The 72,089-nt window shown below is 42.2% G+C and overlaps 1 long non-coding RNA gene across 1 annotated transcript; it reads left to right on the top strand.

The window, feature by feature from the left end:
* The first annotated feature begins 37,505 nt into the window (after positions 1-37,505).
* On the top strand, positions 37,506-63,023 carry LOC130150826 (uncharacterized). The gene is made up of 4 exons (XR_008822398.1): positions 37,506-37,677; positions 40,130-40,248; positions 41,196-41,287; positions 62,922-63,023. It is a non-coding gene; the product is annotated as an uncharacterized LOC130150826 (long non-coding RNA).
* The last annotated feature ends 9,066 nt before the right edge of the window (positions 63,024-72,089 follow it).

The raw sequence follows: 72,089 nt of genomic DNA, 5'->3' as shown, positions 1-72,089 counted from the left end.
TTACTTGTGAGACCTCAGTAAAAATAATCTCCCTTCCCAAGTTTTGATGCCTTAGGCAGACTTGCACTGCTGTCATCCATCTGGGCATGGCTGTATGCCTTCTCCAGCAGAACAGCTTTCACACAGCAGCCTGTCCTCTAATCCTGCAAGGTTCTCAGAGGCCTGCTGAGAGTGAAGAGGACTTGCAACTACTTGTGCTCACACCTACCAGTGCGCAGTTGGGCTTACAAAGCTGTGAAAACAAGCATCCTTCCCCCTCCTGGGACAGTGCCTGAACTTGGTGACATTTGTGCAGGGCAAAGATGGAGCCCAGCTGAGTTACTGCAGACTTCCCCTGCCTGTCACAGACACCAGCATCTCCCCTCTCAACTGATAATCTGTTGTGCTTCGCCTTACTTGTCATTTTAGGTTATCTGTGCACACAACTGCTGAGAGCACTCAAAGAGCCTGTTTTGCAAACTGATAGCATATCTCAGAGGAAGCATTTGCAAAATGCCAGTATCCCAGTAGAGATCCTGGGATAAACAGTTCCGGTAAAACAAATATATCCCCCTTGACATCAAGCAATGGATATATGGCAGGCCTGGGTTTTGCTCATTAGCTTCCTTAAGTGCTATGCAAGATTTCAGGTTGAATTCTAGGTTTTGTTCTTGTGGTGCTTCGGCCAGTAAGTTGTAATTTGAGGGTCTTGCAGAAGTGGAAAAGTCTGCCAGTGACTCAGAAAGTGAAGGGGCCAGTCTATGGCTTATTCAAAGCTGGCAGAGCTATCTGTCTTACAGGGAAGAAACCGTCCTAAATAGAGTATCTTTCTGTAAAGAAACCCACCCTACCTCACTTAGCTGTCAAAAGCTTTTACAGTCATCCTTAAGTGTGAACCACAAGAGCTGGTTCATGTCTATCAGTTGGTTAGTCAAAGGAAACAGGGTGCATTTTAGAGATTCCATTGTCCCTTCATTCCCGAGTTTATTTGTCTTCCTCTGCAGAGCCCTGAAAGTGATGGATAGTTTGTTGACTTCTGAACTTGAAGATAAATTTTTGAGTTTTGTCTCATGTTGGAGGAAAAGCATGTAAAGGGGAGCAGAAAAGACTGAAAAGATTTTGTTCAGCAAAGGTGGGCAGCAAGCCATTAATTATGTGCAAAGGAGTAATAACAGACAGATAGGCTTTTTATTTTATATTTTTTCAAGTTGAGCTATTGATGTGAAATGAATAGCTGCTGCAGAATGAATTACAACCCACGTAACCAACTAAGATTTTAAAGTCTGAACAAAGATACTTAAAAAGATTAACACAGCTTTGGTAGAATACATGAGTATGCAGGGATAATGTAGCCCTTTGGAAACTTCTTCCTAACCCTCTGTCAAATTACCTTCAAATTCTTATTTATTATTACTTAGAGAGCACATTAAGTGCACACTGTGCATTGTAACAAAGCCATGGCCCCTGCCCTGAAGATTTTACAAGTCTGAGGTCTTGATCTAATACCTATTTAAATCTGTGGGAGTCTTTGCCTTGACTTCAGTGTGGGTTGGATCAGATCCTCTACAGCATTTCATGAGACGTAGCATCAGTTCTTGTTACATTCTAGTACACACAGCTAGCTCATAGCAAATTCACGGCTTTGCAGTTCCCTGCAACAGTCCTGCTACATGCGATGGGGACGTTCAGTCCTTGAGTGAGTGAGCACTTACTAACCTAGGCAACGCAGCCCTTGTGCATGGGAGAGCAGGGGATGGAAGGATGGAGGTAATTGTGTTGGTTTGCTAGTTTTTTTAGCACCAGGAGCAGCAGGCATGTATGACACACTAGGCTAAAATTCCTTACCCGTGCTCTCTGCCTGAGCGTGGGCTGTGCAGCCAGCCCCTGTGTGGAAATCTGTGAGGGTGTGATCCCCTCCACATTCTGCCCCAGCCACTTTCCAAGTGAAAAGCTGTGTGCCCACAGTCTTCACCCCAACTTATTTAACTACTTTGACTAACTCCAGCTCACCAGGGTGGGGGGGATTTACAACCCTTGCTCTGCAAGTATTGAGCCCGTCACAGATGCTTGTGTGTGCTTGTTTGGAAAGGCTGCTTGTGTGTAGTTTTGCTTCAATGCAAATGCTTTAGGCCTCAGTGCAGTGAAGTAATTAAGTATATGCTTGACTTTAAGCCTGTGAATGATCTCTGAATCTGCGTCTTTGTACTCAGAACAAAACCCCTTAAATAAAGAAATAGCTTGAATGCCAGCAGCCCAGCTGTTTTTGAACAACCCTCCAATAACAAACCCGAGAGCATTTGCATTGGTAGAAACAAAAGTTGGATAAGGAGGCTGATTCACTGTCTGGCTTCTGGAGACATTTTATAAATAGCTGCGAGAAAAACACAGGAGGTTTTTTTTTATTATTATTATTAGTTGATAAAACATGTTGACAGAATCCTTTTCAGGATTGTAACTTGGGGGTAGCATGTCTTTTTGGACAGCAGACACATGGCAAACCGTTTATTTGCTGAAGAAAGCCAGATGCTCTGTGTCTTTGGCAGGCGATTTGTAAGATGAAGGAAAATCAAGCTAGTGACTAGAGTGTGGTAAATAAGTAAAATAAATAAATAAAACAGTCATGCTGCCCGCAAGGAACTCTTCTGTCCTTTTTGGCAGGACAGCTGGTTTTCGGCTACTTTTCTCAGCAGTGCGCGGCTGACAAGGAAGAGCAGGCCACCTGAGGGGAGGTGTTTCTTGTTTGTCAGCCACTGCCTTCCCCACACAGTGCTGCTGCACTGAATGAGCTCAAATGCCTCTGTGGCTTCTCACAGTATGTCCCAGGGAAGATTTATGGCCATGGTGCTGAGGCTGAGAAGGTGAAAGATGCATATGAAAGAGAAAACAAGGGCCAGGAACATATGTGTGAAGCATCCTCCATCAAGCAGTTGCCCAGCTTGACTTTGAAGCTGTTATGCAGCAAGCAGACCACCTCTGGCAAACCTTCCATGTAAAATAAGCTGGAGATCAAGGACCTGAAAACAGGAAATACAGTGTCTCCTACATGTAGGGCTTGATCCCTAGCTGATGCAGATCAGCATCCTGCCATTTGAAGAAGAGACTTTGTATAGACTGAGACCAGCTGAACACCAGAATTGCCAATAAAATAAAGTAGTTCTGTGAATAAACAGAATATTAGTGGAGGAAAAACCAGAGATTATAAAGTTTGTGTTGTCCAATAAAATAAAGTAGTTCTGTGAATAAACAGAATATTAGTGGAGGAAAAACCAGAGATTATAAAGTTTGTGTTGTTTATCTTTTACACAGCTGGTCTTCTCTTAATTTTTCTTCAGCAGATGTTTGGGCCGGCACAGCATAGAGATCAAGATACTATGCTGCTTTCAAGCCGTATCAGGGAGAGGGCAGAAGTGCTGCAAAATATTCCCTGGAACGTTAGAGTTTATGAACCAATGAGCTAGAGAGACCACACAGTAGTTTTCTGAATGCCTGTCTGAAACCTCTGAATTGCTTATGCTCTTACCCCTACTACGCCTCCAGGTATGTTACCTTTTTTTTTGATCAGTCTTCCCCCTGAAGCAAAATACTGGCACTACTTCAAATACCATTAGGATAATTCCTCTGTCACACTTCCCTATGGAAAGAGGAACGTGGGGAGAGGATTGTCCTACTTGCTGTTCTCTCCTATACAGACTCTATAGGTGACAGTATGTGAACACTTTCCAATAATGCGCAGCCATGGCAATAGCTGTTCCTTAGAGTCACTCTCTTTCCTTCACTCCCATAAGAGATTGTGGGTGCAATGAAGGTGTCAAGAGAAGTGAGAGAACCCCAGGTAAAAGGCAAACTGTCCCTTATCGTGGGGGCTACACACATTCATACCAGGATTCTTTCCCTCTTGTGCAAGGGAGCAGCAAGAAGTGAATTGCCTTATGGTCATCACACAAGGGTAAACCAGAAATTGATTTTTTAATTTTTGTTATTTGAATAACATGAAGAGGACCCTGAAGATTGTAAAAGTGTTTGATTTAAACACAGAATACCCCTCCCTGTTCAGCCAGCTAAAGCCAGCTGGGACAAAAGAGAGCTAGCGACATGTGGACAATGCATTATTTGGTGAGCTGCAGAGCTGCTCCGTGCTCCCTAAATCCCCACACAGGATAGGAATTTGGAAAGGAAAGGTAAAGGGCAACTCCAATTTGATTTGAGCCTCTTTCTTGGGAAGCTTAGCCTCCTTCCCTCCCAGTCAGAGGTCTGATCTGACATCCCTCCTGTGTGTGGGTGGAACCTCCCTGTATCTCTTCTGGTCTGGGAGGGTCAGTGTGTGACCTCTTGTGACTGAGGATGACAGCAGATGAGTAAAGGCAAGGACTACTATGAATGTGTGGGAGAGAGATGCTGCTGGCTGAAGACCTTGGAATGGCCTTGATTTTTTTTTTTGAAAGGTCTATATTTAAAGACTGTAATATTCTACTAATATTCAGGGGAGATATAATTAGGACATTGAGTCTATTTTGGGATTGTTTTTGTCTGAGTATTGGTTTGGACTGCAAGCCAGCACTTTGGCACACTCATGCTTTTGTGCATTATGGGAGAGCAGTCCTTGCCTGGACCTAATGGGATCAGAGTTAGCGTTGACTGGACATGCTCCCTCGGTCAGCTCCAACTGGGTTTTTGGTGGGCTTTTGGTGGGGCTGACACCATTTTGTCTGAGGCTCAAGTGCTTTCAGTTGCTGGAACCTCAGCCTAGGGATTATGTAGCATCAGAAAAAAGAATACAAATAGTCAAATGTTGGGATTTTGGAGTGTGTTTAATGTGACACTTTAAAAAATGTGCATGCTATTTCATGTTTTCTCTGAATTGCCCAAGTCTAATCTGGTGTGGGCAGTGTTTTCTTTAAACTGTCTCCCTATAAAACCATCCTGCATAATCAGGTACCGGACTATTTATTCCCGGGGATGGCTTGCATCACACATGAAAGAATTTAATAGTGACACTTGGATGGAGTACTGTTATTTACAGAGGAAAAGGTCGTGTTCTGTGCCTGCATTAGCGGTGGGTGGCTACAGCCTTGGGTAGCACAGTGTTGGATCACTGTGCTGCCACTCGACGGGGGAGCGTGCCTGACAGCCAGCCCTGCTACTTTTTTCCTTACTGCGGAGCTGGGGCATCGTGCTTCTCGTTTCAGGGTTTGTTATTTATATCACTCTATCACACAGCAGTAAATAAAACTGCTGCCTTTTCCTTCTGATAAATAGTGAGGAAACCAGTGCAAGCTAACATGAATGGGTGAGTGAGTGGGAGTATCGTACTGTTGATATATGCTGGTATCCTCATGTCTTCTGTGATGCAAGGGAGAAATTGGTGGCTGTTTTTTGTTTTTATTTCTGGAAAGCGATCATTTTTAATCCCCAGTCTTTCTCCCTTTCCATCCAGCTCCCATATTGCTTGCCAAGTTCTGCTTTCAGACGTTCTGGGAACGCCCTCGTGGCAGCAGGAAAACTGCAGGGCTGCCAGCCGCTTCGTGCCTCATGCCCAGCTGCGAGCTCTTCTCCCCCAGTTCCTGCTCAGCTGGGTGCTCCCTGGCTCTGCAAAGCAAAACAGTGCCTTTACTTCTCCCTCTCTCTGCATCTCTTTGTACCTAATATTTTCTCATTTGGGGAAATGTAGCTAACACTATGATTTCATTTCCTTGTGGCATGGGCCTTTAAATTGAACTTTAGCCTTTTAATTTGACTGTTCCGTGCATGTAAATTTATAGCATAGTATATCTTACACAAATAACCTTGTAGAGACATGCCATCTCTTTCCTCCTGGTTATTTATTTTCATTACCTTTTTTAAGGAAATGAGCAAGTAAATCAAGGGAGATCTTATACAGATTCATCTTTAGGAAAAGTTCAGGTAGGAAGAAATAAACAGAGCTTAGTCTTAAAAAAAGGAAAGAAAATGTACACCCTTCTAGAAGTGCTATATATATCTATTGTGTTGTGCTGTGGACAGAACAGCAGATCTTTGGGAAAAAAAATAGCAATGTGGAGTTCTGTGTTGACTGGGCATTGCCAAGCCCAGATTAAATGTGGTAAATGGAGAAGGCTAGAGGATTTCTGTTTCGTTCCCTATACTTACTGCTGGCGCTGCCAGTCGTGCTGGCGGAGCATTGCCACCAGCGGTAAGGAGTCTGCTGGTCACAACCTGTTCTTTGCTGCAGTCCCTTTTTCTTTGCATTTTGGAATTGACTCTCATGACTCCATTGGCTCTTTGGTGCTAACAGTAGCAAAAATTAATGCACATATGGTTGCTGGAGTAAGCATTGTAGGTGCTGAATATTCACAGGAAACAGATTTTTTACAAAGCTGCTCTTCTAAGTAGAAATGAACTTCTAGGGGGAGAATTGATCCTCTCACTTATCATCTGTGAAGATTAGAAAACCTATACATGCTTTTCAGCTCTGAAATGGTTTATGTATTTTTGTGTGTGTGTGGTCTAGACTCCCGTGTAATCCAGTCATAGTCTAGCCCTGATTTTCCCATTGTTTTACATTTAAGTCATGCTCAGAGCTTTCTAGCCTTCTTGCCTTTCTTCAGCAGTGTTTATAATTTACCACCTAAAAATGATAAAGGTTTTAGAGTCAGTTTTAATCTCTCCCTCACTGCTAGGTGACCTGATGGAGTACATACACTCTTGCCATCACCTTATAAATCAGCTGTTCCAGAGGGGAAAAGGGACTCTGCAGATAATTTCTCAGAAAAACTTGAAATGATCTATGCCTGAAACAGCTGGGAAGACCACTAATATGTAGTAGAAAGTTTTCCATAAGAGAAGCAGTGAAAGGTTAGAGATATCCTTCCTCCTCAAATGCTCTCAGATGCTTGTCAGTACAGAAATGATACCTTGGAGTTGTCATGCATCCACATGTGGCCACTGACAAGCCTCCTGGAGTGTGACAGTCCTTCAGAAACTCTAGGCAGAGAAGGGATTGCCCTTTGGTTCCCAGCTGTTACAGCTTTTTAAGGCTTGGGCTCCATTGGGCCCAAGCCCCACGTGAAAGTGGTGGGGCAGGGGTCTGTGTCTGCCTGGCATGACACCCCTCCATGAGCTGCCCAGCTCCATGTGCTGCCCCACCACTTTGCTTTGAACTTCGATCCTACTTTCTCTTTATTTTCTCAGTGATTGAGTTAAGGGCAAGGATTTAAGCTAGTTGGTTTAAATTCAAGCCATATGAGACAGAAGTGATTTTTTTGGACAGGAAAAATAATCTTGGGGAGTTTATAGGACTTATAATTGCTCTGTATTTTCATGGAGTATGAACACAATTTGTCTCTCTACTTCTCAATCTCAATGTCTTATTGGATCTTATTGGATTAACTTGTTGTTCTTGGAATTTCCATGTACTGGCAGGGGCTCAGCAAGCCTTTTTTCACATTTGGTTAGCCTGGAGATTGCAGCCTTTCTTCTACAATGTGAAATTGCTTGCACAGATGATCCCTGCTCATCATTTTCTCCTCATTGTATTCAATACAAATCCATTTCTCTCCATCCATATTTTACTCCTTCTTGGACCTGGACTGATCTAAGCAGAAACCCTTGACAAACCAAAAACCATCAGCCAGGGGAAGATGCTATTAACGCTCCTGCTGTTTGCTTACAAGCAGCAGTTCCACAAAGAACTGGAAATTTTGGCAAGTGAGGAACCTGCTAAAATCAAGAATGGTGTGGTGGTGCAAGGTTTTGGTTTTTTTATGAAGAATTAAGTACCCAGGAAACCTTTCTGCTTTCCAGGTGTCATGGGGGAGCTGTATCTGGTCACCTTCCTAGAAAATGCCATACCCTTATATTGCTGCACTTTGAGTGAAACACCAGCCTGATGCAGCGCAGCTGCAGCACGGTCCTTCCCCCACACCTGCACAACAGAATGTCTGTAATTCTTTGCACAGAAGTCAGATTCTTCTAAGACCCAGACGTTCATACTCCCATCAAAATCTGAACACTGGGATTTTTTTTCCATCAACAGTTTCAGGCTATCAGCCTCAGCTGTGAATGAAAAATTCATCAGGCGAAGGCTAAAGAAGTCACACCTGTCAGCCTGACACACTGTTTATCTTGAAGATTTTACTTCAGAAAATATAAACAGTAGAATATTTATTTTCCTTCCTGCCATCTATGAGGCCATTCAGCAATTTGAGTGCGCTCACGCACAGCTTTCACGAGCCAACCTTAATTGCACAGCAATGTGCCATAAAAACAAAGATTAGGCATTATTATCTAGGAACCAATTTTACATTTTTCTCCTCTGACTTGAACTGTTTAAAATATAGGGCACTATCTCATTTTGGCTGTGCATAAATATCTCAGTTGTCAAACTGCCCTTACTCAACCAGCCAACTTTTCTTGGTGGTTGAAAATCATAGTGTTTAATTGTGTCAACTGAGGTGAAAAATGTTATTGGTTCACCACCTGGCTGCACCATATAGTTAAAAAAAAGGTTAAGAAACACAAAATGTGGAATTTAAGGGAATGTAAAAATATTTTACCCATTAAGAAATGAATATCGTGCAAGGACAGAAGGAAGAAATAAACAGATTGTGTGTTTCTTTATCCAGGTGCATTCTTGCTCTCTCCTTACTAGCTGTCTTTGAATCTTCTAAACAACATGTTATTAAATAGTGTGGAATGGGGTCCCAAGACATCAGTAAGAAGCTTCTGACAGATTTCTATAAGCTTTCAATCAGTCTGTGTCTGCAGAGTCTTGAAATTATTCAACAGTCACTGTCACATACGTGAGCAGAATTAACAAGCAAAAAGCATGATGGACGAACATGAAATGCAGTTTTTCTGGGCTCAGTATTTACTGTAATTCTGGTGACCTCATCTCTCTTACAACAGAGAGGGAAGCTGTTCAGTGTAGAACTTCATAGCAAACTGCTTGGGTGCAGGAAAAATAAATCACCTGTTTAATTTTAGCACCCACAGAATGCTCTCTGTACTGAACAAAAGTTTTGCCAGGCAGTGTAAGCTGTCTGCTCCTAGAAATAGGTTCCAAGGAAGTGGTTTATGGTTTATGGTATTTGAAATCTCTTTAGTGTAACTCTTCATCTGTGAAGAGCACAACTGTGGCATTAGCTCTCAGATACGAATCTCCCAGAGAGAATGCTTGGGAGACCAGGAAAAAAGGGGAACATGTCCTGTATCGACTATCATTTGCAGAAAGTAGATTACCAACTGTGTCATGCACACATAATGCTTTATGTTTTTATCAGGAGAAGTCTTAATGAGGATATTTTCAGTAGCTGAGCTACCTGAAATCTCTTTTCTTTGTCCCATATAGATGCAGCCAGGGGTGCAGGATCTAGCAAATTTAAGGTGAACCAGGAAAATTAGATCCATTAGCCTTATCTCCTGCATAGATTTCACTCAGTGACACGTACTCTGAACCAAAAGACTTGCCTCGAACAAAAGCATTCTTGTGTTCAGGCAAAAAGCCTATTTTAGGTGGGAGGCAAATGGTGGGATAGACTGAGATAAGCAAAACTTGCATTACCATGGATATGGCTGAATGAACTGCACACTCATCTTCACAATCTCTTCTGGTAAGATGGGAACGCTGCTGGGTCCTTGGGAAATTTTTGAATGTAGACCAAGAAGGCAGTCATCTGGAGGCAAAGTAAGGAAGGAGAGCTGTGATAGCAGTTCTTTGGCCAGCAAAGGTGATTGAAAGAGCAAGCACTGATACCTGGCCTCCATCAAAAATTTGCAGTGAGGTTCTGCTGTGGAGCTGGAAAGAGGGTGAGACAGCAGACACAAAATAATTGCTTATGGCAGAGCTGCATGAATGCACAGACCTCACTGTTCCAAGCTAAGTAACCTCTGCTCTGCTCTCAGAAACTCTTTACTTGGGGCCAGTGGAGAAACAGGATGCAGAGAGTATGGATTGTCCTGAGGGTGGCAGTCCCTTTATCCTAACCTTTATTTTTCCTTAGGATCCACTCAGACCCTTCCTATTTTGCTCAAGAGCTGTAGGTGCTGCTGTGATGGCATTCTGAGAATGCTGGCCATATTTTGTGCATCCAGGGTCCCACTGGACACCAGTCTGTGCAACCATGCTCACAGCTGCCCTCTCCTACTTGCCCACGGAGCTTGTCTGTGGGAAGGGGGCTGCCATGGTGGTCTGACCAGTCAGGAGGGCTGGTCCTGGCTCGAGTGTGCCAGCAGACAGCCTAGTAATGTGCAGGGGCAGAGCTATTGTCCCAACTATCTTCTTTTGTAGAAGAAAGATGCTTTGCTTTATATTCCCTTGACATCTCATTGGTAATTTCTTCTTCACTTCCTGCTTTAAGTTGTCGAATGCTGTTGTGCCAGCCCAGTGGAACAGAATTCTTGTTTTCTAGTCCTAAGGCTAGGTTTGCTGTGAAATTAAAAGACATGTCCCAGCTTTAGTTTTAGCATACTGTGCTAGTAACAATTCACTGAGCTCTGGCATTCTGCTTGGTCAAAGGGCATTTCCTCCCCTCCCTCCTCCCTCCTTCCCTCCCTCCCTACTAGCCTCTTATGAAATTAATAAAAATAGAGTGTTTGTTGACTGGGTGGAGAAATTGCATTCAGATCACATAATGTCTGAGGCCTGGCAAGTCTTTGTGAATCTGTTCTGGTCTTTGCTAAATGGAGCAGGGTGCCCTCCAGTCTACTAGCAAATATCTTTTGTGTGGGAGGGAAAAAGAAAAAGAAAAAGAAAAAGAAAAAGAAAAAAAGAAAAAGAAAAAGAAAAAGAAAAAGAAAAGGCTTGTATTGCTATTAATTAAACAGGTCAGTATGATTTGCAGCCCCTTGACCCTTCTCATTTATTTATTTATTTATTCATATTGGGTAAGAGATTGTGGTCCTCATAATGGTGGAAAAATAAAGTCTGTGGTTGGAACCACATTACATAGTACTCACCAAAACTGGCAATTCTACAGGTCTTTTATAATGTGATAAATATGTCTGGGCCAGGAACTTTGTACAGTCTTGTGAGTATGCACGTATCACCCAGTTCCTTTTCAAAGAGAGATTAATGTATCTGAACACAGATGGGCTCCCAGGCCAAAAGATAGGAGCTATGACAGCTCCAAATATGCATCTCCCTCAGCTGATAGGACAACCTGCAGCCTTCTAGACCTCTGTTAAGAGGTCTTGACCTGTTCGAGGTGTCTGGAGTCTATCTTAGGGCCTTGTCCACTATGTTGTGGAGGCAGTTCTGTGCTGCTGTACCAGATCCGGTTTCTCTAAGACTTGTCTGTCAACGCACCCTCCTCAGTTGACCTGACAGGTTATGTCTAAGTGGATGCCTTGTTTGCTGCTTCTACCAAATTACACCGTTTCCCCTGGACCACTATCAAAGACTACAGCAGTGCATGCCTTCCTGTTTTTTATTTGTATGTGTATGTGTGTGGCTCTTCTCAACATGAACAGGAATTTCCTTTCCTGAGTCTAGACATCAGCCGCTCACTATTTCTGTAGCTTGCTAACAGACTGTCTGCTGCCCTGGGCCTTTTGATTTTTCCCATGAGACTGACAAATTCACACTGGGCTGATAGTAGGGGCCTCATATGATACTCTGGGTGCAGTCTGGTTTGTGCTTGTGGTGTTTTGACTGCACTAACGATACCTGTAAAGCAAACTGGGCGCCTAATGGGAGTTGTTTCTCTGCCTCCTGCTGCAGGGTCTGTCCTTGCTACCCAGGTGTTGCCAGAGCACCTCTGCCATGGGGAGAAAGAGACATGGCATGATCCCAGACCAAACGTGTGCCCATGAGACGCAACCTGGAAAACCGCATTGCCCAGGCAGCCATCTGGGAGCAGGCAAGCCTAGGTGAAGTTCTGCCTGACCTGACATAGCTGTCCCCTTCCCGCTGAGTGGGGTCCCCTCAGTAGCACCCTGGGGCTTCCTGCACTGATTTTGGCATGGGCACACTGCAGTGACTCCCGGGCTGTGCTTAGTGTAGCATGGTTCCGAAATAGGGCTCTTGGGATGCTTCCGGGCTTTGCAGACTCGCAGGGTGTGGGCTGCTTCAGATGAATCTCACAGATTTCAGTGGTCTTTCAGAGTAAATTAAGCCTGTCAGTACTTTCCTAAGACTTGCTGAGAGCAACAGATGGAGCCTGGGTACACTCGGTAGTCACTTTTTGCAGCTTTTCTGGGTGGCTACTATAATATGAATTTACCAGGAAGAGGGGTAGGAGAGAAATCTTCCTAGGCGAAAGACTGCCAGAAGGCTAGAAAAGCTGGTAGGATTTGCCTCACTGTCCATCAAGGGTGAGCAGCCAGCGACTGCACAGCACAGATTGTGAAGTGGTGGAGAAAAGCTTGGCAAGGTGGTTGAGAGCAAACTCCCACCACACAAATGATTTATCTCTGCCCCCTTTTTAGCCTGTGACTGTCCGTCTGCATGAGCGTCTGTCTGCCTGCATGTCATTCCTCCTCTCCCCAGAAAGTTTTGAAGTGGTTGGCTAATTTCAGCCAAACAGCTGAGGGATAAAGACCTCAGCATTGCTAAGGTCCTGGGAGTTTCTGGAAAGTAGGCATCTGGCTTGGAGCAAGAGACTCCACCAGTGCCTCAGCTGGAGCAGAGACCACAGGACAAGCTGAATCCCTGCAACGTTTGGTGGGATTCCCGTGGGTCCACAGGCAAGCAGCATGGCAGAAAATCAGACTTCAGTGCTCCCACTTTTCACAGACATGTTTATTTATGCATTCCCAGCACCCTGCTACAAATTCAGGTTATGCCACACTGCAGGACAAAAGAAATGTCTAGATGTGAATACCATCATCGCTGAACTATTTTTAAGTGCTATAGCTTGGGCACAGCCATTCCTGTGCCTCCCCTGTGAAACATGCGTGTTATAGTCATGTACCAATGGCTGTGAGAACCTGTGGAGCCAATTAGTATGGGCTTTTTGAGAAGTCTGTCTTTGGACTTTGCAGCTGTAGCCTTTCAAGGATGTAAGGAAGTTGACAAAAGTAAGAAATTCATTACCATAAGCTTTATTTTGTAACAAGGAAAATACCAAGTTTCCAGGTGATGTGGCATTTCCTGAGGGAATAAATAGCCAAAGGCATACCCAGAGTGACACAAGCAGAGCTGTTCAGGAAGCCCAGTGGTGCAAAAAACATGCTTTTTGAGAGGAAGAATGAGAGATTAGGCAGACGAGGAATAAACACTGTGGACCAGGTGAGGAAGTAGTGTGTCCTGGGAAGTGGTGACAACATGCTGTCAGGCGGGTGAGCGAGCAGCAGTGGCACGAGATGGCAGTGGGGCTAGGACAAGGGAGCCAAGGCTGGGCTGTGTCCAGGAAGAAGTACTGCTCAGGAGCAAACATGTCCCACCCTGCCCAGTTCTGCTGCCTCCCATGCCGGTCTCTGCCCTTAGACCAAATGCTGAGAACCTGCAGAGACATCAGAGAGGAATTACCAGAGTTTGGTGTTAAATCCACTCCTGACAGCTAGAGACGTGAGAAACTCCAGGTGGTGGGTTTATCTGAGTAGGAGACAGAGAAGCCCCCTTCAGGTCTCAGCCTGAAGTCTGCACGGCGTGAAGGCTAGGATATCAAAGAGAGCTTATTGTGCCTTGAGCACAGCAGGACATAAGGCTTGGAAGGTGAAAAATCAGAAAAATCTGAACTGGAAATGAAACGCAAATGTCTTAACCATGAAGGCAACATACGTCTGGAATGGCTAACCAAGGATATGGTAAATTCTCCAGCACTTGGAGGCAAAATCAAGATAGCCTGGATGTCCCACAAGGTACAAGGCTTGATTCAGAGATCAGAGGGTGAAATGCTGTGGTGCATGTTTTGCAAGAGGCCAGACCAGATGATCAGTCTGGTCTGCTCCAGCCTTCAGAAATATGAATCAATGTTTTAGCAAGGATCTAGGAGAATTACCAGGAGACAAGAAACAGAATAATTAAATAACCACAGTATTTCCAAGGGTTCACATCAAAGAGTGGACCATTTCTTTTAAGCAGCAGCAGAGACTTGGGGGAAGATCTTTGGGAGGAAGGAGGTTGCTTTGTTTTCCTATTTGGAAACTTGCCCTCTGGATGCCTTTGGCCCCAGAGATAAAGTTGGTCTTCATACTGGAGGTTCATGAGCTCATTCATGGACAATGTTTATTGGAAAATTACAGGAGTTCCAAGGTGGGCTTATTCTAAAACATTACTGGCTTCCAAAATGCATTCATCAGTCTTCAGGGGTGCAGTAAGGCATGGTCTTGCACAGAACAGATTTACACAAATGGCTTATTAACAAAACCAGGATTAGGGCCAAGCAGATGTCAGTATGACTGATTAGCTCAAAATAAACGCAGTTGTGAGATAAGAAATAGCTGTGTTTTTGCTTCATCTTCTTGTGGTTGCGTACTCCATAGATGATGGGAAATGACATGTTAGGTATGAGGTAAAATGACTCATCCACTGCTGCAACTCGTAGAAGGCAAAGCAGAAGAATTCAGGAATTTTCAGTCCATGGGTATAAAATAAGCAATGGCCCCAATCCAGGAAACTTTGCCATGGAGATGGATCCCCCCAAGGTGTTCAGTCTCTCTTTCTTAGGATTGTGCAGGTGTAGGGTTTTATTTTGGCAGCTGAAACTCCCTCAGCACTGACATTATTATAATTTTCATTATGCCACATGCATTAAAGTTCTGATAGCGAAAAATATTAGGAAAGAAATAACAGTTGTTCTCTTGTGAGACTTTAAATATTAATTGGTCTGGCCAAATGAGGAATACAAACTTTTTTAATAGTTTCTCAGTTTCTCAGGAGAGGTCTGTGTTACCTTGCTTGGTCCGTGTCATCAACATGTGCAATATTAGGAGATGTACAGACCAAATCTAGTGCTAGAGGTCATAGAATTGCGTTAAACATGAACAGATCACACCCATAAATGCACACTGAGAACTGTTGATCAAGTTCATTTGCTACACTGCTTTACAGAGAATGTGCAAGTCAGACTAAAGGCGTGGAGATTAAAATGGCAGCAAGAGTTACTTTTTGGCACTCCCTTTTGTACAAAACATCATTGCTTGCTCAAACATGGTAGAAATTCCCCATTTTTAAAATGTTTTTAGTGAAAAAACGGGTTTTGCATTACAATGTACTCTGGTTTGTTAAGTATATAGATCCACAAAACCAATTTCTAGTAATTCAAACAGTTGTATTCATCTTACCATTCTCTAAGTGACATATTTGGATTTTTCAATTTAATTTTCAGAGCTGATTTTGCACTTCAATAATTTAAGAAATTACCTGTCTAAACCCCTGCTGAAAAAAACATTGTAGTCAACCTAATAGTCATTCCTCTTCTGAACCATTTCATTGTGAAAGTGAATCAGCTAGGGAGAAGGAGGACCTGTTTCAGATCAATTGGAAAAGAAACTAACCTTGAGGAATACTCCTTATGATTTTTCTTTCCAGTAGGCAGAAGAATCAACACAACAAAAGCTCTACACATAGGTTTCCTTGAAAACCTGCTGTGTTGGGAGTGGATTGCACTCTAAATGATTTAGTTAGCCTTTCAAAACCCTGCCTGGATCACTTTGGATCTTACTTTATTCCTTTTCAGATTGCACTACAGGAACTTTATGAGAATAACATTCTCAAAATGGGAAAGATTTCTCACTTTGATTCCAGCCCTGATCTAACTCTTGTGTCTAGTGGTGCCATCCCTTATGTTGTCCAGGCAAAGACATGTGCAGTCATAATTGCTCCTCCCGTCCTGCCTTGGTCACTTCCCATGTACCTTGCCCCTGTCTGTGTTCTGGCTCAGCTACTGGCTGATCTCCAAAATAAAGGAAAAGGTTTCATGTATTTTTTCCTCTCTGTCCTGGTCTCTGCCCTTTTACCACCATATGGCCTCAGCTTTCCCTCTCTGCTTTTAGTCAATAGCAAGTGTTAAGATAGAAGTTCATTAATTAGCATATTCCCACTTCTTGTTTACCCTGGGACCTCTAAATATTTCTGTATCATATGGATATTACTGAGAAGCAGTAAAATTAAATCTAATCTAGGTTCCCAGAAATGCATGGGCTTGTGTTTACATATTTACACTTTTTTTAAAAAAATAGTCTTCTCTAAGAGTCTGATCTTTGAGTTGGGGAGTATCTGTTTTCTTAGCAAGAATGTAAGCAGTCTTGAGGGTATGGGAAGTGAGGATTTAGTATGATTAGGCTGAAATTCATCTCATCCCCTCTTTAGATACCAAACTGAAGTGTTTAATTTTAAGAGATTTGTTGCTCTAAAGTCCTATCTAATCAAATGGGATGAACACAGCACATTCAACAGATAGTTCAGTTCTCTAGCTGGACCCAACACTATCATTTTAAAAGGGAGAAGTGGCTTATAATACACATCCTCAGACAGGTCCCCAGCTGATGCGAATGGATAGTATCTTTCTCAAGGTCAATGGAACTGTATCAACTTACTTCAGCTCAGGCTCTGTCCTTCCAAACTTTTCTGTGGATAGGATTGGTACTCCTCATTTTTATCCTCCCCAGTCAGAACATTTTTGCTCCATCAGTGCAATTTTCCCTATAACGTATGGTATTCCACGCTAGCCAAATTTCAAAGTATTGCTGAATCTGACAAAAAAACAGTCTATGGCGACTGCTCCCCGTCATATGCCACAACCAGATTTCATGCACCTGCTGGAAAGGACTGAGGTCAACAGCAACTTGTGAGCAGCAGAGTCTTGTTCTGCCCATGACAGTGGGGGGTGCTTTGGGTGCAGTCAGGACAGTATCTCGGTCTTGAGGCTCTTCTTCACAGGGTGCTGTCAGAGAGGAGATAAAAGTCCTTATGTGCAGAGCAGAAAAAAATGAAATGTCTGAAAGGAATTTTTCACAACTTTGCAACCAGCAGCAGTAATGTTTTTTGGTCAGGGATTGTCTTGATAGTTCTGTGAGTGAAAGCCAATTTTCCTTTCAAGGCACTGTATATTTAATTATTTAACCAAGCTAAATTATTCCTTCTCTCCTCACCCACAGTTAGATCATGGCACAAAATTAAGCACAGCCTTTCATTCTACCTCCTCTTGCCTCTCTGTTTGACCTAGACTTTGGGGAGCCATTAAGTTGTCTGAGATATTGATTTAATAAGGGTAGGAGAATTAAAAAGGACAAAGAGACACCTGACTAATTGGCATTTCCAAGAGATCTTTGTAATCAGCCAATGGGGATTTTATAAGGTATGAAGTATTTGCTTTCACATAAATTTCTTCCACATTCTTTCTCTCATGTTTGCTTGGTAAACCTTCTGGAATAAAGATCACATCTGCCTCTCTGTAAGCCTTATACTTGGGAGGTAATTGAGTTGGCTCTTTATTATGAGAGCATGTACTCATTTAATTGCACATATGTGTCTGTGAACACACTATCCCTGCTTCTCTCCTAAATTTGATTTGGAATGACTCCCACAAAGGGCCGTTTTCCAGCGTTAATGGATAAAAGGTCTTTACCAAGGGGAAAAGTATTCAAATGCTAGATTTAATAAAGTTTAGTTTAAAAGTTATTTCTTTGCAGGAACTCTCTTTGAAAATACACAGTTCTGAGAGTAATTCCTTTTCCCCCCACAGTGATTTAATAGCAGGTATCTTCTGTTGGTTTTGTGATTTGTAACCATTCAGTTTCTATTTTGGAAATATGACATAATAACATGACAATTTAATGGCATGACAGTAACACATTTACACTGTTGTAAGAGTTACTTTTTACATCCTGCCCTGCCATGCTGAGAGGTAATGCAAAACTTTGGGAAGATAAGATCCTTACAGTGAGATGAAAATAAACACTGTGGTAATCTTTGTTCCATTTCTGGGCTTAAGGTGCTGACCTTAAGGGAGTGATGCAAGCAAGTATTCATCTTCAACATGTTGCTCTCAGGAATAGCAGAGCAAAGGGCTAGGAGGGAGGTAATATGAGGGCCTGGAGATCATAGAATCATAGAATGGTTTGGGTTAGAAGGGACTTTACTGTTCCAACCCGCCCTGACACAGGCAGGGACACCTTCCACTCTACCAGGTTGCTCAAAGCCCCATCCAACCTGGCCTTGAACACTTCAAGGGAAGGGGTCATCCACGACAACTCTGGGCAGCCTGTTCCAGTGTCTTCCCACCCCCACAGTGAAGAATTTCTTCCTAATATCTAATCTGTCCCTTAGGCTGAGAAGTCACATTACTCAAGCCACGTTAGGCAGTATATATTAGGTAAACTATACTTTGTAATGCGGTGTGTCGAGTGTGATAGATGACTCTCCTGTGGGCTTTTTATCATCTTCCATTAATTTGTATTTTATTGATGCCAAGGCTCAGCAACTTATTGTTATGAGCTGACAACCTGATATTTTTATTCCATTTCTACTTTGCATTTGTTTAACACTAACTCAGATAAAACTGCCAAGAACTGAGTTCTGCCTGAAAGAGAACATCAGAGTTAGCTGAATGATGCACACTTTTGCCAAAGGATGTCACTCAAGTTATGGCTCCCTCTGAGCTTAGGAGAGAAGGAACAGGAGCAGAAGAGGTTGTGTCTTAGTGTGGCTGGTGGTCTGCCCTTGATGTGCTTTCGTACACCTGCAACTAAATCATGTTGCTTTGTGTCAAGTGATGCTTCTGTGGGGTACAGAGAGAAAAAGTCCTCTTTCATTCACTGATACCTTGGTCATGCTTTGTTTTTTTAAAAAATACATTGTTTCCTTTTCTGTCTCTTCTGGAGAATTTGGAGATGTTTAGGGTTTTTGTGTTTTGGTCTGTCCCAGCAGCAGGGCTATAAAAGCAACATAGCAGTATTTTCAAATATCAGTATTTTCCAGCCAAACTGTTTACCTTGGATTCTTCAGGCATTTGTAACAGAATACTTGGTGCTTAGCTGGGTGGTTAAGAACAAGTAAGAGATATGGAAACAGGGCTCTCAGCTGAGTGCTGTAACCACGGTTTCATAGGGCATAACAAGGAACCAGAATCTGGTTCCATGGAGCAAAGAGACATTTATAAAATACTCTTAGCAAAAATATGGTTCTAGTTCAAGCTGTAGTTGCCTGAATTTCCAGATTTTACTTGGTCACCAGTTTATTCTTTATACTGGTGCAAATACTTGTACACAAAGAGTTGTACAACCAGCCATTTGTGGTGTCATTAAATCAAAGACCAGTCTTTTCAAAAGCAGTGGATTTCCATGTCTTCTATGTCTCAGGTCACGAATAAACTGGCTGCTAATTGGAATTAATTGATTACATAATCCAAAACTGATATTTTCTGAAGAGGATGAGAAGCATCTTTTCTTGCAGTCTCCTCTAAGCAAAGCTGTGGTTATAACTAGATGGTTAGGCCAGAAGGAGAAAATTGGGAGGCATTTGTCTCTTTCAAGGTGTTGGGATTTATGGCAAAGTTCAGAGGCAGACTAGATTCATGCCTTCCGAGAATCCTAGCTTACATCTGAGTTCTATATCCATGCTCATAAAATGGCTACTGCTTAGGTATGTGTAAGAAAGCAATGGCACAGAAGATTTCTTTTTCAAGGTTTATCCAGGTGGAGCCTATCAACATTTTGCTTCATAACTTTCAACTCTGACAGAGAATTGCAGTTCCTGCAATATTTCAGTACCTCTGAAGTGTCTACTCTATATGGAAGTGGCTTAATGTTTTTTTGCTCAGTGTTAAACTGAAAACTGTCATTTTTAGTCAGAGGGTACTCTGAAGTCTTCAGCTGCTCTGAATTGTATCACAAAACAGATTTTTTTTTTCTCGAATATTTGCTATGAGCATGTTTCTGTTTTAATTTGCTGATAAATTTTTGATATACATAAAAAAAAGCAGTATTGGCCAGTGACCTATACGTGAACCTGGCACAATATTGGCTTTGTATCAGAAGGGTTCAATTTTGGATCCAGTGCCCGTACCAGAAAACAGAGCTGTGATTTTTGACTCGGTCTGGGCAGCCCTGGGACAGCATATCATCAGGAGAGCTGCTGATGCAATAGAGCCCTCCAGAACGTGTCTCAAGGCTACAGACACTAGGTCTTCTCTTTCACCTGGATTCATTTTCATAAGCTTGATAAGGCTCTTAATACTCATCTGGTGTCAAGTGGCCACAATTCTGCTTCTGGGTTTGTTCTTCCCATCTACAGAGGCTGCAGAAGCATAACAAGGGCTAAGACAAACCTCGCTAATGCTGTCAGCTTAATTACAGAGAATATCAGGCCTGCAGGTTCCTGACACCAGTTTTCATTCAGAGAGTTTGAAACTGGGCCAGATGTTCTGTGAGTGCAAATCCACATTGCATCACTGACTTTGACAGGGCAACGCCAATTTACACCAGTGAAGAGTCGTGGTTTTGTTCAGTACTATCAGTACCAACATGGAAATACAGCGAGGGATGACAATTCAGACAACAAGGCATAATGGAGAGTCTGCTTATCTGCTGGTCAGTGCACACCTTGTAATTTATGCAGTGCAAAGCCCAGTAACAGTACTGGGGAGCCAAATACTTCCTGATAACCGCACCTCCTGGAACTATGCAATGCTGCAGCTAATAAATCTTAGTGATGGCACGCAGCTAAGCCGGGAAAAAATTAAATCAGCCACTCGGGCAGCTGAACAGCCGTCTCAGCTGTGCTGATTCACCCAGAATGATGCACTCCAAGGGGTTTTCACTGCCTAAACAGATGTTCCCCTAGCACAGGATGCTTTCCATTCTTACATTGCTCATGCTGGATTTCTGTGTTGCTGATCAGACCTTCAGCTGCTGTAACCAGACCTGTCTAGTCAAAGGCTGTCAGGGCAAGACTGATGCTCTCAGACCCCATCTCCCACTTCCGTCTGCGGTGCAGGCCCCCCTCCCCCTGCAGGCTACGCCAGCTGCGTGGCGGCCCCAAGCTGGAGAGAAGCCATGGTGATGTGCTGCATGTGGCACTGTGTCTCCAGACAGGCTTTGCTGGAAGGCGTGTTTCCCAGGCGGTGGGAACATTTCCCCAGCTGCTGCTCCCCATCGCTGGGGAGGGTGGGATTGCATGGCCACATCCAGGTGGCTTGGGTGCTCTGCAAGTTAGTGAGCACCGAGGGGCAGGACAGGGAGAAATACCACCTTTGCATTACTTCTGCACATATATTGCTAAGTGTGTGTGCTAGTTTTGTTATTTTGGCTCTGCAACATCAAAGTTGATCAATCTTTTATCCTGCTTAGCTCTGCAAAGAAGATATAGTTATTTTGCCTTTTTATTTTTTTCTTTCAACAACTGAGGGAGTGTGGCTTGGTAGCATGCTGAAGCAGAAGAGAATGATAAGGGAGGGCGACAAAAATACTGGCCAGGTAATATTGCTATGGCGTGTTGAATTTTTTGTAATCTGCAACTTTCACATTATCACATCTCATGAGAGTGATCTTGTTTTTCAAAGTTTCACTGAACAGTCTGAAGTTTGCCCTTCACAGGTGTTAAATTAGGTTATTACTGACAGGTGGAGGGAGAGGAGGAGGATAACATAGTTTAATTATAAAGGCAAATATGTGACTGTACAATGCCAAGTGTGCTGAAGTGCTAATCCCTGTGTGAGACTGCAGCAGTGCAATACAATAAATAGCAATAAAAACAGACACAGTAGCAATTCCAGACTTCTGTCAGTTTAGGAGCCTTTTAAGTCAATGGTATAGCAACCTTTTCTTGCCTTGGACTGTGCTGCTTCTTGGATGTTGTAGAGCTCTAGTCAATCAGACTAAGGGTCTGCTTTACAGCCCAAGGTTCACCTTGCCCCCTCTGTAGACAAATACAGCCTTGGGTTAGTAGAAATACCAAAGTGCTAGGCACAAATTCTGAGCAAAATGTGGAAGTGTTGTTCTTAAACTTATCAAAATATACTGGAAGGTGTTTACATGTGTGAAAACAAATGGAAATCCATACTCTTAAACCTAAAATTGACCTGAAATGCAAGCTGAAGACTGACCACTGTGTTTCAGTGTCATGTGAAGAAGGATATGCTATGTGCAATATATACAAGCAAGGCAGAAATCTACACAGAAGTGAAGGTATTACTAGTCAGTATTTAGTAGTGGCTATCATACAGTGTGATATGAAATACTGTGGTTTTCCCTAGTCTATATATGGGGGCTAGGAGAGCTTAAGAAAGGAATAAGTGGTACTCTTGGCTACTAGAGCACAGTAATTGCTGGCAGATGCTGACTCAGCTGGTTGCCACCATAGCACTAAATTCAAGCTGTTAGTGTCCTGTCTGACTGCCAGTCCAGACTTGAGGACTGATGTGCCAGCATGGCATCTGTTGTGAGGTCAAGGCTTTGACTAATGAGATCAAGGGGTTATGTTACTATAAGACATGGATTAGACCATTGACACCTTTGCTTCTGCTTTGACTGTTAGCCCATAGGGAGTGGAATTGTGGGTGAATCTTCTTGCACACAGTATCGGTGGACTGTCTCTTTTCTCTGCTACTTCATTAGATATCTTTAGGGTGTTTTGGTTTCAGTGAATCCCAAAACTCAAAGGAAGACTTGACCACAACTGTAAGTTTTTCATCTGCTCTGTATTGGAAGCCAAAAAAATCCATCAATCATTCAAGATTTGTTTAAGTGTTTGTGAACTGAGCACTACTGAACCAGAACAGAATTCCTAGGGAAGCCCATGCCCAGGTTTTCTCTTGTTGCTTGTTTTATAGAAGTTATTTTGCACCAACATCCATTTCAAGTAAGTTCTTGCTGCTCAACCTTCAAGTAAGTAGCCATCTCCTACAGAAAATAGGACCTTCTCCTACTGTGCAGTGATAGCAGTCACAAAAGGGTAACACTTGATGGTACCTTCATGACTTAGGAAATACACAGTGAATAACAGTATCTTTGAGTCCCCTTGAGTCTCATCCGACTTACTGATGTGACTGTTGGCCATATAAAATGCTCAGGAGGAATACTGGTTTTTAAAAAATATAGGTTTTTTTTCTGTGCTGGTTCTTGTAACCTCCTTTTGGTTTAAAGAAAAGCACAAAACTTCTTATTAGTTGGAGGAGAAAGGCAAAGTGAGTATAGTCCATTCACGTGAGTATTCTGGAGGCCCAAAGTCTCCACAAGAAGATAAGTAATGTCTTTCTGCATTGTGCAGCAGGAACTCTTATTTAGATTACAATAATAGAATTAAAGCTCCTTAAAAATTATTTTTAGCTGTGGATATTTAACAAGGTTCTCCTTATGTAATTATATACCTGAACTGTCCAATACTGACAGACGCTGACGCTTAGGAAATTATGTAGTAAAGGCAGTGGCCATCTTCTGTCAGAAAGAGAAAAAATGAGACAACTACAGCCACACATTTTAATTTTTAAACCTAAGATAGGTTATGGTCATCCTCTAGTATGACCTCCTGTATGACACGTCTACAAACTTCAGTGCATCACCTCATGATTTTTTTGGTTCGTAATAACGGATGGCTTTTTAACCTTTCCTTAAAGACCATGTGCGATAGAGAATTCAGTTCATCATATTCAGTTGCTGTGCCCTTCACAGTTTAATGAAAAGGCATGCCCCAGCCTTGAAGTTTGTCCAGTTTTGGCTTTTACCTATTGGATTTCATTATGCCTTTTACACTAGTTATGACACCTACAGTTAAAAATCTCTTTCTCACAGTTATAAGTTACTCTACCATCTGGGTATCTGTGAGCTGTGATCATATTACATTTTAAACTTCTCTGGCATAAATCAGATTAAACTTCTTTAGTCTCAGTCTGATTTCCAGACCACAGGTCAATCTCGTAGCTCTTTTCTGAACCCTTTCCAAATTTTGGATACACTTTGTAAAGTTTGGATGCCAGAACTGCATGTGGTATTTCAGCAATATTCTCACTAGAACTATACACTCTTTCAAACTCCCTTGCTTATTTATCTAAGGATCAGAATTGCCCTGGAGGGTCATGTTCAGCTGATTATCTAAGGTGACCATGAAGTCTTTCCAAAGTTAATGATATCTGAATTGCTGGTTTATAGCTTAAAGGGTGACATAAAGCCTTTGTGCAAGATATATAACTTGCATTTTCAGAACAAAATTTTGTAGTATGCAAAAATGCAAGTAATACAAATGATCAGGAATTAATTCTTATAAAAAACTTGTTCCCCACATCACTTTTATCACCCTATGTCCACTTTTCGTTGTCTCAAACTTCTACCACAGTGGGGTTTTTATTGTCTGCAGGGTTGGTATAGATGTCATTGACAGCATGGAATGCCTCCCTGAATGATAGGGATTCTGCTACAGCTACTTTTAGAAATACATTTGTCAGACAGCTTTTAAGCCATTTAACACTAATAGATTGTTATGTGGGAGTCAGTTAAACACCTTAAAAGATCTAAATATTTTTCCTTTTTGCAGCTACTTCTGTCAGCCAAGCTGGCAATCTGCACAAGGACTGTAATAAAGTCCTGCAGGTTTACAAATGTTGTCATTAATGACTGCTGTTTAACATAATCTCTAATTGCCAGTGGAATAGTAAATATCAAGTTGGACTCTGAACATATCATTCTGCTTCCTTCTGAATCTGAAACAGAAACATTTGTCAAGTACTCCTCCATTTCCCACATTATGATTGATAATTTTGCTATTCTTTGCTAGTGTTGGATCCATCCCATACAATCCAAACCCAACTTTTCCACCTGGAAATGAACTTCTCTGGAGCTTGTTGAGAGAATGTAACTGTTTCAACTATAATATCAGCAGAAAACCTTCCTAGACTGGTAGGGGAATCGTGGAAAGGAGAAAATGAGTCCTACTCTGGAGATGCCTGATATCAGCTTCTTGGAAGCCTCAAATCCTGCTGGGAGAGTCTGTGTGGGGGCCTGTATGGCAGAGCTGAGGGGCATGGGCATGCTTGCACGCTGGTTCACACGACGATACTAGCACACTGGCTGGATATGTGCCCTCCCATGGGTTTCCTTTCAGAGCAAAGCCCCCAGAAGAGGCAGCTCCCCCGGAACTGGCTGACTGCTTCAGCCTTCCTCCCACTGCTGCTTTACGTGTGAGAGCTGATTGATCTGCCAGCAGTTAGGAGGCTTCCCTGCGAAGTGCATCCCTAGGTTTGAGTCCTTGCTCTGATTTGGAGTGGTTCCCTGACCGCCAAGCTGTGCTGGCCGTTTTGCTTTCTTCCAATGAATACTTAATTGAAATCAGCTTCAAATCAGACGGAGCAAGAACTTGAATCTGCAGCTCCTTTTTATCTCTAGGGAACTTCCTAACCACTGGACTGCATACTCTCATTCTCTCTAGCTCCGTTCATATGTATTTATTTACACAGAGTGGAGAGGTTCCAAGGAGATGGGGGCAGAGGGTGAGAGAGAGTTAACTAGAGGAGTGTGTGGGGGAAGAAAACCTGGCTGTCCCTGACCTTCTGGTGGGAGAGTCCAAGCTGCTGTCCCTCTCCTGTCTGACAGTGCTTGGGAGCTGGGAGCCAGGCATTCCCCTCTGGAGAGGAATCACCAAGATGCTAGATTATTTGCTGCTTGGCCAGCCCTTCTCTTTCCTCTCTGGCCCTTAGATGTGAAGGTTTTGGGAATACAGTGGTTTTGTTCTGATGTATAATGAAAACAGGTTTGAAAAACTTCAAAAAACCTGATTTTTTTCTTCTGAATATTCTTCTTTTGTGGCCAGCCCTGTGTAACACATCTGAGAGGCAGAACTTGCAGCAGAAAGATTGATGAAGTCGAACCTGACAAAACCTGATTGTGCATTCCTTTCCCATTCGTCAGCAGGCTCCTCTCCTTAATAGATGAAGAGTTTTTGGACTAGTGGCTCATTCTTAGGTTGAGGTATATTCTTTCATTCATCCCCTTCAGTCATACTGTGGAAGCACGGCTTGTATTAGCTCAGTCTAGTCCACCCACTTCCCGCACCTCCATCTTCCCTGCCTGGTGCCAGTTCACTTGCTGAAGGACAGATCAGAATATGCCAGGAAAGGTTGTTTCATGTAGCACAAAGCAAATCTGGTCCTTCTGCATCTCCATTTGTGCACCACCCATCTAGTTCAGATATGGGGGAACCTACACTTTCTATTTCAAGGTGCTGTTTTTAGGGATCTCTCTGCAGATTCATTGTGGGGACAATGCTGCAGGAGGAGACACAAAATGTAGAAGAGAAACAGCTTGAGTGTACCATAGCCTTTCCACTGATGGTTGGGGTTCCAAAACAAATGTGCCAGGCCAGACCTGTGGTGCATATTCACAGCTTTGATCCACTGATTTATGCCAGGTCAGCCCAAAGGTGAGGTGCTGGCCTCACGGCACTGACTCTGCTGGTGAGCGAGTGCCAACGTTACCAGCATTTTTTACATCAGGGTTGCAGCTCTCCATGCAGTAAAGTTGGATTAGCACAGTGGAGAAAGAGAGCCTATTGCCAGAAACTTGAAACAATGTCTTTTCCAGGCCTCTCAAAGCAACCCAAACCACGCAGTGGTTTCACTGACTTTTGGGACTTTTCACCATAGGTCACACTTTCAGATTTCACACTGCAACCATTAAGACTGCGAGCCTATTCCTTTCACTCTGTATTTTGAAGAATAACATCAAAGGTGTTCAAAAGTATTCAAAGTGCTGAGAGTGCTGCTCTACCTTGCCTATAGCAAAGAATGAAAGTGCTGTGCTGGAGGATTTGTCATCATACAGAAGTGCTCACCAGCAAATACATGCAATAGGGGATGCAACATTTTTTTCATTTTGTTTCTCCCCTCACCCCCAGCTTTTATTCCTTCCCTGGTGTCTCTGTACTATTCCCAAATACATTCTTCTTGCTTATCCCTGTTCACCTAAAATAACTTGTATCAGTCTACTGATATTAAATTGTCAGTACCACACGTACCTTTTGAACACTTCTTTTAAAGTCTGTGTCAAGAAGATACTTTTTTCTCACATAAACATTTTTTCTTTTTTGTCTGATAAGGGATATAGTAAAAAAAATTGCTGAGTCAAACTCGGCAAGTTAAGTTAAATGGACTTTTTTGAGTCTTCAGTGAAAAAGTTGCATTCATAAGGAAAAACTGTAAGATCAGATTTCTTAGCTCCAGGGCCATTTTCACTCATTGGAAGAACTAGGTGCAGTTTTCAGTTTGCCCTAGATAAAGATTTCCAGCCACCAAAGTGAGCTAGCTCACTGTAACACAGGGTTGTGGAGCAGGGAGGTTGCCACAGATGGCCTAGACAGTTCATCTTGGGGGACTGTTTTCCCTTTGCAGTTATTGCAGCGGAAGGGGTAAGTCTGGCATTGCTGTTGAATAAATGCCGGTTTAATGCTCTGGGCATAGTAGGTGGTGTGCATGATCCTTTGTGACAAAGGTGTGTTACTTGTCTGATTCTATCTCATACCTCAAAACATTCACAACTAGTAGCAGGCATTGCTTGGAGACATAGTTATTTTAGCAGCGACCTAGAAAAGTTGCTTTGTGAAAGGCGCCCTTTTTCTAAATGTCTCCATGTCACTTCAGTATAGTGAGTGAATTATGCTACATCCGTCGCAGAATGACTGGAAGTCAACCCAAACCGAACAACTCTAACCTGGAGCTTGGAGATTTGGTTCCAGGGATTTAACTTGTTCTATTACAGAGGAAAAAGTAAATGAGAAATTCAGGTTTGTGTGAAGCCCTCCTGTAGCCTGTTCAGTAGAACCCTTCAGTGTATAAATCAAGGCTTAGCTCAAGCCTCAGGTTAGTTTTGCTATTGAGCTTTAATGCTTATAAATGCTTTTTACAGTTTAAATGATGTCAGCCTTGATGTTTATGAAACCATGGAAGTGCTGAGTCGAAAACATTCACATTAATAAGGAAGCACTGGGAACCACTGGGTTGGTGCCAGTGTTGACTGGTGTTATTAAGCTAAGAAGTTCTTTGGCACAGCTGAGTTAGGGAAGATCATACCCAATTTATCTCTTGTGGTTAGTCATTTGATTCATGGCTTCTGATTCATGCCTTTGTCTTGGCCTGAAAATACCAACTTTCTTATCAACCAGCAAAGACAGATTGATTTTTTAGAAAGGTTTGACCATATTTTTATGCTAATTGGAGAAGGACCACTCATTTAGCAAGAACATATCTTAGTAGCAGCCAGTGCCTTACTGATACGTTACTGTACTGCATCTTGCTGGACCCAGCATCTCTGACTGGTATGAGTTTAAATAGTGAAGATTTATTTCTCTGAGGCCCTGCACAGATTAGTGCAACATCACAGCTGCTCTCTTGTACCAATGAATACCTGGTTGAGATTGAGTGCTCATAACTCTGCCTTTTTCCATATAATGCTGTTGGGAGGATTTGGAATACTAAGGAAATGCAAGGGTTCCTTTGCTTTGGTGTCATCCTCAGGTGCTGCACTATGGGAAAGATAAGTCTCCCATGTGTCTTTAGAGTGTTCTCATCAGAAAAACCTCAGAACATGATAAAAAGAAGTAGTTTCGTCAGTGTAGCTTCATGCAAAATAAAAACATTAAATGAATGAAATCACTGTTATCACTGTTGTTCACCTAATTGGTGGGGGTGGTTAGTATGGTCCCATTCCCCCCCCATCCCCCCCGCCTTGGAATGGGAGAAGTCTATTTATTAGGGTTGCTAAAAAACAGCCACAGTTTCTGGGTGACAGGCAGTTCACTGTCCTTTGTTTCTGCTCGCTTTTGGATGCACCTCCATTGTTCCCCATGTGCTTTTTAACAGTCACAAAGTTTTGTGGTAAGATGCAGTAGGATTATTATTATTGTTATTTCATAATGCAGCTATGGTCACACATGACTCTGGGGCAGATGGAAGATCTCTGAGGTTTTTCTGTTCTGTGTTTTGAATGTGGTGCACTCCCTAACATAACATACTCTGCATGTCTTAGCCAGAAACATCCAAATGAGAAATGAGGAATATCAATTTTATCTACCAAAGCTGACTGAACAGCCATATAAAGCAAGTCTCGTTGGTCACCACTTGGACATGTCTTGAAAGCCACTTTCACGAAAAGGCCCATAAAGGCTCACTAAAACCTCAGTATTTTGTGGTTTTATTCCCATAGTGGTACATACCATTTGGCTGAAGAAGCTTGAAAACACTGTGGGTTTGGACCTTCTTTTGCTTAATCCATCCTCAAGCGCCTCCACCCTGACTTCTAGAAAGCCAAGGTTAAAGAGCCTGGCTCGCTATTCTGCTATTCCAGCTTTATGCTAATGCAATTCTTCTGAATGTAATAGCAGGACAAAATCAGGGAAAGCCATCACTTAGTCCCAGAACAAACATGACCTTCAGCAAGATGCAAACATAAGTAGAAGGCTCCTCAATATAGCTGGAGTTTGCATCTTTGCTACACCTTTCCTCCTAGGAAGTCCCTAGGCAAATAAACTGTGTGGTGGATGTGAGAGGAAAAGGTATAAACTTTCACTGTTATGACTTTTAAGCAGAGATTTTTTTGGAAAGGGAGGGAGCCCAGTGTTCTGGGGAGAACAAAAGAGAGGTTTTGGTGAAGCTGGTATTTGCCACAATTATAGAGGGAGACTTTGGGGCTGGATTCCGATGTTGTGTAGATGTGTGTAAGTACAGGCTAACTGCTGGTTACAGTGGAGTCATGCCCGATGTGTAGCAGCCCATGCGAGTGTGCAGTTTCACATGCAGCCTTTTTATTCCTGTTCATGGCAGGCTGCTTTTTCTCTTCTTTCAGCTTTCTCTCTCTAACGTTTATGATGAACAATTGTCTGCTCCTTGTAATTGGAAGAGCGTTACAAGCCATGAATGCCTTTGTTGCGGTGAACCACTTCCTCTTCATGTCTCTCTTGTCCTTGCTTTGTAAGAACAGAGTAAGCTCTATTTGGCATCCAAAAATAGGATAACATCAAGTTTCTGCATCTGTCCAGATGAGCTTCTGCAGGGTCTGTTGTGCCAGATGCATTTAACCTGGCCTGGCCAGAAACATTATCCCTGTTCCCAGAATGCCCTGGGATGTAATTGGATGTCCAACCCCCATACATTACACAGATTCAGGCAGGCTACTGAGGTTTGCCACAAGCTTGCATTGTCCACTCACTTTAGAAGTAAAAGCTAGTATTTGGCTTTATGAAACTTATCACAACACTTACAATACAAATGGCAGATACCTTTAATGCATTGGTTTACACTGCCTTTTTCTTTAAGCAACTGCAAATCACCTTATATGTGATTTAGCTATCTTATAGAGATAGTGCCTGTTTCTGCAGCCAAGCCCATTCAAATGTCCTTCTGCTCCTAGAGGGAGTGATGTTATATAGCCCCTTAAAAAGGCATGCAAGGCAAGGTACCTGAATTGGTATACCACCAATTAGATGAACAAACCAGTGGGTTGGTGGTAAAAGGCCTTGTGGGACAGGCAGTTTCAGGTTGTATGTTGGCTACCAAGACTGCATGGGTCAAAGCCCCTGTTCTTTTGAGTTGTGAGTACCTGTACATCCCTGCCAGTGAAGTTGCTCCCTCTACACCAAAAATGTGAGCCTTGCTTTCCTTACACATTTTCTAAAGATGCGTTAGAAGCAGTTACAGGCTGCTTGTATGGTCCGTGGATCACAGCACAAAAGCTGTGGTGTTAAGCTAATATTTCAGCTCCCCAAAAAACAAGTGATGGGGATTCATCTTCCTGCTGAAGGCTGATCAAGGCTTGCAGACCACTGAAGTGAAATTAAATGACACTATGGCTTTGTTTTGGTTCTTGGCAGGACATCTCATTTTCCTCATTTGTGGAAGGGTTGTATGAGTAAGGAAACAAGGCTGACATAAGTGGAAGATCTGTCTCTGGGTCCCTGTCAGTGTTAACTGTGTTGCCCACACTTGAGTTTCTCCCTTCTGTCTCATCCACCTTGAGTGTCACCTTCGGCCAGGCAGTGGGGTGTCCCCTCTCCTTCATGTCATGGCCCCTGACACTTCTGTGGCTCACCCTCTCTGTATAAATCCTGGAAGACCTGAATGATGCTATTGATTCTTGCCCCGGAGAGCCCAGGAAAGTGTATCTAATAGCACTGGGCACACAGGGAAAGCTGTGGGAAGACAGGGAAGGACAGCTAGCATCGGAATGGCACTTGCCTGCATGCGCCCTCTGACAAGGACATCTTGTCAGCTGATGAGTGGTCCTTAAATGAGTGGGACCTTGGACCAGTCAGCCACAGCTGAAGCTGATTGTAACTTCCAGGATTTAACGTAGAGGTAGCACTTAATTTAATGACACGTGCTAATTGTTAGTCATGTCAGCTTTGCAATGAAGGCAAGATTTCAGTGATTCCTTAAAAAAGAAGGTTAAATAAAAGCTGAGCATAAAGCCCAATGTAGCAAGATTAATTCTGAAAAATGGATGCTTGCATTTTCATTGCACCAGTTTAAGTCTCCAAAATAAACAGAACAACCAATTTAAATCAGATGCATGGAACAACAATCAGTTTTCATCTCTGGTTTTAATCTTTTTAAATGACAGCATTTGGTACTCAGAGCTCAAAGGAACTGCAGACTGAATCTGGAGTTTGCTGTAACTTAGCAGCTTGGAGGAAACAGATTTGTGGCTGTATAACAGAGAGATGAAACAACTCTGTTCAGATAACCAAATTATAATAAAATACGCAGGTGTTAGAATCTGGAGACAAATTAGCATCCAGAGTGGCTGCCTCTGAACTGTTGTCAGCTACAGACTGGGAACAATAGAGCTAAGCAGTAAATGCTCAAGTACTGCTCCTTAAGTGATGAAACAGTAAACTTATGAGTTTTATTGGTAGTTGCTATCCTGTGTGTCACAAAAAAACCCCCAGAATGTGGAGTGAATCAATGCTATGTGAAAACAGGACTTATGAATGAGGAGTAGTATGATCCCATTTTTACTTCTTTTGGTGACTTTTGGGAGGGACTTCTTGTTAACAAGGCAGCTAATGCAAAAAAAAGCCCTCAGGAAAGCCACATGGGTCTGATTTCCCATTTCCCTCCTCACTGTGTCAACGTTTACCTCAGAGGCTTTGCATCACTGTGTGTGACTGCCCACAACTTCTGATCTCGTGAGGCTGAAGTCATTCTTCAAACAGCAGTCAGCTTTTAAAGATTTGGTGGAGGGGGAGATGATGCTAGGCGGTACAGCTGAGCTAAGACAAAGAAATGTCTTTCACACAGAGGAGCTAATGCTGGAAAATCCCTGGGAACCAGTTCTGTAACACAGTTATACCATTGTAGACATGTTTTCAAAGCAGTGGGTGCGGTGGGTGCCTCTTGCCAACCTGGCTCAGACGAGCCATGCAAAGCAGTGGTGATTACACACGTGCCTTAGCACAGGGTGACCAGGACATTTGCTGAGAGTAGAGATGCCCCAAAATGGTGCTGGAGAAAAGTTTCACAAACTTATTGGAACCTCAGTGGGGTCATGTTTTATTTTTTTTTCTTTCATGTAGTTTGAAGAGATAATGTAGACATTTTAATGCTGAGTCCTGTGTGCCAAAAAACCTTTAATCAAGACCAAATCACCCTTGGTGCCAGGGTACATCGCAGAAGAGCCATGGCACCCCACTGCTCGGTGTACAGCCAACAACCCTCAGAGATCAGGCTGTGCCCATAGCTGCTGCCCCTGTCCATAGTGTCCATATGGATTTGGAAAGGCAGGTTATTTTTATCTCTCCCTTGGTTCATGTTGCTGATGCAAAGCCTCCTGGAGAGAGGGGGAGATATGAAAGAGAGAGGCAGTGCTGTGGCTACAGCAGCTGGGGAGGGATGCAGCTCAGGGGAATGCGCTGAATGCAATGGTAAGGAGTGGTGTGCATTAGGATAGAGTCTAATCCGTTACTTAGCAGACATGTTTTCTCTCATTTTGCTGCCTTTCTTATGTTTCTGCTTCTTTCTTTGCCTTTTTTTTTTTCCTTTGTGAGTGATTTATCTTTAAGGGGTTTATCTTCAAGTGCCTTGATAAGTAGACATTAAGTAGCAGTAAAAATCTGAAGGCATCTCTAACGTGGTGCCTGACCAACCACCACTAGCCTGTAGTAAAGGCATCTACCTTGTCACGTTCATTGAAGGCTTGCATCCTGATCCAAACTGTGGTCTACTGATCTTTTTTCTCCCTGGATTTACAGCTCCAGACTGTGAGATCACAGGACAGCCTGATATTTGTTATCATTTCCAAATCTGGAGAGTGACCCCTTCCTCCTTTTGCAGCTCACATACATGTAATTCATTGTGTTCACAGCCTCCCATTCTGATCTCCAGCCCTTTTTAAAACAGCTGTCCTCCTCCCCCTTCTCCACTGCTTTCAGCATGCTTTGGTCTATTTCTGTATAAAAACACTCACAAAACAGCACCAGAAATTATGAAACCACTTAAGCCTTCAGACAAAAAAAATCTGAAACTGTTTATGTTCACAAATGGTACCTATTTAAACAGTTTTTGTAACTATTGCTTCCTCTGGTAGCAAGTTTAATAAAAAAATTGAATTTAATTCCAAAAGGATAAATATGACAGCAGATATTTACAGAAGAATTGGATTGTTTTTATGAAAAGAGCATTTTCTCTACAGCCTTCCAAATGGGATCTAAACAACCAGTCTTACAAAAGATTAAAACACAATCTATCAGTCCAGCACAGAAAAAATATAACCCCAAGCATTCTTGTAATAACAAAATATTACTGCCAAACAGAGCAGACTGCAGTGCCATTTTTCTACCCCATATTTCTCCTTTATCTCATTAAACTCTCTGCAGCATGAAAAGATTAGTTGAATAAATTCTGCATAATATTTTTTTTAAATGCATGAATTAAGAAAATAGATGTGCTTTGCTTGTAGAAAATTTTTCCAACCCAGGGCTTAGGGGCTGCAACCCTGTCCCTGTACTCTCCCTTTGAAACAGGAGAAAATACTCCAGAGCATGGCAAGAGACAAACAGCCACGTGGATGTTTACATATTTTGATGGACATCATGACAGCCTTGGCAAGTGGTAGGGGCTTTACCCTGAGTCCTGCTGAGAAATACCAGTAATGCAGGACTAGAGTATTCGGATGCTACATGAGCCCATTTCTCTTTCTTAGGAACAATTAATGCAGCTAGGGACAAGTCTGTCTTACTTGTTAGGGAAGATAGGAAGGAGAGTACAAGTCACCACAACTTCAAACCTATGGGCTACACAAGCAGTTTGCATATTTCCATAGCTGCAGCAGGCTGCTGGGTTTCTCCCATATTCTTAAGAGAGGTCTGGCTGGCACGGTGGGTGTCCCCCTGCGCCCTCAGCAAAAGAAGTGGAGACCACAACCTAAAGGAGATGATCCTGAATTGACGAAAGCCAAGCTTTGGTCCTTGCCTAGTGAAGAAAAGTGATGGCAGTTGGCACAGACTGTGCTGGTTGTGTAGCCCAGGCCTGCAGGTTCGAAGGGAAGTGTGGTAACCCTTCTCAGTGCACCTGAGACCTCGTTTTAGCTGTTTAGGGACCTGGGACTTTGGGTAGTGTAGAGCACGCTCACCACCTACTCAAAATACAGCCACAGAGAGTCAGGACTCCAGCAGTACCTCCCTTATGTACCGAGACTGATGAGACCAGCCTGGGATTGCTGCAGTTTCAGGATAAAGACCCTGCGCTCCTAGGACAGGGTCTCCTCTGCTCCCTGGGATGGAAGGTTTTGCTGCAGTCTCATTTGCAGTTGATGTTTTCCAATATACCTAGCCTAAGTTTATGATGCAGGGCAAGACTTAATAAAGGAATGATAGGCAAACAAAGGTGAGCTAAATCAGTCTGTGGGTGCGGTTTTTTTTTCTTTCTTAAAGTGATAATTTATCAGCATATAACATAATAATGCATTTTTATTTACTTCCATTAGATATGTATTTCTATGCCTTTTGGATATTTGGACTGGTTCTGAACTTCCTCTGATCAATAGACTACAGCTTCTACAGAGACTAGCAACTGGCATAAACATTCTTTAAAAAGGTAAACCTCACTTTCCAAGCCTTTGAGCAATTCAACTAACTTTACTTCTAATTTAACTTCAATTCCAATCCTTAGTTTTCAAAGCTGGTCTAACTAATTTATGGATGAATCCCCTCCTCCCAATATTTCAGTGTTAAACTCAGTTTGCTGCTTGTTTTCCTTCTCTAGGCACTGGTGTATCAGACTGGTAACAATAATGAAAAAATACAGAAGAGGCATTTTATGTAGGTAGCTTTTCTATCAGGAAGGAAATTAAGTGGGGGAAAAATCGACAATTTATCATCATGCAACTGAGAGCATGATGATAAATGAAAGTTATTCAACAGAAATTAAAATATCCTTTTATCCCTGGTGATTTTGATCACTTGCAAAGTCTTTAGGCACCCATAAAGTGTGTGCTTGTCATTAACCCAATGTGCCTTTGACAGAGAGAGGAGTGTCTTCACTGTAGAGGTATTTGACCATCTTATACTCAGAGCTGATCCTTGTTGTACCACATGACATCATATCAAATGTTTCAGTGGTTACCAACTGTTTTGTAAGACAGTAAAAGAAGCTGATCAAAACTCTGCTCAAGAGATATATTGATGATATATCTTTTTGAAGTTCTTTCCCCTTAACCAAGCCCTGCTTTCTTCTCCAGAATCAACAGAGGCATATGTTCCACAGGTCTGCAAAGGGAAACAGCTTCAGCTTTTTTCTTTTTTTTCCAGGGAACCAGCTTGTTCTGAATCTATCTTTGTCCTAAGCAAAGTGCTTAATATTGCATCATGATACACAGTTTCTGCTGGAGGAAGCTGCACAGAGGGGGCAGAGGGCCCTGGCATTCTGTGCATTCCTTGTTTGCAGTCAGGTCAGCTTAAAAAAGATAAAGTGCAATCTGCTGCTTGCTATCCATCATGAGAAATGAAGCCTGATAATTTTGGAGTAATGTTTAGCTTGTCGTTCTTGGGCCATTACACTGAGTTAGTAGTGCTAGGAGAAGGGTTTTATTTCCTTCTCTCTCTCTTACTCTAATAAGTCTCAGATTAATAATGCTGCAGGCTTCAAAGTCTGTTTTGTTCATAGCTGCTGGCTGGGGAACAGGCAAAAACAAAGATCATATTTGCAATGAACTGGGCATTAAATCCCTTCAAAGAGTTTCTTTTGGCACCATGGTGAAGAGCTATTAACAACATTCCTGGATGACTGTGGAAAAATAACAAGTTTTTATAAATGGCAATAACACCTCAGATTAGCTACCTGACAAATAGGTGCTTTCAGTTTATTTTAGGGCCCATTTCTTCCTTCTGCTAAGGTCTTTTCCCATTGCTGCTTTATAAGAGCATAAGAGGGAATCAAGCCCTAGTTTGAAAGGGAATCAGGCCTTCAGGATGCAGCCACCAGAACAGTCTTGGCACACAGGGCAGTATGGATCAACCATACAATCATTCGAGTTGGAAAAGACCTTTAAGATCATCAAGTCCAGCCATTAACCCAGGACTGCCAAGTCTGCCTTAGACTACTAAGCACCACGTCTACATGTCTACCAGGGATGGTGATTCTCCAATGAATGAGAACCAGCAGCTGCAACATTTGACAGCATCTGCAACTACAGTGCATTAAAAATATCCCCAGAGTGAAAAACTCTAAAGAAAAAATAAAAGCTGATGTTGGGGACTCCAGCAAAAAGCTGCGCTTGGCTCAGAGTAAGAAGTGTCTCTTAGGTGTGAATATCCAAAGCGTATGAGCAGACTGCTGTGTTAAGCGTGACCACTTGCTTATGGCTGGTCTTCTTGGAAGAGGACCGCTGGCTGCTTTTCCTGGATACATCAGGCAGAATTTTAAAACTCATCCTAGAGGTTACATTTTCAAAATTTCATGACTTCTTTTAACTTTCAAGACAACATTCCTTCTGTCTAAATATAGGGAAGTGTGTTGCAATGTCAAAAACCTTCCAGTGAAAATTTTTCTGTGACTCATACAGGGTGCTGTTTAGGTTACTACATTCATTGCAAGTGCTTGCTACAACCAGAAATGGGAGCGAGAATTGCTTAAACCAATTCAAAGTCTTAAACTTTGCAGAACATCATCTCGTGCATTGCTGTGTGTTAGGTGTCAGCTGTGGGTGGCATCACTCCCTACTAATTGAGCAGTGAACACTTGTGGTAGTTATGCTGGTAGTAGCTGTCTGACTAGACAGATGTTGAGAGCAAACCAGACAATTGTGGAGGGAATGGGCTATCTCAGAAATCAGAGCTTTCCTTTTACATTTTGAAGCACCCAGAGAGTTCGAAGCCCTCAGGGAGAAGCAAGGAAGAAAAGGAAGCAATATCATGGTTATATCGTCCTGTTGTCATGTCGTATCCCCATTCCCGTCCCTGTCCCCTTTTTATTTATTTTTTAATTACTGAAGGGTGCTATCCAGGTAGAGTCACCAACAGCAACATTTTCATTAGTGGAAGAACTGAATTTTTGCATGCAATCTCCTTGCATGCAGTGAAACAATTTATTCCAAAGAGCAAGCTCATGCACATGTGGTCCAAAGAACCAAATTTTTTTAGAAGAGGACACATAGCAGACCAGGGTAGTCACAGGAATTAGGACACAGTTCAGAGAGGAAGTTTTGGCATTGCCCACAGCCGAGTGACAACACAGCAAGCGGGAAGAGCACAGGAAGGTCATGGAGTGGTCAGTTTTCTAAAGAGGGACATGCCAGAAGCACAAACCCAGGCAGGACATATTGACTGCACCCTTAAAAGGTCTCTGCTGCAAGAATTCTTAGTGGGGGGTAAGAAATTTATTACCTTGTCTTACTGGAAGAGGTGGGAAGCAAGGACGTTTGTGGGAGTAAAATGCACTGCCTTGATCTGACCATTCCCTAATGTCACTCATGGGTCCTGTCTAATCCTTCTCTCTGGCACTGTTGCTGTCCATCTGTGTTTATCTCTACTTTGAGTGTCCCATCGGCTTTTAAATTTGTGGATTTGCTCCAGATTCAGTGATGAATTTGTACTTTATGATATTTATATCTCCACCCTTCCCTGACTGTTGCATAAGATTTCATGCTGGAATTTCTAACCCCAGGTTTTTAAAGAGGTCTCGTTGATTTAGGGAGAAAAATGAGCATTTTCTTTCCCCCAAAATGTAAAGAAGAATAAAGCTAAGAAGGGGGCAGTTAACTTTTAACTGTGTCCTAGGGAGGTTGAACTTCATCAGATTGTGAGATCTGTGAAGTATGGTGGGATGAAAAAGTGTCCCCTAGAAAATAAGTTGTTGCAATTGGCAAAAGAAGTGGGGAACAAAACCCAAAGGAATGGGATCCTGAATGGGGGAAAGTGGAGCTTTGGCCCATACCTGGTAAATAGAAATGCAGCAGTTGGTCTGCTGATTGTATAGCAATAGCTATAGGTATTATATATGTATTATATTATATATATAGCTATAAGGTAGCAGAAGAGAAGAGAAAACTAATAGAGACTGTGTTTTCCAGATGAGGTATGTCACATGAGCAAGGACAGTCTCTCCTCTGGCCCCAGCTGCCCTGGCAGGGGACAAGCAGTCCCAAGCAATTTGTGCTACTGCCAGCTGCAACTGCCTCGTGGCCCTTGGCAGCTTCCCCAGAGGCACAGGTTTAGTGGGGCTGCCCAAAAGGACTGGAGCTGCACATCCTTCCCCACACCACCCACCCCGGGGCTGCCTTCCCTGCTTTCCTCCCTGGGTGGTCGGGAGAATGAGATTTTCCTCCTGCAGGACCCAAGGAACTGTGGTGGGATATGGAACAGAAGAGTTTGCCTCAGCCCTCTTACCGAGCATATGATCTGTACAGACTGTAAATGCCACACTAAGAGGTCGAGATATGCTGGGAGCAGGATGAGGCAGGGCTTGGATGTCTCTGCCAGGAGGCAGTATGGCCCAGGAGCAGCAGATTTGCAGGATGAGACCCTTGGTGCCAAGGACCTAATGGGTCTCACTGGGAATGAGCTATTTTGGCCTTGTGATGGCTGGTGGTTGAAGTGCTGTAAGTAAATCCTCTAGAAGACAATGCACAGTTCAAGAGTAGATTAAATATAACTGATTATGATCTTTACACACCGGCAAAAATGCAATTACTGTCTTAAATATTTAGTGTAATGATTTTACTAGACCAGAAATACACACCTACTGAAGCTGTCTATAATATATCCTCATAGCTCTCCAAAACTTTATTTTTGGGTTTGCTTTTATATTAATCATTTTTTGCACTGAAGATAGATTTAAGAAATCAAACTATGACTAAGAGTTACAAACTTCCAGATGAATATTTTTATTCTTAGCCTGTCACAGGCCTCTATTTTTAGTCAGCTGAAACAGTGGCAGGGTTATTAGCATCAGTGATTTTTGGTGTTTGTGATGCATTTTCAGAGTTCTACCCAAGAAGAAGTATTCCCGAATATTATACTTAATCTATTCAAAACTTTTAGTGAGGATAATTGTTTATTTTTATCTGCTATTACATTTTAGGTTATCAAAGCCAAGAAGACCACCAGCAACTTTGTTTTTTTCAATTATAGTAGAATATGACAGAAATCAATCTGATAAACAGAATCAATTAGTTGAGTTTTTTAACAGCATTGAGCAATTTGCACAACAGTTGGCATTCCTAAAGGAACTGAGCATAATTAATAATGAAATTAATCAAGTTTAGAGATAGCTACCAGTAATTTTGAGGATCAGACCATGTATCTCTCTGCTTTAGTTTCCCTGAATTTAACTGCACTTGCACTGAACTTTGAGGTCTGACGCACTTTACATCCTAGGAGCATTATGGGAATTAATCAGGGACTCAAAATACCCGAGTGTATTTTTCTGGGAACTGTGGGTGACCAGGAGCAAAACAAGCAGCTGCACATGGTATCAGCTTTTCTGCACAAGAGTGCCCAGTGACTACTCACCTTTGTGCAGTACAAGGTGCTTTACAGATGGTAAGCACTCTGCAAGAAACAAACTTGTGTTGTCCCTGCAGTGAGAATTAAAGACATTGAATCAGTACATCCAAAATTAACAAGAATTTAGGTCTCCAGTTTGATCTTGCTTTCAATACGGCAAGGTGTTAGAGGAGGCAGATGTCAGTAGCAAAGTCTTTTCTGATAAAATGGACTGTTTTTCTTCTGACTGCTATGTATTCCAATGTCACTAAAATTCCTTCTCACTTGCTTTTGGCTATAATGGTTTAATAGTTTTGGGGTTTTTTTTCCTTGTAGGTACTTTCTAGTGCTGGAATCTCTGCAATTCATTCATTTCAGCTGTGAAGATACAACTTGATTGTCCTGTACACTCATCTGTGGCCTGTTGCAGGTGCACAGCATTTCTCCAGTAACTTGTAAGTGAGGGCATATTTATTACAAAGCACGATTAAGTTATTCAGGGAACTACAGTAAAAATGTTAGTGGCTAGGTCAAAACCGTTTGAAAAGATACATGAATACGAACGAATAGGTGCTTTTTCTGCAACCACAACTTCAAGAACAATTTTGACATAACTGGTACCATGTGGCAGCATTTACTACAGGCAGAAGCTACTAGAAGCACCTTACTATTTCAGGGAACAACATCCTTGAAGATAAACCCAGCAGTCCTTTCTGAAGGGTCCCCATCCCACTTTACTGAGTTGGTGGGTTAATTCTGGTCAAGAAGACTTTGCACTGACTCCCCACACTGTTGCTTTCATTTAAATGTGCAGCCAGCTCTTTGCATCAACTGCATTTCTGCAGAGTGCTGTGCTGGGAGTGGCAGAAGTAAAAACCCAGCAAACTTGAGAAGGAGCCAGGCTGTTGAAGAGTGGGGGTTAATGTTAAAATAATTTTCTGTGCTTGCCATTCCTCCATGTGTAAGGGAAATATGAAGTACTATCAGTAAAATGGGAAGAATCAGCAACAACACATAGGTGCATGCCAGCAACATGGGTGATTTTCTTCTATACATCAGATGCTTAAAATACCACAAGAGACAATGCAGAAAACAATGTACAGGGCTCACTGCTAATCTGGACTGTGGCTTCTTCACAGTTCACTGGCACTGAAAGGAGCAGTACAAATGCTGAGGAAAATGTTGTCCACTAGAGTCACAGCTTCTGTTTTATAGCCCAGGGTTTCTGTGTTGCAAAAACAGACACAAAAATACTACCAGCAGTTCAAATAATTTAGAAGTCATTAAAGCATCCGTACCAAATATAATAAAGGCTGGTCTGCTTGGAATTTAGTTAAGTGAAATAGAGTTTTAATTCCAAAAGCACAAATTTTTAACAGTTGTTTCATAACTCTTTCATCAGGCAGGTCCACCCCACAAAGCAGGGCACAGAGCCCTGGGCAACCTCTTGACAGGCTGATACATCTCCATGGCACAACGTGGGGACACACAAAGGTACTGGCTCATGTCTCAGCTGCAATATAGGTGATTTTATGTGGGGTTGCACCCTTTTTCGAGGCAAGGCCAGTTATTAATTATATAGCATTCAGCTCTGGAAATAGGTAGCTCAGGGTTCTTTGCCTCAGTGCTTCCCTGCTGAGTGTAGACATGCCTTAAATCACAGCGCAGTGCTGAAGAGGCGCTGACTCCTGTGTTGTTTTTTAAAGTTACCTTTGAAGTCATAACGGGGGAGGGGTGTGTGTGTATCCTTCAGTTTATTTATTTTCCATCAAAATATATTGCTTGAGGTCCTTCAGCTCATCACACGTCCTTGTCCAACACAAGTCATCAAGGCTTCCTGTCCAGGAAGCAGACAGAGCTCTTCTGATTTAGAGGCATCCTGGTGTGTCAGGTTGGCACGTAGGTAGGTTAGCCATTGCAATAGCAACGGCAAGAAGGAGCAAGGCCACCCAAGCAGGAGTGGAGGAACAAGTCGTTTTGCTCCCAGTTCCCTCTTTTCAAGGTTAGAGAAGGAGCCAGCTCATTTCATTACAAGCCGCCCTCATATAACACATGACACAGTTTCAACTTTTGCTCTGGACCCCTGTGCTCTTTCCTTCCCTGTATTTGTTTCCCCATTTTTATTTTTATTTCTTCTGATTTCCCCTTGCCAGCTGCACGCCCACCCCAAGAAAGAGGTCTGGCGGCTGGCTGAGAGCAGCAGTGCTCATCCCCAGCGCTGTGATAAGCTGTGCTGTGGGCTGGGGAGGGTCCTGTCTCGGTCCCTAAAAGCTGGGCCGCCGACTCACTTGCTGACATCTGTTCCTGTTCCAAAGTAATGACTGTGGGAATGGGCTTTGATTGTCAAATCTCCTGTTACCTCTTGCAGTTTTGCACAGTATTCCCACACATATAAACTGAGGTGTCTGATTATTTTAAGCGCACTCACACACGTACTTCCTACATTGTCTTTTCTACTCTGAATTTTTCATCCAAGGGAATAATCCACCTAAAATTGCACTCAGCTCTTTACCAGTGGAGCTGAAATAAACACTCATTGTATAATTTACTTAAAGAAGCTGTATTTTCCTTTTACTGGTAAAAGGGTAAAATTATCTTGATTCTAATGGCACAGTTACTGCTGACACAACACTGGCTTTGCTCGACTGATTCTAATGATTAATTCCCATGCCAATTGTTTTGGGATTCTTCTCAGTCAACAGATTTTTGACACTGAATTTCTGGTTGTTTTGGGATACTTTACTACTGAGGGTTCTTTGCTAGCTGCTTTTGAAATTCCTGTTTCTATTGTCAGAGCTGTTTGGATGGGAGTTTTCTCCTTCTGAGCCAGGCTTCTCCCTTAGCTCAGCGATGCCAGGAACTCCTAATCCCGTGTCTCTGACATCATGGTCCATCACCATGGCAACATCTGAGAGTCATGCAGTCAATGGCCTGGTTTTTCTGCAGAAACTATGTAGGAGAAAGGATGAAATCAGAGGGAATACTAACATTTATATGATGTGCACACATACAAATGTATGCAAAAAAAACCCCAAAACAGCCAGGGAACAATGCAAAAGCTGGAAACCCAGAAGTTACTTGGGTTTTGTGTTTAAAATGTGGGCTTGAAGCAGAGGAAAATTTTTCTTCTGTGTTTCTGAAATTTCTAGCTCTTGGTCTTGTGCTAGACCTGGGTAACATGGCTTCATCCAGTCAGCATAGTGCCAGTGCCTTCTCTTCATGGATATTAAGCTGGTTTTCATTTGAGGTTGTTGTTGTTCATGACATTTCCATGCATTTCCCAAATTTGGATAGTTGAAGGAGGTAACAGAACAGGAATCAGATTTATTTACTCATTCCTTTTCTTTCCCTTCTAGATGTTCTGCAGCTTTAATTTTCTAGCAAACAAAAGAAATCCCTAGCCCCTGGAATGATTAATTCAAATTATATTGCACTTTACCTTTCCTTCAGCAACACTTAGGTTCCCACTGAATTGAAAATATGCAATAATGTACCCTGATCTTTTAGGTAATTTCTTCCTTCCTTCCTGTACTTGGTTGTCGACCTCCGAAGATCTCTACCTGTCTTCTAAGAAAAAATGCTTGTGCTGAAACCTGCACTGTTAGAATGGAATTTCCTTTCTTAAACTGTACTGACTTAAATGTCTGTGCACAGATGAAACACACTGCAATTTAGTCACATCTCATCTATAGTTAATTTATAGAAAAGTCTTCAGTCATATGTCATTTGGACATATATTATGATGGAGGAGCTGGTGATATATTACAATTTCCTGTCATGATACAAGTGAATGTACAAGCTTTGAAGAAATTTTACGTTATTGTCACACTTGTGAAGAAATCTTTGCCTGTGGGAAGCTATGGAAAAGGGCAAGAATACACACTCTGTACTCTTAATTCTCTTATAATGGCCAATGGGTTCTTATTTGGAACTGGTATTTGAGCTGAAACTCCTGAAAATGAGGGGTTGGAGTACACAGCCTGATGTAAGCCTGTTGCATAAAATATGCCTGGACCTGGCAAAACACATTTCTCCTTTAATGAGAAGCTAACCTGCAAAATCTGCTTCCATTTGGTAGGGTAGCCTACTCTGCTGTATGGATTAAATGCACAACTTCCCTGATGACAGCATTTTGTTTAAGCTGGTGAATGACTTTTTGCCTTGCCAATTTATGACACTATTTCCCTCTGGGCATCCCTTTTGGCTTATCTGTTAGTGCCAAGATATGTGCATTGAATCACCTGGTAGTACTTGAACTGCACATCTCACCCCAATAACTGGCCGATGGTCAAGCTGACTCAGCTGCTGCTGTATGTTATACCCCTAAGCTTGTTACATTTACTTAATTAATTCATTCCTGCTTTCAGATGTTGGAAGCTGATAAGAGAAGGTTGCCATTAGCTCAGTTCCTATTTCTTAACTTAAATATTTGATTAAATGTAATAATAAAATTACATTAGTCCTTTGAACTCATATCTACCCATGATTCAAAGGATTAGAAGAAGTTAATCCAATCTTTTAAGGAGGCTTTTGAAGTTTTGAGAGTATCTTTCTTCCCAGGGGCACACTTTGTTGTGTTAGTCTCCTTTTTTTGTCATTTTCTGAATGTCATTTATAGCTCTGCAAGACTTGAGGGAACTGCTGCAGTAACCTCATCTGCCTGCTGCCTGCCATGGGCCCTCAAGTGGAGCTTGTCCATGGGTTCCCACACTGGAGGGGCTTGTCCTGCCTTTCTTCTTAATGAGCCTCCAACAAAGCCCCTGCAAAATAGATGTGCTATAAAAAAAAAAAAAATAGCATATGCTTCTTCCTCACGTCATCCTTCACTTCAGTGTACTGATAACCACCAGTAAGCTCTGTATCTCCACCCAGTTCACAGATGCCATGTAGGCTGTATTTTGTTGGCTAAGCACAAAAGGTTGAATATCCCTAAATTCCTCAGATGCCTGATGAATTACCACAGACAATTAACAAAGAGACCTTTCCCTCCTCCCGCCAAAAGTCACTTCAAAACCTGCACCTGGTTGTAATCTTTTCTACTTGAACTAATTGCTATTTGCAGTGGCATATGGAACAAGGGTCCTTTGCCTAATAGTGGTATTTTCAACTATGAAGACATTTCACCACATTTCTTGTTCATTTTGGAGACTGTCTGTACTTTACAATGATTTTGCATTGCAGGAACTGTGGTTCTCAAAAAAAAAAAACCTAAAAAAAACCCAAAAAGAAAGTGACTCTGAGGAAGCAAGGGAATTTTTATATTTAAAGCTTCTTGAGAGAAGGATCAGAGAACATCAGATTTTGTTCATTTTCTTGAATAATTCATATGTACTTACACAAAAATCTGAAGGAGTTTCTAGTCTGTGTGGGCACTGTGTAAAAGTGGAAACTTTATCTATTTTTAAGTAGACTTGTCAAATTGAATTTCCTTTTGAACACACAAGGTATGAGATGTGGTTAATATTTTATCAATAAGCTTTTAGAAGATATTTAATAGCTGTTAAGGCCACAAGGCATCAATGCGATCGGCTGCTCAGAAGACTGGTACAGCATAAGCTGTGAATCCAGAAAATTGTGCAAAAGAGGAAATTATTCTTTTCAAAAGCATTAGTGCAGTGGCTTCTGGGGCTTATCTTTTAGGAAAGCATTCAATCTTAACATGAAGATGCCAGGTAACAATGAATTAATCATTGCAGTACCCTACAAAGTGCAATTTGTGGCTGTTTTAAAACAGAAACTGTCATACTCTGCTTACCCTTAGATCCAATTACTTTTTTAGAGGAACGCATTTATCTCCTTTTTCATCAACAGCCTGATGATGTCGGGACTTAGCCAGGCAGATCCAACTCCCTTCAGAGGGTGTTGGCCATGTATCTCTTATCTCCTTGATAGAGGCTCTGACCTGCCTTTGAGCTGGAGCCACTACAAGGTCTTTTGTGGATACACGCTAGTGTGGAACATTGAAGTTCCACTTCATGTAGAGTAATTCAGATTTTAATGGAGTAGGAGTAATCTCTTCTCCTCTTTCATGTGGTTTTGGTGTTTCTTCAGGCATGGGCTTGAGTGTGGGTGTGGAACCCCACCTCTTCCCATCCATTTGAGCTATAAAACCATGGGGATATGGAGCCGTTCACTCCTCCTGTGCCCAAACACTGTTGAAATAGTTAAATAAAATAAGACAAGTCCAAAAGGAGGGGTTGGACACCTGGGTTCACCCAGGGAGGTGGGTAACATGCACACAAATGTCCCCAGGCAGATGCTGGAACTGTACCTGTTTCCCAGATGAACCGAGATTAATTATGTGCCAGACTCTTGGCTAAAAAGCAAGCAGGTCTTTTGCCTGTCTTTTGAAAGAGATAAAACCAGCTTTAGTTTGTGAAATTGAAGAATTATGACTCTGGCTGCAGTGGAAGAGTCAAGATTATGAATTGTTAGCAAAGATGGGCACTTCCCTACGATTCACTTAGGAGCTGGGCAAGTGCAAGCGGTGGGGCTTGCTTGTCAGGTCTTCATTCCTCACAGATAAGTGGGGCTAGCATCATATTACTGCAGTTTCTATAAATCCCACTGTGTGAGTATAACTATGTGGGCATCCCTTGGAGTCAGTGATGATGGTTTCTTCAGTGCAAAGCTATTTGCTTCTTCTGTGCATATGTGTCTATCTACTCATCCCGAGAAAATACCAATTTGTGAGAAGCAACCACACTAAACGTTGATCGAATTGATTGCCAGTGACCAAAAGGTGAGAGCTTGTTTTGTTTCAGCCACACTGCTGAGACATCTGGGATTACAGCAAGAGCAGGTACACTCCCCGCTGCCCCCTCCCCATGAATCCTTCTCACACAGGTGCTGGTGGCAACATCAGCAGGGCAGTACAGATGTTGGTACGCCCAAGGGTGTCCCAGGGGTTCTCAGGAGGTTTGCATGGCTCAGGATAAAGCTCACACTGAGGTATATTGGGTGGAGTTGGCTAAGTAAGGTAGGTTTAAACTGGCATGAGCATGCACCCTGGTTGCAAAAGGGATGTGCTTTTGTTGCTTAACTCTTCTTTGTGCCCTGGATAGGGAACCCGTATATTCCCCTGGCTGTGCACTGTTAGCTGCGCTAGTGGCACCATACCCTGCTGAGTAACACACTCTGCCACTGGCTCATCCAAGAGTGGTAGTAGGATGAAGGAATAAACCCTGCCATAACTCTTTTCTCTGGGTTATGTGACCTAAAAAGCCTCCTTCGTCTTGAATTTCTCTGAACAAACATGCATACAGCCAAACTCGACTCTTCATCCTGAGTGCATGCTCCTCCCATATGGAGCAGCTGACACTCATCTCATGGCATCCCACCAAATTGTCTTCTCTTTACTGACCTCTACCTCTCTTATCTTGCTCAAGTAATTTTAGACTGGCCAAGTCTCTAAGGCCTTTTTATACTGAGATAAGAAAGGAGGAAAGGGTAGAAAGTTTACTCCTCCAGCTTTTCCCTGGGTTCCTTCATAGGAAGGATGTCTTCCCATCTCCACATTCGACCAATTTGAGTTTAAAAGGCTGAAGTATCACTTGCTGAGCAGCTAGTGTCAAGGCTGATATTACATATAGTAGAGATTATCTTGATGCTTCCTATCAACTAATATGCCTTTTTGATATAAAACAGATTACTCTGATTTCATTTCCCACCTTCATTACAAAGGCTGTCCAACTAGGACAACAGTACTTCTGCATGGCATCCTAAATCCTTGCTGTAGTAATTACATGCAGCGTTGAATGGATTGAATTTGCTCTTCCTATGATTCACCTTTAACAGCAACCTTTGGCAGCATTTTCTTTTTTAGTAGATAGAGCATCTGAAGCATCACCTAGCATATTTGACCTACCGAAAAAGAATACTTGCCATCATTAAGTTACGATCAAAAGGAGAGGGCTGTTCGTATAAAGATTATAGATATATCTTTGTGGATTAGTGCTTAATATAAAAAAGCTCACAGAATTCCTCTTTTGTTCCATCCCCAGTCATGCAAGGCACTAAGCAAAACCGTATCTTGCGGAAATTGCTCTGCACATGCAAAGAGGAAAGACAATTTAGACAGCCTTGGCACACAGCTCAGTTCAGTGTCATTGACTGAAAGGAGATGGAATAGATTTAGTGGGGCTAAAGAAGAAGCAGCAGAAGGGCTATGGCAAGGTCATAGTCCACAAAGGGATGGGGAATTAACATGTTTTAGGGGCATTTTTTTTCCCTAACAGACTTTTTAAATCCCGTTTGACTGCTCCTCCTTGGGTGCTGGTTTTGTTCGATGCCCGATGGATCAAAAGAAAAAGTTATTACCGACTCCACTGGGCCTTTAATGAGGTGTGTAACTGTTGGATATCTTTGATGGCTTCCTTCCCTGCCTAAAAACTACAGTTATTAAGCAGCTTCTTTTGCTTTCTTTAGGGTCTGTTGTTTGTAAATATAAATATGGTGGTTGAAATAGGTTTGTATAAAATGCGCCCAGAGGCCCAAAAGCTGACAAAAAAAAGGGAATCACTGTGAATCTTGCTACAAACCTGTTTTCTGTGTGATTTATGCATCATGTGGCAGCTGTGGAAATCTAAGACCATGTTAGAAACTCTGGTTTGATAAAGTATTTGTATGAATAATGGTTCTTAATGGTGTTTGTAGAAGATTGTCATGGTTTAAAAACACTGCGGCAGCCCAAGAAGTGGCTTCTAAGTGCAAGCATGAGAGTCCCCCAGTTATGACACCAGTGCATGGGGAACAAGGGCAAAATAGCATTCAAAATAGCCATTTGAACAGCAGCAGGTTAGAAAAACAATCAGATTAGAGATAAGGAGGAAAGAAACATAAGACAAAGAGAGAAAGTGGGGGAATTCAGAGGAGACATCCAGCAAAGTAAACTATTTTAGCAGGATGTCACTCTTTGGTCTGGGGGTTATCTGACGTGACTACAACAGTTACGCACTATGCTTGCAGGCATATAACTTTCTGCAGACTATGAACATAATTGTTTTCATGTTTCTTTCTTAATCTTTTCCACTGAAAAAGTATTGTTTTCTTTTTTTAAAAAAACTATATGGGTGAGAATAACAGTTTTATGTTGGAAGTTTAGTCTTATGTCACCCAGTAGCTAGATGCATCCTGTCCACGGATCTTGGCTGTGTCAGACTGAAATAAGGAACAAAACAAAAGTGCACAGCAGATACTTTGCAGATAGACGCCCAAAGCTCCTTGGTCTCTACAGAATCCACAGATGTGCTGGTCTTGTCTTTCCTTCCAGCTCAGCAGCATTTCAAAATCGCATGTTTATGTCTGGTCAGATCCCTTTGAGATACCAGTATGGAATTCCTTTCAAATATCTCATTTAACATGAAGCTCCATACAAAAAAAAAGATACTGCTTCTTGAAGGAATCAGGGTTTCCCCAGGGTTTTATGTGACTTCTGTTATTACCTTTCCTCCTACACCTCTTTCTCAACATCGTATTTCTTCTAATGTTTTAAGAGGCCTGAAATGCTAGTTTCCACTTCGACATATTTGGAAATAAAATTGATGCTATAAATCTTTGCTCATGAATAATGAGATCATGAGACCTACAGGGGCATTCATATGAAAACGTTAGGTAAGATCAAGGAGGTCTGGGGGAGCTGATTTTGGAACATTTTTCTTCCTCTTTTTTTACAAGGCTAAAACCAACCAAGTTAAAATTTGACACAAACTCTGAGGACTTAGTGTAAGGCATCAATTGGTAGTAAAAAAAATATCTTTGCTGTCACTGGCAAAGATCTGATCTATATAAATCAAGTGAAATCAACAGACAATTGAAACCAAACGTGTTGCACATAGTTTCCACTGCATTTTTATGACTGAATTAGCATCATAGCTGAGTTCTGAAGTGAAAAAGCTTGGAAAACTGTTAATATCTTCCCTCACAAATTCTTTTTAAAAGATGTTGTGTCAGGCTTACAATCTTCTATAGCACCTATATGAAAGAATTGTCAATGGGGTTATGAAAGAATTACCTGGCAAAATATTACTGCAAAATAATACCATTACACCCTCTAAGAAAAAGAAAGTTCCATTAGAAAGTTCGTGTTCTCTACGGCACGTGCTTAACAGGATCCTTTTTATCTTCACTGTCCTCATGGTGCTTACAAAGTACAAAGTACCAGACCTTACCTCAGACATACTGAAAGACCTGCAGCCCATTTTAGTGTTACCTGAACACAAAAACCTGGGTTTTTCAACATGTTTTTCAGCATGTTGTTTTGCCTATGCCAGGTAAGCACTGCAAATCTGCTGCTATATGGCTGGTGAGAGATGGAATGGTCTTTGCCACCAAGATAGGGCTGTGTTCTCAGAAGGAAGTATCATTCTATTAAGTACTTGGCTTTTCAGCATCTTTTTAACAGATTTTATGGGAATCGAACATCACACCCCTTTTGGTAGAAAGATAAATTGGCCAACAGCTCTTGGCTACTGTAATAGCTACAGTTCATGTGGGAGTGAGCGTACATGAGTAAGGAAGACATCGACAAATACCATTTGTAAAAGTTATTACATGGGAAAAAGTTTTTTCTTCTTAGTCCTAGACTGGTCTGTGTTGCTTCCTTCCCCTCCTTCCTCTCAACGCGGAGTTTTATGGTACTTCAAACACAGATGACACATGTGTGTGGTGTCCATTTGGTTTCAGCAATCACATAACTTTTTATGCAAATTAACAATGCTTTGAGTCAGATTGTAAAATTATAGAGTTGGCTTTTTTTTTCTCCACAACAGTTATTCCTGAAAAAGCTGTTGCTAACCAATAATCAGGTATTTCTCTTTTTCAAATGATAAAAGCTGAGAACTGCTGTAAAAAGGCAACAGCTTTTATCTGAAAATGCCTCTACTCTGAAAAGCCTTGATACTTTATTTCAAATGTAAGCTTGTCACCATAAAGATAAGATGAATTCAAGTATTTAAGGCTTGGCAGAACATATTATGTACCATGTTTAAGATAAAGCTTTGCTTGCTTAAAACAGCAGTGGAAGGTGAAACTGTAAACCAGCATCTAACAAAGAAAGACTGGCAAAAGCAAAGAAAGGATTCACGTTCTTTAAATAAAAGCTATCTGTTTGTAACTAAGAAAGGTGTAAGTACTGAAGCTGTGTTTGTCCTCAGACCTCTTTAACAGATATAGTTGCTGTGTGTTTTAGAGATCGAGTCACATAAGTATTCGATTTTCTGAGCATTTCATTCTTCCTTTTTCTCCACCTTCAAAAATAAATGTTAGTTGTTTTATTTTAATTTATCCCTTAACATTTTAAAATCTATCTAGCTTTTTTTTCAGGACCAAAAGAAATCTTACCAGTTGTTTTTGGAGATATATAAGGTTTCCTTTGATATATGTTTTTGGGTGTAACAGTCTCTCTCTTCCTAGAAGTTACTTTACTGCATCCAGATTTGGGCTAAGTATCCCCAAACACAGATAAACCGCACGTTCTCTCAACAGGCGTCTGAACAATCTGCTCTCTCCTATTACCCATGAAAGCACAGCTAGAGTTTTCAGATGTGCCTTGGGAGCTGAGACACTGTGACTCATGTTATTGAAGCCTATTCGTGGCTAAGACATTTTTGAAAATGAGCTTTCTTTTGAAAATGATGTTTCCAAGACATTTCAGTGCTCTGGAAAATGTTATACCATATTGTCATGAGGCACACTGCCGCTCAAGGTTAAGAAGAAATTTTAATGTAAAGTTCTCAAGAAGGATCTGGGAGCGACGGAGACAGCAGCATCTGTCCACCACATCTGGCACCCCCAAAAAGCCACTGTGTTCAGCGTCTCCCCATCCTCCTCATGGCAGTGGAGATTGCTGCAGGGTGGGGGCTGTGAGACAAGGTGAGCTGCCCTGGCAGGCACTGGCTGTGGCCAGGCCAGTTGCTGCTGTGGGACACAGTCACCTTGGAGTTGCCTACACAAAGACAACTGCTAGGGCATCCTAGGGGCAGTCCCTGCTGTCTCAGGCTCTGACACAGTATTTGGCCAGATAAGTGGGTATTGCCCATCATCTCCAGTACCAACTGGTACATCAGCAGGAAAAGGATGACCAGGGGAAATGTGCGTCCACTGCTGAATGAGGTGGGTGCCCTGGTCATGAAGGATACAGAGAAGGCAAAGTTACTGAACACCTTCTGCCAAGCTGGCCCTCAGGAATCCCAGACCCTGGAGGCAAGAGAGGAAGTCTGGAGAAAGGAAGACTTTCCCTTGGTTGAGGAGGATCATGTTAGAGATCTCTTAAGCAAACTTGACACCCACAGATCCATGGACCCCGATGGCATGCACCCCGGGGTACTGAGGGAGCTGGCAGATGTTATTGCTAATCCACTTTCCATTATCTTTGAAAGGTCATGGAGAACAGAAGAGGTGCCTAAGGACTGGAGAAAAGTAAATGTTACTCCAGTCTTCAAAAAGGGCAAGAAGGAGGACCCAGGAAACTACACACCAGTCAGCCTCATCTCCATCCCTGGAAAGGTGATGGAACAGCTCATCCTGGATGTCACTTCTAAGCATGTGGAGGAAAAGAAGGCTATCAGAAGTGGTCAACATGGATTCACCAAGGGGAAATCATGCCTGACCAACCTGATAGCTTTCTATGATGAAATGACTGGCTGGGTAGATGAGGGGAGAGCAGTGGCTGCTGTCTGCCTTGATGTCAGCAAGGCTTTTGACACCATCTCCCACAACATCCTCACAGGCAAGCTCAGGAAGCGTGGGTTAGAGGAGTGGACAGTGAGGTGGGCTGAGAACTGGCGCAATGGCAGAGCTCAGAGGGCTGTGATCAGCGGCACAGAGTCCAGCTGGAGGCCTGTAGCCAGCGGTGTTCCCCAGGGGTCAGTGCTGGGTCCAGTCCTGTTCGACTGACTTGTCAGTGACCTGGATGAAGGGACAGAGCGCACCCTCAGCAAGTTTGCTGGTGATACAGAGCTGGGAGGAGCAGGTGATACACCAGAGGCTGCGCTGCCATTCAGGGAGACCTGGACAGGCTGGAGCGTTGGGTGGAGAGGAACCTAATGAAGTTCACCAAAGGCAAGTGTAGGGTCCTGACCCCAGGGAGGAACAATCCCATGTACCAGCACAGGCTGGGGCTGACCAGCTGGGAGGCAGCTCTGCGGAGAAGGACCTGGGAGTCCTGGTGGACAACAGGCTGCCCACGAGCCAGCCGTGTGCCCGTGTGGCCAAGGTGGCCAGTGGGACCTTGGGGTGCATCAGAGGAGCGTGGCCAGCAGGTGAGGGAGGTGATCCTGCCCCTCTGCTCTGCCCTGGTGGGGCCGCACCTGGAGTGCCGTGCCCAGTGCTGGGCTCCCCAGTTCAAGAGAGACAGGGAACTGCTGGGGAGGGTCCAGCAGAGGGCTGCCAAGGTAATTAGGGAACTGGAGCATCTCCCTTATGAGGAAAGGCTGAGAGAGCTGGGCCTGTTTAGGCTGGAGAAGACTGAGAGGGGATCTTACCAATATCTACAAATATCTTAAGGGCAAGTGTCAAGAGCTGGGGCCAGGGTCTTCTCAGCAGCGCCCAGTGACAGGACAAGGGGCAACAGGCACGAACTGCAGCACAGGAAGTTCCATCTGAATGTGAGGAAAACTTTACTTTGAGGGCAACAGAGCACTGGGACAGGGTGCCCAGAGGGGTTGTGGAGTCGTTTTCTCTGGAGACATTCAAAACACACCTGGAAATGATTCTGTGCAACTGCTTGGCCAGGGGTATGGAGGGGGGCTGCACAGTGACTGGGCATGTGACCGGGCAAGTGTGCTGTAAGCTCGGGGGCTTCTGGGCTCATAGAGCTTGCTTGCTCAGTGCTACTATTACAAGTTAATGGTATTAAAATTAATAAAAACAGAATTAAGATTTCTATTTTTAGTAGTTATGCATGTAGTGCCATAGATACTATAATACACCACAGAAAATATGGTGAAGTCCCCACATCAAAACTAAGGGCTGCCTTTTAATCACAGTAAAGCCATTTTAACAACCTTTGGCAAGCTCAGCAGCAATGCAAATATTTCAAGTGGTGCAATATGTGTTTAGGAGACAGGAGAAAGGGCTTAAAATTCATTTAAATTGAAAAACAGCAGTCATGCATTTCTCTAAACGATTGTTTTCAGTACCATAAGCCACATTCTTTCAAATTTCCTCTGCTTGGCCACATCATTGGAATGAAGTGTCATAGCTGGTTAAGTCACTTTGACATCATCCTGATGATGTGTCAAGCACAGGAAATTTGAAAGGACAGGGCTCAGTAAGGTCTTACCCTAACTTGCCTTCTTTTGATAGTTCTCCCTCCTGCCCCACACCCTCCTTGCTCCTTTTTTCAACTTCAGTGTTTCTGAGCTTGATTAACTCTTGAAATCCCTGTGATGAGGTTAATACTGCCAAAGTTGTGGAGATAGCACTCTGAAGATCTTCTGCCTTCCTTTCAAAGCCAGCATTTTCAAAGTGTCTAAATATTTATGAGGATGGGTCATAAGTGGAATTGGTTATATTGAAATTCTCAAAGGCAAACCGTGCAAGTGAACCTCAGATGCATCTGGCTACAACTTCAGAGTGTAGGACTGCAAGAGATCCTGCAGGCTGTGAGCCCTCAGCCTGGCTACATCAGGCAACTGGTGGAAGTAAAGTCCATTGCATAAAGTGGTTAATAATGAGCTAGTGAGGTTTCTTCCTTCAGATACTGCTAGTGGGAAACTCTTTGAAAAAATTACAGCTCTGAGTAGGAGGCAGCGTACAACAGCTCTTGTGCCAAAGCTGTCCTTCAGCTTAAATAGCTTTTTCTCTGATCCCCTTTCTCCACCCCAATGTACTTAGAGAAAACAATCCTACCTCTTCTCAAACTTCACCTTGCTGACCTAAATAAGCCCTGTTGTATTTTCTCAGGAAGTAGTCTACCCACTCTTCTGAGAAGTCCCCCTGCATTATTTTCAGTTTCAATGCTTCTTTCTTGATAATAGATGAACAGGAAAGAAAATGGTATTCCTTCTGTGGACTTCCCACAGAGTCTTAGGAAGCGTTACTATTTTCCTCTTGCTGTTGGAAGTACCTCCCCTATATACTCACCACAGTAGCTTCTGGGTTTGTCCATGGATACATCCTGTTGATGACCCAGACCCCATCCTGTGGTCCACTCCTATGCAGATATTTCTTTCCAGTAGAAATTCATGGTTTGGAGGCAGATAGCCTACATTCAACCTGTATCCATGTGCTTCTTACTAGTTATCTGTCTTTGAAGTTTCAAACTAGCCAGTAGTTGGCAGATGGAGGCAGACCTGTGTCTTTGCTTCCTCTGTGCAAGGGTGTTGCTTTCAGTTCTGTTACACATGATCTCACTTCTAGCACACCAGCCCCCAAGGTTACCTGTGTCTTTCTTTCTGGTTCTTTTCATGCTTTCCAGTTTTATGTCATCATATGTATCTCTCATTTGCTACTATTTTCCATGCCAAGGTCACTAATGAAACCATTAAGTGAATAGGTCATAAGGTCAATCCATCACATAATAGATTTCCTCCTACCTGATAATTTCCCTTTCAGTAGAGTCTGTTATGACCTGCCCTTTAGGCAGTTCCCTGTTGACCTTATAGTTATTATACTAATTCTCATCTTCTGCACATAACATGACATTTTTCCTTACGGCTTCATATCAAATGTTTACCTGAAATCTAGATAAAAAGCTGTGCTTCCTTCATCTAGGAGAGCATTTTTATCACCAAAGAAATATACTTGCTTATTCTCACATGATTCAGTTTTGGTAAAGCCATACTGCATTTTATATAATTTTTTTATTTCTCTCTACATATACTTTCTTTCAAAATTCATTCTATACTCTGTATACTCTCAAAGTCAGGTTAGTCTCTAGTTGTCAGTGGGCTACTTCTATCTTTTCACAAGCTGCAGCATTACTTTACCTATGTTCAACCGTGATGCATCATGCCAATTTAATGTAATTGGTACAAAAATTATTACCTGATCCTCAGTTTCTCATGCCAGTTCTTCCACAGTTCCAGAAGAGAGATTGCCTGGTCCAGAGATTTCTGCCTCAGCTTCAGCTGTGTACATTTCCAGTTTGAGGATCTCTCTTTCATTACCCACCTTACCCTATTTTGTTGTTTTTATTAAAAACAAGGAAGAATTTTGAAACTCTACCTGAATTATCATTGATTTCTATACCATCTTCACTCCAGTTGGGCTTTACTTTTTCTTTAGTCTTATAGATATGGTTAAACAGCTTTTTGCTTATTGTCTCAGTTTCGTAATTCAGCTTGAATTTCATTGATTCTCACTTTACCTGTATGTTTCCTGACATCTAATGTAGTTCATTTTGCTGATCATTCAATTTTCCCTCCTGAAAAGGCTTTTTCTAAAATCTTAGTATATTCATTAAGGTGGTTATTTACCTCTTTCTGTCCAGAGTGCTCCCCCACAAGTTTACAAAGATTTTTCCTTTGCTTATGATATGGATTCCAGATAAGCTTCATCTGTCTGACTCTGAGTAATTCTATGTTTCCTCTGCACTCATGTCCTTGGTTTCTTTTGGATAGCTCACTAATTAGATACCTTTATTTTTCAGTCTTTATCTATTTGAAATCTAAAACCTTAATTATAAAACTGCCTTTGTTTATCCTTAAATTGTATTTAAACTGAATCAACCCATGATCCACTTGAAACAAGTTTTTATTTCTTATCACTTATAAAAACAAACTCTAATTAAGATGCCCTCTTGTTTAATGAACTTTATCGTAGTTGATAAAGAAAATTGTCTGCTATCATACTCAGGAAAACCTGGACCTTATCCTTATTATAAATATTTATTTTTTTCATCCTATATTTTTGCATAGCACAATATACTCTACTTATGTACTCTGAATAGTTTTACCGATGCTACATGATTGCTTACTGCTTTATGGTCTCATAGGGCATGGTCTCTTACTCCACCTCATTTTTCTCTAAAAATATATCTTTTCACCACAACCCCTTCAATATCCTTGTTCTCTCATCCTTGACAAAGCATCTTACACTTTTGGTGAAGCATGATTTAAGATCCTCAGCTTCATATTCTAATTTTCCTCATTTTTTAGGGACAGCCTGGACATCTCAGTTGTCCCTTAAAGATTGATGGTTTAGTAACCAAACCAGAAACCATCCTTCCTTTAACAGCACCATCCCTTGGGTGGCTGTTTTCAGTACTAACTTTCCATTTTTCCTCCCTTCTGTTGTTTCTTTTGGAGGCTGGGGAAGGTTAATGCATATATTACTATTTTATAACCATGGTCTGGGTGCTCAGAAATGAAGGAGCTGTAGTGCATGCAGCATTTTGTCCCTCTTCTTGGTGCTCCTCAGCTCAACTCCATGGCCAGCTCAGGGTTTCAAACTAAGTGACTCTCTCTGGGCTTGGTGTTCATCCTGCATGGATACGCGCCTTCTGCATTTTGCTCCAGTGGCAGCCACTGAGCATGTATAATACCGTCTTTCTGTTTTCACATACTTGTCTCAGCTGGCTTTTCTTCAATGGTTGACTGCCTCTACCATCAGCTCAGCAGAGTACCCAAAATAGCTCTGGACTGAGGACCTTTCCAGAGAGGACCAAGTGGAAGACATCACCTACATCGCCTTTAATGCAAAGGATGGACAATAGGCCAAAAGCTCCCTTTATTTTTATATTATTTGGCACTAATGCCACTAGTTGTTTGTAATTTCCACCAGTGTGAGAGGTAAGTCAGGGCCAATATTTTCAGACTTGAAAGATATTAATTTTTCCTATAATATATCTAGCTGCAGATTCTGGCTATAAGTTAGAGATACCACTGGTGTAGCTTCCCTCTCTTTCTCTAAGTATTACTATTTACATGATTAAATTATTTTGCTAAGCGGGCTACATCCAGCCCCTATATTCAAAGTGCCCTCTGCCTGAACTCTTCAAACCTGGCACAGAAATTTCTGTTAAAGTTTACAATACAAATGGTTTATGGAAATAAAGTGGCAGTAGGAATGTTTTGACTAACTGTGCCAGTTCAAACCCACATAAGTCATACAATGGGTTGTTATGGTTTGAAAAGAGCTGTTTGCATTATATTTTTTTAAAGCATTAATTAAATTACATATAAAGCTACTAACATCTTAGGTCAGGGAGAGTGCCAAAATGGACATTATAAAAATGTTCGCTTTGGTATTAATTCCGTGTTTATGGGGCGTCTCATATCTCTAAAACCTCCCTAGACCACTATTAATCATAACCTATCAAATACATTCATCACATATTTTTCCTGTCATATGCCAAAGAATGTCTTATTAATTAAAGGGGTGAAAAATTGGAAAGGTTCCTTTTCTCTCCTATTGTTTTGAAGACGAGGAAATGATAAAGTTCAAACAGTAAATCTGTTCCTTTCCAGAAAATGTTCTTATTGGGAAAGCAGACTTCAGTCATATTAAAAGCAGAACTGTTTTGCAAAGTTTGGCCCAAATCTGGCTTGGGCTGCTTGCTCATCTAGTTCCTCTGAACTCAATTCTCTGCAAAAGCAGGATTTGGCCTTTTAGCACTTGTGCTGCAAAATCCATGACTGTTATTAAAGGCATTTTAATTAAACCCAGCATTAAAACTACATATTTCTTTCAAACCATCTATAACCAATAATTAGCAGCAAGGGGTTTTTCAGACCTCAGAAGAAATTGTTTGGGTGATATGCTATATGTGGTTTATAGATTTAAAATCCCTGGGGTTCTGTTTTCTGGGAAAGAGAAGACAAATCTCCATTTTAAAGTTAAATGAGTTGAGTTTTCTGTTCATTCCCTACTGGACAGTTGTCCACATCTCAAAAACTGAATGTAGCCTTAATTCATGACAGCTGTTTTCTTTACAATAGAATTGAATTTTATATAGCTCCATTCATATTTGAGATGTCCCAAAGCATTTAACAATAAGGAGTTGGTGCCAGTTTTTGTGGACCACTGCAGCACGTCAGAATTGTGCTTGATGAAGGTCTCTGGGATTTAGGTCTTTGGCTGGTGGCAATGGTCTGGGTGTGGGAACCACCAGTGTAGACGTTCTGCACCCAGCCACCAGTCTCCCAGCCACAGGAGGCAATACTGACAAGGACTCGGGGTTAAGTTCATGCCAATTCAGAAATTATAGCAAAATGCCCTTTCCTTTAATATCTTTGAGCAACAGCACCCTCAGCCAGTTCTGTAAGCATCATTCTGCTAAATTTCTGTATTTTTTATGCTTTATGTCTAAAAAGTGAGCTGCCAACATTCTGCCTTGGATCTGCTGCAAAGACTGACTTGCATTAGTTTGATTGCATTAGCTCTTTATCACATAGCAGGCTGAGCAGAGCAGGGCAGATAGGATCCTTCCACCCTCAATAACGATGATGCTCTCACATCACAGAGAAATCCTGGGTTAGTCATTGCCTGCTTATCAGAGTCAGTCCATGCATATCTGCTGAGCATATCTGGGTCTCTAAGATTAAACGGCCATCTTAATCTTTGTCAATAGATAACAACTTGAAACTTGCTATTCTACACCTCACGTACTTTATTTTAACCACCACCTTTAAATGGCAATAGCAAAAATACGTATGTAAGTCTTAAAAGTTTGAAGGCATAATAACTCAGACCAACAGGTATGACAAAGAAAATGTCTCTTAGGTGCATGTTTACTTCTAACTGGGAGTTCAGTGTAATACAGTAGCTCTGTATTACACAAAGGCGTATTCCACCACAGAAATACCTGAGAACACACGTAACAATCTGCTTTTGAGCTCACCATCAGGCCCTTGCTATTGCAGGCAGCCACTTTGTAAATCAGCTGTACAAGTAAGGGAGAAGAGTTTACAGTGAGTACCTTTAGAAAAAATAGACCAACCTTTCCGTCACCGACATCCATGCGACTTACTAACCGGAAGATTTCCCAGAAACAAATTTGGCTGTCTTCAGCTGGATAACTTATTCAAATCAGAATGATAACACTGAATTACTCTAGAAAGACTTTTCCCCATGAAAATGGCACTAGTTAGTAGTTTTGCCTTTGAAACAAAGAGTTTCTCTAGACAGAGTTGGGTAGGGCAAAGTCTTTCAGGATAAATACATAAAGTACAGGCCACAAATTACATCAGGGGTTTGAAACTAACGAACAAGTTACACCAAGTTGTGCTCTGGAGTAGCATAAACCCAGTGGATTTAAATTCCTCCTCTGCTGTGATTCTGTGAAATCAGTGAAGTTACACTAGGGCTTTTTAATACCAGTTTTATTGCGTAGGAGTAGGCTCATCTTCTTTAGAGGCTACAGATGGATTCCAGCTATCATGAAACAAATAGTTTTCAAGGATGGATATCCAAAGGGAATTTTCTAAAAAAGAGCTGAAAAGAAGCTTGCATCACCATTATATTTTTAAAATAAATCAATATGACAAAGATCATGATTAAGGATAGGTGGGGACCTCATGGTGCCAAACAAGCTTTGGAGACTGAAGTCACAGGTGAGCAAGAAATCATGAGAAGGATGGAAATAAAAAAGGAAGGTACAATGAACACACATCAAGCAGTTTCATGGCTGGAAGCATCATGATCTTTTTCCTGACCTCCAAAATAACACACTACAAGAATGTAGGAGGGGAAAGCAGAAGCGAGAATGAGCCGGGATAAAAAGAAGAATAAAGTATCAAGCAGCTCTGAGTAAATACGATAAGAAGAAAGCAAGGTCTCAGCAAAGTCACGTTACAGAGCCTTCCAAATACACGTATTGCCCAAGGCTGATGCTATTTTCCAAAAACCTTTTTCCCATTTCCTGTGTTAAGCTGATGGATGCAGAATGCACCATTAATCTTAAAAGAAGCCACTTTTACTTCCAGGAACAGAGTTGTCTAAGCTCTGCTCAAAGGCAGTGAATTCTTTTTACTTGTCCTGTTGTAAGTAGGTTTTAGTGGGTGATGACATTCATCTGTTGTAGCAAAGGATAAGTAAGATTGTTCGTCCTATTTTTCTCACAGGAAGAAATCCAGATGTGCATTCTTAGTATTATCTTTATCCTTATTCTGAAAAATTCCCATTCACCTCAAAAACTTGCTTAGCCAACATAGAGTAAGGATCCTGGATGCATCTTAGTACATAGCGGTTAAATGCTGCAAACAAGCAAATGAATGGGAAGGTAAATGTAAATGAGCTATAATTCTTACAGCAGGGCTCTGTTCTGCTTCTCAGTTTCCTGCTCACTTTAATCACCAACTTGTTCTTTAGGAAAAATGCTCATATTTTTGGTCTCATTGGGTGGGTTTGTCCCACTAACCAAAATCTAGTCATCCCAGTCTAAGCTCATCCTTTTAAATCTCTCTATAGAAAGCAATACCCACCTCTGAAGGGTTAGCCACCCCATTCAAGTACAGCCAGTGCTGAGATACAATGCCCTCTGGGGGTGTTTATTTTTCTCTACTGCTTATAAGGGAAATCTTGATAATTCTTATATGTACCTAGCTGGACAAGATGAAACCCAAACTTTGTAAGCAGATATATCAATACAATCAAGTGAAAAATACATTTATTTTTGTTTGCAGATGTGCTATACATACGTCTCTGTCCTTTCCTGCCCTTTTCTCATCTTCACACCTCTTTGGTGCTTAAGCTGTAGATATCAACAGCTTCTGTGGGAGAAAGGAAAAAATGCTGATTGCCTCCTAAAAAATAAAGTGCAACCACAACATTCTTCAACAATCAAAGCCAAGCACCTAGTTTATTAAGTATCCATAGAAAAATGACAGTTCACTACAGCTTCTCTGGTGTACATGGAAATAGGTGACCATCTTTTCATGTTGTTTGGGGCCTGATCTGTGTACATAAAGTTTTCTAGTCTCCTTGGAGTTGCTCACAGCTTTTAAGGCATTCAGGGACCTTGTGGTAATGACCTCCTCAGGCTGCTGAATGTGGAAATACCCAGTTCTACAGCTTCATAGGCTTTTAAGCTAATATCATAATCTTATTAATTAAGATTGATCTTAATTCCCTAGAGGAAATGGCAAAGGGCAAAGCTGCAGAAGTCTCACTGTTTGCAGTTGTCTCTGCCTGTGCACCCTGGCCCTTCCATTCCTTGGCATCCAGGCCCCTACGTAAGTAAGCCTGCTCTTAATTTTAAGTCCCACTGAAACCAGCTGGCAGGGATGTCCCCGGTCACCTGCTGCTGAGCACTCTCAGAGGCACCGCAGAGGACAACATGGGCTTCTAGTCTGACTCAGCACCGATGCTCTTTACTCTCTGCTGTGTATGAATTCTGTGGATTCAGGGATTAAGGGTGCATATCATGACTTAGAACCAGTGAGAGACATGTCCTCCTTTTGTAGTGTATAATTAGAGTAACTCTTCTAGCATAAAGCTAGGGTTCTGGATTAAGGCCAAACGGGAGAGAGCATCATGTGTTATAACTTAATTATCTTACTATCAGCTGTGCTTTGCTGAGCGTCTGGCCTTTGGTCTTTTACATTGAAGCTCCAAATTAATTAGAAATACCATCAGGATTGTGATGTAGCCTAATTGCATTTACCTCCTAAACATTATTTAATCAATTTTGAAATCCTAATCTACACATCATAAAGTTTATTGGTCTTGTTAATTGGCTAAATCTGTCATTGGAAAGATGGAGGGAATTGGGTAATTTAACTAGACAATAGAATTTACAAATCCAATGTCCACATAATCCTGTTGTTGATGTCACAAACTTCTACTCTATTCTTTTTCTTTTGAAAACATTTTTACAATTAAGATTGATTATATGAGGCTGGTTATTCTAAGGCTGATTACTTTCAGTGCTGCAGAGCTTTGCCTTTCTCTCTCCTCTTCCACTGAAGTGTGGCAGAGGCAGCATTAAATACAGTTGTGGATTCAGAAATGTTTATGGTAGGCAGAGCCTTCAGATTAGCATGACACATGGAATTTGTGAGCTGTTAGATTCTATTTCAAAGCCTGAGGTTAGGATTTCAAGGTTTGTTTTTATAAAATGCAAATAGACTTCAGTTGCTTTGTTATTAAGATGGATTTGAAATGCTAGTCAGGGAGCAGATATGGAAACCATGCTCGTTACACAAGTCTTGCTTCCTGGAATGGATTTTTTTTTTCTTTTCTTCAGGATTTCTCCCAGATGCTAAGTAAACTGCTACCGTGAGACAGGCCAACCAAAAAGCTGTTCCCCTCACTAATAAGGGAAAAAGAGGTAAGGAATGAATGAAGCGAACATTCATTGAAGGAAGAAAAATCCATGCTGGCCACAGAATGACAATGGCTGCTGTATGCAGAGCTCCTGTGCGTTAGGGCTTAAGGCAAGCGAGCTGCCTTGTCTGGCAGCACATATCTTTATTGCTACTGGTGATCACACCATGGCTTCTAGAGCTACATGCAGGAGTCACTGCTGGTGTAGGTAAAGATAAAGGATCACCATTCGTGGTACAGACAAGTGAGGGAGTTCCAGAGCATTCCCTGTGCCAGCATTAAGGCTATCCTGAGCACCACGGTATACCTCTGACTGTGAGGAGAGGACCTAATGGTAAGTGGGCATGACACCTGAAGGTCTCCCCAAAGCCAGGTTAGCTGTGTGTCCCGACAGCGGGCATCACCGTGGGACCCATGCACTGCAAGAAGGCATTCCCTATAGAAAGTTCAGTTACAGAGCAAGCAGCTCCCTATCCTGCCACATGCACCCAAACAGATTGCCAGAAGTCTGCTTGCAGGCAGCCAACAGGCTGTCAAGCAGCTGCAAGGACAAGAGGTGGGAAGCTCCTGGGCACTCCTAGATTGCACCAGAAGAAGAATGTAGTGTGTCCTTTACCTTTGTTTTAGGCTGCCATCAGATTTCCAGCCATCAAACTGCAAGCAAGGCCTCAAATATAATTTAAGATTTCGATTTAGCTTCTACCTGGAGTCTCCAAGGCAAAATGTCAATCTGACAAATACCTTAATAACACAGTTTTCTAACAAAAGAAGACCAACACCTGCTATAAAGAGAATTTCCATAGTTGTAATTTTTAGTCCTAGCTTTAGTCAAATATTTTGGGAATGCATGCAAATGTCTGTGGATTTCCAGGAATTTGCAGACAGTTCTCAACATCCCAGGTTTCCCGTTGTAATGCATGAAAAACAGGAAACGCTTTTAAAAAAAAATAAAATCCTCTCTGCATACTTCAGGTAAACATTGTGCTAGCTAAAAAGGCTTGAACCAGCCAGTAAGGCTTGCCGGCCCATGCTGACATGCTTGCAGTGATCTTTGCATGGGTTAGGAAGGAAGCATGGCTGAGTGTTTCTATGGAGATTAGAAAGAACAGGTCTTGTTTCCTAGGCATAGCTTTAATTAGTAAATGCTTAAAGTTAGGAAGATCGGTTATTTTTACAAGGACATTTTGTTCCAGCAGTGATTGTGTTTTCCTCTCTTTGCTCAAGCTGTCAGAGGCTGGGAGGCTAAAGGAGTCCAGGGTGAACAAGAGCTTTCTGTCTCTCACACCCACACCACCTGCCTGAGAGGTATGATGTTGCAAAAAGACCTGGTGTCTGAGGATGCTGCTTTGTCGCAGCAGAATCAGGAGAGATTTCCCCAGTAAAAAATGCATCCTTTTTGACTCTAAAGGATGATTTGTCAGAATAGAAATCAAGCTTTCAGGATATCTTTCTTTGGCCCTCCCTAAGATAGCCAAAAATAGAAGAGTGGGTTAAATGAAATGAAATCTTATGCCTCTGTGTATTTATAGGTATTTTTGGAAAGATGCATGGATCTATACGTGGATATATTCTGTAAAGGTAGGAGCAGAGCCCTATAGCTTACTCCATGTGCAACTTCAACCAACATCTTGTTATCTGCTCATAACTGTTACTCTCATCAGCATGAACTGCAGTGCGATGGAGCAGGTGATCTAAGGGAAGGGGTTTCCCTTGAAACCCTGACACAAATTCCCTGCACCCTGTGAAGCAGAGACAGCATGTCCTGAAACCTGAACAATTCTGCTTCCCACTTCAGCTGTGGTTCATTAAACCACTTTCTGATGCTGGATTGGGACGGAATTGGTTATGTTGGAATGAGACCTGTTTTCAGACAAAAATTTTATCTTCTCCATTTCCCCTTTTACTGCAGATTTACGTCCCCAGTATTTAGCTTGATAAAATTACTTCTGCCTCTTTGCTTGTGCTTATAAGGAGATATTTTTGCAAAACTTGAGTCCTAGCTACTTATTATAGTTCCAAAATGCAGTACAGATTCTGCTCCTGAGCACTAAAGTAGCATTTTAGCAGAGCAGAGCTGAACTTCAGTACTCAAGTGAATTTGAGAGATGTATGTATAGATCCAAACTGGTTTTGTGCCTTCTTTGAAGTGTGCTGAGACCAAGCCAGTCTCTTCTAGCTCTCCTGTCATTTCTCTTACACTTTATACCCAAGTTGGGGTATTAAAAATATTGCTATTAAAAGTCTATAATGGCCTTCATTGTTACTTCAAAAGTCCTACCTCCCCAAAGTCTTCATGTTCAGCCAAGCTTGACAGACATAGACATCTTAAAGAAAAAATGATCCTCACACTTCCCTTCTGCTTCTTGGCTGCATTTTCCAAGCGCTTTTCTGAGAAATAGAGTATTTCAATGACTCCTCCCAGACTCCTGAGATTGCCCTCATAGATTGCCTGTGGATGCTACTGCTTCCTGAAAGGAGCTATACAGTAGGACCATGCCGGCTGACCCAGCACAGAAGGTGTCTTGTACCTGAATGCCTCAGATCCATGCATCCATAGGGAGTGATTTTGGGCTTCACGGCAGACCACTGGAAAATTGAGCAAGCAAGCTTGTCCAGCCATGTCCTTTGGCACTGACACTGATCAAGTGACAGGAATATTTTGGGCTTCAGTCTTTCAGCCTAGCTTGTATCCCTACACTGTTTTTGCTGTCCTCAAATGGATACAAGTCACCATCTGTGAAGATCTGTGCAGGCAGGATCTGGATGTCTGCTAATGTCTCATTCCTGACATCCTTCAGCCAGGGCATCAGTGCTCTGTAGTACTCTAACAGTTGCTGGCCCTGGAATGCAAGTAACTTCCCAGCCTCTTTTATGAGGCTCTGAGGAGAAGCCCTGCTGCAGGATGATAACATTTAGCCGGACTCCCCAGGGGCATTGCAGTCACAGGCGCCAAGTAAATGACCCACCACACTCCTACTTGTATGGTAAGGAACTTTACCTGTGCACTTTACATCTTTCATCTCCTCTTTCGTTTTTTAAAGCTATGTGGCTTGCCTTCACAGGATGTCTGTGGGTGGTGAGTGGTATATACAGGGCAGGAGAAAATGCCTAAGAACAACAGGGCTCAATTCCACTGCCACCACAGATCTCAGGAGCTATGGAGGCAGAGCAGCAAGTACTTAAGCTATAAACCCCTTACTCTCTTACCAGTGCTCAGGCAGGTGGGAACTGCTGTAGCTTCATGTGATTCACATTCACCTTTCAGAGGTGCACAGGACCACTGCCTCATGGTCTTGTGCCCAACAGACATAAAACCCTACGAAAGAAGAGAGGGTGGAGTTTTATACTCACTTTCTGCCCTTGAATGCAGAGGATTGTGCTTTGGCTACATGCCAGGCCATTTTGTTAGCTGGGAGGAGGTGGTGGAGAGGAAGTCATTGCCATGTGGCAGAGGATGTGTGCAGCACGGATTCATAGGCGTTTTCCATTTGCTCTTTCTCACGCAGCGGTTCTGCTTTATCTATCACAGGTGCAGGACTCTAACAGTATTTCTGCAAATACAATGGCTATCTGTGTTGGATGTCAAACTCAGAGAAACAAGACAGCAGGCTTTTGTATATTCCATTAATTCTGATACCACAACAAGGACACTTAGCTCTAGGATTGTGTAAACACATGATAGCTGATGTTCAATGAGAGAGCTCAGGGCAAAGGCCTGAAAGTCACATCTCAGCATGCTCGTGTACTGTAAGCTGGATTACGTCTTGCAGAAAACTGTCCTTCATTTAAGATACTGCAATAGACTGCTAAGCACATGTTTCCACCCAAAACAAAGGCAGTTTAGGAATTTGAATATTGTGGGAAGCCGGCTTTGTCTGGGTATTATTTTGGGAAAAGAATATGTGGGGGTGGATAAGAGACAGTTCAGGTGGGGAAGGAAGGAGACAGCATGTGGGAAACAGCAGCAAAGGGGAGCTGCAGCACAGCCAAGCTGCACAGACGTGTGTCCTGGGAGAAGCCCAAGAGGCCGGAGAGCTGGCTGGGAAAGTTCTGCTGCTGTGAGAAGAGAAGTTGCCTCTGGTTGTTTTCATCCTACTGTGTTTATGAGAGCAGACTCTCTATATTGTTCTACATAAAAAGAATTGCATCAAAAATGCTGGTCTCTGCTATTAATATCTTTACTTGGAAAAAAACTTAAGGGCCCGAATTTTGTACAGCTGGGATGGTGTGCCTTTATTTTGATGTGGCATATTTTTTAAAAAGGCTTTTGGTTTCTTCTTTTCCATCTCAGTTCTTACTTGTTCCTGTTGTCTCTACTTGGCAGGAGAGGCAACAGATCTCAGAGCGGGTACCTTGTCACCTTGGGGAAGCCTCTTCTCTGTAGCACAAAAAGCAAGGTCCTGTCTGAGGGCAGAACTTGGTCCCACCATGGGGCTCAGCTCTTTTGTGTTAAGAGCTGATGTTGACACCTATAGAAGACGCTGAGTTTCAGGTACTTAATGCTCATCCATCCAAATAAGTGTAAGAATTCTACCTGTCCAGTTGGCTGTGCTTCTGATGGATTCCTTTGACTCAGATGAACTATGTCCAGAGGGGAGATATCAAAGCAAAGGTTACTTACAGGGTTTATGAGAAAATGGCAATATTTCCCTGTTGGAAAAAATCCCCAAAGTCTTGCTGAACTTAAAGTGCTCATAGCGAGAACATGAGGCACTATTTGCATGTTGCTGCCAGGTATTGATCTGGACAAGGTCCTCCAAGTCAATGAGTGCATTTGTTGAACTCCTCTTACTTCTTCTCACACCTGAGCAGCCTTCTGTGGTTTTTCAGAGGCATCTCCTAATGCAACGGTGACACAGTCCAGCAAAGGAGAGATCTAAAGATGTTACCTTAAACTAAGCAACTATCTCATCAGTGAAATAACACCTGTTCAAGAAAATAGCAATGATTTTGAAATTCAGCCAAAAGAAATGTGTAAAAAGTTGGCCAGAAATCTCTTGTGATTCTGGACTAGCCTATAGTAGGTAAAGCAAAGAAATGATATACCAAATTCTGAGAGCAAGAATTACACTGCAGCCTATAACTACAATCCGTTAGATGAAGCATGCTTGGATTTGAAAAGTAATTTACATAGAAAAATCTCTCTGGAGCCTCCCTCCCGCCTGAGTCCTGATAATGTTCTGGGAGGTGTCACACTTTCTGCTGAGGTGTTTGAAGCAAACCTAGTAGCTAGAGAGGTCACCTACTAATGGAGATGCCACTTTACAATTCTCTAATCGCAACCAGCAGTCAATTCATTGCCATCTTTCTGAGTCTCTGGCTGAAACCGGCAGGGAAAATGAAACAGCAGCCACTGAGATTCAAAGAGCTGTGTGCAATCTGGATTGTGCATTTAGGCAGTGTTTATTTTAAAAAAACTATTATCTACCAGCTGCTCATAAGATCTGTTATGCCCTGCAAGAATCTTTGTCCTGTGTAATTGTGTTGCCTCTCTTTAAATGCATATTCCACTGGTTTGAATTAGCTTGTAGTGATTATGGTCATTCATCTAGAGCAATTCAAATCAGATTGGAAGTGGTGACATCACCTCTGTACAAGGAGTGTCTGTACAGTGGGGGCATACTGTCCTCAGCCTAGGCCAAAACTGTCTCCTGTTTTCCTCTGGTGTCTCACAAAGCATAGTTTATGCAGGAAAGTCTTTCCTTCTTCCACTGAAAGTAACGTGTTTTGCAGTTAGTGATATTTGGCACCTTAATTACCATTATGAAAATTATGACCCTGCGCACACAGGTTTTCTGTTCAATCCAGCACATTTACAGAGTGCATCCATCATATCTGTTATGCCTGTGGACATCTCCATCTTAACATCTGTAACATACTATGTAATGTTTCTTCTGGCTCTCCAGTAAACAGAAACCATATGAAGGTTCAGTGCTGGTGTTCCCTCAGACCTACCTAACGCTGGATGTTAAGGTTGGAGAACTACTGGCAAACAGTGGAATTAAATAAATTACTGATATAACTTGCATATAAAAGATGTCTAAGTTCATTCAATCACTGACAGGCACAGCCGATTTTTTGGTAAGACGCTGTATATTGGTAGGACAATAGAAGTCTGCAAGAAATGTTGGCAAGCATTCATAGGATTTTGACTTAACTTTCTTAGCACACAGGTGGGAAAGTTTTCTTATTATTATTCTGTTTCTTAATTTGTTGGCTGTGTTCTGGCAATTTGGATGCCAAATAACTCAGCAAGATCAGGAAAAGATCTTTTCCAAAATACGTGTTGTCTCACTATGCAGCAAAGCAAGTCAATGTTGCCAAATTGATGGCAGCTGTTTCCAGTACAGCAAAAGGATGCCTTTGTAGAATACCTCACACTTTTCAGAAATGCTACCCATAATGAAAAGGTGTTTTCTGGAAGGTCCGCAGAGTAAGGAAAACTTCTGGATTGCATTTTCATTTATAGAATAGCAGTACCAGTAACATTTGCGATTAGGAGTAGGTCCCAATTTTTGTATTGAGGTAACATGAACCACAATTACCACTTAAATCTTCATATGTAAAGTAGGCAAGGAAGTCCTACCACCAGGGTACTGTCATCAGGTGAATTCACCACTTCTCAGAGTTAAGACTGGACCAGTACACATCTTAAACCTTCCTTGTGTCCCAGTGCTCCCAGTAACAACCATAGCAATAGTGGTAACTATTTGCAGTGCCAACATTACAAAGATATGGAGGCTGATCATGATAGAAGAATAATTTTAACGGTCTGTGCATGAGACCTGAGAAGCTCAGGGTGAACTGGGTCCAGTCATAAGCAGGGTAGGCAGGAAGAAAACAGGGAAAGAGTGGATACTAATACAACAGTGCAGGTGATGGATTTGGAGGGGTAAAAGTTGTCTTTAAAGGCTTTATAAGTAAGTTTTTAAACATTCACCAGTACTCAGAGCCACTTGAACCTCTTTTCTAAAAGCCTACTTATTTTAAAAGTGTTTTGAAAGATTTTTAACACCTTTCCAGGAGTTAACTGAAAATAGGGTACCTCTCTTTAAGTATCTGAAGACTAAAGCCTTTCCACATGTGTGTAATAGTAATGTTGAAGGTCCTAGTAAAGAAAATCATGTTAGCAAGTGTCTGCAAAGTAAAAAGCAAAGTAAGGACCAAGTTTTTCCTTTAATTGATCATATCAATCAAACTGGGTCAAGTTTAGCTGGAGTACTTCTGGAGAAAAGTTTTCCAATGTCAAGGAAATGAAAAGCTGGATGCCCAGCTTCTCCTCATTTTTCTGGCTGAAATCTACTCACATAATTAAAGAGGCTGATTCCTCATTTGTGCAATGAATTTGTACAGAGCAAAATGACAACAGCAGAGGTTTAAAGTTCCAGCTGTGAATTTCTTCTTTTTTGTTGGCTTATATCAGAGCCAGGAATATATATCCTGCAGCTTTTTGTGATTTACAAGAGTGATACTCACCTTCCGCAGAAGGCCTCATGTAAGTCTGTTTACAAGGCTGGGTTTACTCAGGTAATTCAAACAAGGCAAGTCTGGTTTTCCATACAAAACCATTCTCCCAGGAAGTAAACCCACCCAACCAAGCTAAGTCAGCACTCACAAGTGCTCTTATCAGCAAAACGTTGTCATACACCATCAATCAGAGAACAGGCAACCATACAGCACTGTAATAAAAAATGTATTTGGCACTTCCCAGACTATTTACCGTTTTATTAAATACCACACTCTTCTGAGTGACGACTGCAAATTCCAGGGGACAATCCGGCCCACTCTCCCTTCTAGACTGGAATTTTAATGGCTCCGATAAGAGACGGCCATCTTTCATCAGATATTGTGGTGTTTATTTTAGCTTTTTGTCTCTTTTGTGGCAACTGTGTCTGCACACAGGCCTGGGGTATCAACCGATGACAGTCAGTCCTTTCAGAAGCCTCACCAAGGCACTTGAACCATCCATTACACAGGGCAGCATGAGATAAATTTATCAGAAACACTTGCATGGGCCTTCAGCAAAGGAAGTGGTGTGCTCTGTGTATTTTCTTCAGGCTTGGTTGGGAGCACAAACAGGACCAAATGATGGAAGATTCGGTTTGCAAGAAGAGACTTCCCTCATTCAGGTTTGCTTCCTCAGTGCCAAATGAGTCCATTGTGAATCTAGTGCCTTTGCATGGCTGTGGATGTGTGGATGAAATGAGTGAAAGGCTCAGTTATGTTTAACTTTGTTTTACTTTTACATTTCTTGTCTTTTGACTTACTAGATTTTAAACCCAAAAGGTTAATGTGGTCATCTAAGCTGACACCCCACTTGTAGCCCAGTTCAGGACATAGAATCATAGAATGGGTTGGGTTGGAAGGGACATTAAGACCACCTAGTTCCAACCCGCCTGCCATGGGCTGGGACACCTTCCACTAAACCAGGTTGCTCAAAGCCCCATCCAACCTGGCCTTGAATATTTCCAGGAATGGGGCATCCACGACTTCGCTGAGCAACATGTTCCAGTGCCTCACCACTCTCATAGTGAAGAATTTCTTCCTTATATCTAATGTATATCTAACTTTTTCAGTTTAAAGTCATTCCTCCTTGTCCTATCACTACACGCCCTTGTAAAAAGTCCTTCTCCAGCTCTCTTGTAGGTCCCCTTTAGGTACTGGAAGGCTGTTATAAGGTCTCCCTGGAGCCTTCTCTTCAGGCTGAATGACCCCAACTGTCTCAGCATCTCTTCATAAGAAAGGTGCTCCAGCCCTCTGATCATCTTTGTGGCCCTCTGCTGGACTCACTCCAACAGGTCCATATCCTTCTTATGTCGGGGGACCCAGAGCTGAACACAGTACTCTTACACTGAGACAGAAGGAACAATATGTACAGAACCTTATTTTTACAGGCACTGATCATCTGACCAAAGGCCATGCTGTTTGTAACTTTTAATATTTCCAGCCCAAGAGCTGAATTGTCACATATCAATGTGTGGTTTCTTCTTTCATAAACAAATGCTTATTACAGTCTACTTTGCAAATCACTTTTCCCTCACTCTTTAAAGAAGACAGAGAAATACTGTAATGAATAACTCCAGGATAT

The sequence above is a fragment of the Falco biarmicus genome, chromosome 5 (assembly GCF_023638135.1).
Source record: "Falco biarmicus isolate bFalBia1 chromosome 5, bFalBia1.pri, whole genome shotgun sequence".
NCBI lineage: Eukaryota > Metazoa > Chordata > Aves > Falconiformes > Falconidae > Falco > Falco biarmicus.
The sequence above is the reverse complement of the archived record's forward strand: the minus strand, read 5'-3'. Positions and strand labels throughout refer to the sequence as shown.